The sequence below is a fragment of the Girardinichthys multiradiatus genome, chromosome 4 (genome assembly GCF_021462225.1).
Source record: "Girardinichthys multiradiatus isolate DD_20200921_A chromosome 4, DD_fGirMul_XY1, whole genome shotgun sequence".
NCBI classification, from domain to species: domain Eukaryota; kingdom Metazoa; phylum Chordata; class Actinopteri; order Cyprinodontiformes; family Goodeidae; genus Girardinichthys; species Girardinichthys multiradiatus.
The window spans coordinates 22,723,205-22,795,293 of record NC_061797.1 but is presented as its reverse complement, the minus strand read 5'-3'; the positions used below and the strand labels follow the sequence as shown (position 1 = coordinate 22,795,293).

The 72,089-nt window shown below is 38.4% G+C and overlaps 2 long non-coding RNA genes across 4 annotated transcripts; both read left to right on the top strand.

Annotated features, from left to right (window-relative positions):
• The first annotated feature begins 30,790 nt into the window (after nucleotides 1-30,790).
• LOC124867628 lies at nucleotides 30,791-52,714 on the top strand. Its single transcript, XR_007038113.1, has 4 exons — nucleotides 30,791-30,856; nucleotides 49,432-49,607; nucleotides 50,979-51,104; nucleotides 52,228-52,714. It is a non-coding gene; the product is annotated as an uncharacterized LOC124867628 (long non-coding RNA).
• A 298-nt stretch (nucleotides 52,715-53,012) lies between these two features.
• LOC124867422 lies at nucleotides 53,013-62,933 on the top strand. Of its 3 annotated transcripts, XR_007038050.1 has the most exons (11): nucleotides 53,013-53,130; nucleotides 53,219-53,372; nucleotides 53,525-53,597; nucleotides 55,593-55,707; nucleotides 55,811-55,954; nucleotides 56,147-56,241; nucleotides 56,608-56,921; nucleotides 57,111-57,292; nucleotides 57,872-58,005; nucleotides 59,206-59,420; nucleotides 62,393-62,933. It is a non-coding gene; the product is annotated as an uncharacterized LOC124867422 (long non-coding RNA). The 3 variants fall into 3 exon arrangements; XR_007038049.1 differs by having other exon boundaries at nucleotides 53,030-53,372; XR_007038051.1 differs by lacking the exon at nucleotides 62,393-62,933 and adding an exon at nucleotides 61,945-61,995 and having other exon boundaries at nucleotides 53,030-53,372.
• The last annotated feature ends 9,156 nt before the right edge of the window (nucleotides 62,934-72,089 follow it).

Sequence of the window (72,089 nt, the reverse complement as noted above, 5' to 3'; positions counted from 1 at the left end):
ATGATGCGTGACAAATTATTTTCTTTATTTTTTTACAAATGTATATTTTATATCCAGTATTGAGTAGCCATCTTGTTATCGGCGTGATATCATCTCTATGTTACGAGCACTTCTTGTTCTTGATAAGTCAGTAAATCTTGATAAGTTCACTGAAAAGGGAAATTGGTCCTATGTGTTTTCTCGTTTCCCCGTGACTGACTGGCGACCTGGCCAGAGTGTACCCCACCCCTCGCTTAATGACTGTCGGAGAGAGGCACCAGCACAAACGCGACCCTAATAGGATAAGCAGGTAAAGAAAATGGATGGATGGATGGATTTTGTAGCTGGAATGTACATGGTCTATACTTTCTGTTGGGATTTGTGATTTCTTTAGAACAAGTTAAATGTTTCTTTTACATATTGTATAAGAATTTAAGTCTGTCCTTCATAATATCCAGTAGTAGTAGTTGTCATGTTGTCACCACATTTCCAATACAGTTAATATTTCTCTTAAAGCTGTGTTTCCATTTACCAATACATAACCAAATATTATCCATTTGACCCATCTTTTGCCTTTGTGTATGTTTTGTGCATATGTGTGTGTGTGTGTGTGTGTGTGTGTGTGGGGGGGGGGGGGGGTTGTTGGATGTGTGTGTGTATGCGTGTGTGTGTGCATTTCAATGCACAATAACAAAGCCAATGCCTGGTTCTTGTATAGTTTTAAAATTTTTGAGTTTATATTGTGGTTGATGTTTGTCCTCATTCAGGAGGAAGGTTTTGTTTTTCCATTTAGTTTGACCAAAGACCACTGCATGGATGGGTATTTCCATGTCATAAAATGTATGTGGAATTTCTACAAATGAAAGCATCATGTAAGCATCATGTTACAAGAAAATAAGCCTGATGATTAAGATGCCTTAATCATCATATTCTAAAAAGCCTATGGACTAAATCATCCCTGGCTGAGATTACATGTTTTACAAAGGGAAGTATTAGAATGCATGTTGTGTACTTTATGGTACACACGCGACCCCAATATGATAAGCAGGTAAAGAAAATGGATGGATGGATGGATGGATGGATCTTGTAGCTGGAATGTACATGGTGTATACTTTCTGTTGGGATTTGTGATTTCTTTAGAACAAGTTAAATGTTTCTTTTACATATTGTATAAGAATTTAAGTATGTCCTTCATAATATCCAGTAGTAGTAATTGTCATGTTGTCACCACATTGCCAATACAGGTAATATTTCTCTTAAAGCTGTGTTTCCATTTACCAATACATAACCAATATATAAACACATTATACATTGTGTTAAGTGTAAAGTTTGGTGCAGAGGGAATTGTTGTGCTAAACTTTTTGAAGGATTTAGTCTTGGCCCATTAGTTCCAGCCAAAGATAATTTTTAAGGCTGCAGCATACAAACACAGTTTGAGCAATTTCGTGCAAATTCATACAGCTTGGGGATGGCCTCCTCAGTACCAACCGGACTGTGCACCAGTGCATGAAGCAAGCTCCATAGCAACATCAGTGACCTAATTTGTTGTTGAAGCAAATAACTGTCTGCAAATATTCAGAGTCCTGACCTCAACCTGATATAGAGTTATATGAGTTAGATTGAAGACAGTGAGCCTGGCTTTCTCATCCAAAACCAGTGTCTAACCTCACAAGGTCTGTGTCTTTTTTTTTTTTTAAACATGTCCGAGTAGCACTCAGAATTGTTGTCTGACGGTCAAGAAGCAGATTTACTTTCACAAGTGGAACATTCCGTCTTTTACTATAATATTCCCAGATAAGATACTGAACAAAAAAGTGTGAAACAACTGAAAATATGTCTTATATTGTAGGTCGTTCAAAGTAGCCACCTTTAGCTTTGATTACTGCTCCGCACACTCTTGGCATTCTGTTGATGAGCTTCAAGAGGTCGTCACCTGAAATGGTTTTCCAACAGTCTTGAAGGAGTTCCTAGAGATGCTTAGCACTTGTTGGCCCTTTTGCCTTCACTCTGTGGTCCAGCTCACCCCAAACCATCTCGATTGGGTTCAGGTCCGGTGACTGTGAAGGCCAGGTCATCTGGCGCAGCACCCCATCACTCTCCTTCTTGGTCAAATAGCCCTTACACAGCCTGGAGGTGTGTTTGGGGTCATTGACCTGTTGAAAAATAAATGATGGTCCAACTAATTGCAAACTGGATGGAATAGCATGCCGCTGCAAGATGCTGTGGTAGCCATGCTGGTTCAGTATGCCTTCAATTTTGAATAAATCCCCAACATTGTCACCAGCAAAGCACCCCCACTCCATCGCACCTCCTCCTCCATGCTTCACAGTGGGAACCAGGCACGTAGAGTCCATCCGTTCACCTCTTCTGCGCCGCACAAAGACACGGTGGTTGGAACCAAAGATCTCAAACTTGGACTCATCAGACCAAAGCACAGATTTCCACTGGTCTAATGTCCATTCCTTGTGTTCTTTAGCCCAAACAAGTCTCTTCTGCTTGTTGCCTGTCCTCAGCAGTGGTTTCCTAGCAGCTATTTTACCATGAAGGCCTGATTCACACAGTCTCCTCTTAACAGTTGTTCTAGAGATGTGTCTGCTGCTAGAACTCTGTGTGATATTGACCTGTTCTCTAATCTGAGCTGCTGTTAACCTGCGATTTCTGAGGCTGGTGAGTCGGATGAACTTATCGTCCGCAGCAGAGGTGACTCTTGGTCTTCCTTTCCTGGGGCGGTCCTCATGTGAGCCAGTTTCTTTGTAGCGCTTGATGGTTTTTGCAACTGCACTTGGGGACACTTTCAAAGTTTTCCCAATTGTTCGGACTGACTGACCTTCATTTCTTAAAGTAATGATGGCCACTCGTTTTTCTTTACTTAGCTGCTTTTTTCTTGCCCTAATACAAATTCTAACAGTCTATTCAGTAGGACTATCAGCTTGGTATAGTATCCACCTCCTGCACAACACAACTGATGGTCCCAACCCCATTTATAAGGCTTGAAATCCCACTTATTAAACTTGACAGGGTGTACCTGTGAAGTGAAAATCATTTCAGATGACTACCTCTTGAAGCTCATCAACGGAATGCCAAGAGTGTGCGTAGCAGTAATCAAAGAAAAAGGTGGCTACTTTGAAGAACCTAGAATATAAGACATATTTTCAGTTGTTTCACACTTTTTTGTTCAGTATATAATTCTACATGTGTTAATTCATAGTTTTGATGCCTTCAGTGTGAAGCTACAATATCCATAGTCATGAAAATAAGGAAAATGAGAAGGTGTGTCCAGAATTTTGGTCTGTACCGTATATATAAATATATATATATATATATATATATATGGAAATAGACTCCACATTTGATAGGGGGTCTAAGATGAACAAGATGTGTGTACATGTCACTGACTAAATTTGCGCTACAACGCGTTCAATTTTTGTTCAGAATCAGGTTCTTATCACTGGTAACAACGCGACTTTCCTCTCACTCATTCTCGCAGCTTCACAGTGCTTTAAACAGTGAGTTCAATAGCGAAGCAAAAATCATGGGCTTTGTCCCGCCCATCGGACGCTCAGCGTCTCTGGGAGTCTATGGGGCAGCCTCGACTGCAGCGAAACGAGACGAGTCATTGGATAAATGTTGGGCTTTGTCCTGCCCATCGGACACTCAGCGTCTCTGGGGGTCTAAGGGGCAGTGGGCTGGCCTCGGCTGGCCCGTACGCTCAGCTTCTGCATGATGATTAGATGATCTGTCTGAGGCTGAATCCCTTTTTGATTGACTGTAAAATGATCGAATCAGCGATCTTGAAATTGAGCTTTCCCTCCTTGAAAGACCAGCATCCGCCACTGATATACATACATAAATATACACTACTGGTTCAAGGTGCCTTCATGAGGACCACAAAATCAAGGCACGTGACGCCGCCCGACACGTCACAGACGGGGTCCCATCCTTGTTGGAGAGTGCCTGGTGGTGCCTGGTGGTCGAGTTGCTCCTCGCGGGACCCTGCCAGGCCAAGACCAAACAGGAGACATGAGGCCATCCCCCAGTGGGCCCACCACCTGCAGGGGGAACCATGAGGGACCGGTGCAAAGAGGATTGGGCAGTGGACAAAGGTGGAGACCTCGACAACCCAATCTCCCGATGTTTTGGCTGGCTCTTGGGATGTGGAATGTCACCTTGCTGCAAGGGAAGGAGCCTGAGCGTGTGAGGGAGGTTGAGAGATATCAACTAGAAATAGTTGGGCTCACCTCCATGCACAGCATAGACTCTTGAACCCAACTCTTTGAGAGAGGTTGGACTCTCTTCTACTTTGGAGTGGCCCTCAGGGAGAGATGGCAGGCTGGAGTGGGTTTGCTTGTTGCCCCCCAGCTCAGCTGTCTCATGTTGGGGTTTAGCCCAGTGGATGAGAGGGTCGCATTCCTGCGCCTTCGGGTCGGGGACAGGTCTCTGACTGTTGTTTTGGCCTACGGGCCTACACGCCTCACCACACCTGAAGAGGCGTGATTGGGAGGAATGGTCTCCCCGATCTGAATCCGAGTGGTTTTTCATTATTGGACTTCTGTGCTAGTCATGGATTCACCATAATGAACACCATGTTCAAGTATAAGGGTGTTCATCAGTGCACTTGGCACTAGGACACCCTAGGCAGGAGGTTGATGATCGACTTTGTTGTTGTGTCTTCAGACCTTCGGCCGCATGTTTTGGTCACTTGGGTGAAGAGAGGGGCTGAGCTGTCCACTGATCACCACCTGGTGGTGAGTTGGATCCGCTGGAAGAGGAGAAAGCCGGACAGACTTGGCAGGTCCAAGCATATAGTAAGGGTCTGCTGGGAATGTCTGGCAGTGCCCTTGGCCAGGAATGTATTCAACTCCCACCTCTGACATAAAGTCTGACTGGACTCTTCTCAGCGTCTATTGTTAATGCTGCTGCCCGGACCTGTGGCCATAAGGTCTGTGGTGCCTGTCGTGTCGGCAATCCCAAACCCGGTGGTGAACACTAGCAGTAAGGGATGCTGTCAAGTTGAAGAAGGAGTCCTTTTTTCAGTGGTTGGCTTGTGGGACTCCTGAGGTGGCTGATGGGTACCGTGAGACCAAGAGTGCTGCGGCCCGGGCTGTGGCAGTGGCAAAAACCCGGGCGTGGGAGAAGTTCGGTGAGGCCAAGGAGAAGGACTACCGGTCGGCAATTTTGACAAACTGTCCGGCGCCTCAGGAGGGGGAACCAGTGCTTTGCCAACATTGTTTACAGTGGGGGTGGGAAGCTGCTGACCTCAACTGGGGACCGGAGTACTACGAGAATCTCCTCAATCCTGCAGTCACGCATTCCCTGATGGAAGCAGAGGCTGGGCACTCGGGGTTGGACTCTTTCATCACCCAGGCAAAAGTCACAGAGGTGGTTAAAAAGCTCCACGGTGGCAGGGCTTCGAACCTGGGCTTCAGGAGGGACAGTGTGGTTTTCATTCCAGCCATGGAACACTAGACCAGCTCTACACCCTCTGCAGGGTACTCGAGGGTTCATGAAAATTTGCCCCACCAGTCCATATGTGGACCTGGAGAAGGCTGTGTCCCTCGTGGTGCCCTGTGAGGGATTTTCTAGCAGTACGGAGGTGGGGGCACTTTATTAGGGGCCATCTGGTCTCTGTACAAGCGGAGCAGGAGTTTGGTCCTCATTGCCAGCAATAAGTCGGACCTGTTCCAGGTGCTTGTTGGACTCCGGCAGGGCTGCACTTTGTCACCGGTCCTGTTCATAACTTTTATGGACAGTATTTCTTGGCGCAGCCAAGGGCCGGAGGGGTCTGGGGACCAGAGGACTTTATCTCTTTTTTTTTGCAGAACATGGTCCTGCTGGCCCCCTCTAGCCAGGACCTACAGCATGCACTGGTTCGCAGCTGAGTGTGAAGCAGCTCCTCTAAGTCTGAGGCCATGGTTCTCAACTGGAAAAGGGTGGCTTGCCCTCTTCAGGTTGGAGGAGAGTTCCTGACTCAAGTGGAGGAGTTCAAGTATCTTGACGTCTCGTTCATCAGTGAGGGGAGAATAGAGCGGGAGATTGACAGACGAATCCGTGCGGTAACGGGAATGCTGTGCTGGTCCGTCGTGGTTGATGGTTGAGAGAGAGCTGAGCCAAAAAGCCAAACTCTCGATTTACCGGTCGGTAAATATATATATGGGAGCTGGGAGCATTAACCCAAACCCCCGGAATTGCCCAATTCCTACCCCTAACACCCAGGCCTTTGACCCAAGAAGCCGCCAAGCCCAGACAACCAGCCAGAAGCAACCAGTGCGGTCCAAGAGCGTGGCCCTATTCCAACTAAAAGAGCAAACCAGCTGTCCCAGCACAACACTTGCAACAAGATTTCACTACACAAAAGACGCAGCACAACCAACATGCCCAAACACTCCTGGATCCACAGTGCAGAACCAACTGAGCACCATGTCCCTAAAGTCCCCCAATGGACCTGCCCCACAGCCCGGCAGTGGACCGCAGCCATAATCAAGTCAGCAGAACATCAAAACACACCCCACACCAACAGCGATGCTGCTAATAAGCCAGCTCTCAGATGTGGAACCACCAATAGGCAATAGAGCCAAGCCAAGCAACAGTTCTCCCTGAACCAATGCCACAGCAACAGAGACACCACGTTTAGGGACAAAACCGCAAGCACACACCACCCAACAGGAACTACTCAGAAGACAAGCCAACTCCACCACGGTACAAGTTCTGGGAAGCCTGATGCAACCACAGAGCCAAGTGACCCCCACCCCCCCGCCGCAGCCACACGCTATGGCCACACCAGAACCACATAGGACCAGCACTCTGTAACCACAGCACGGGCAGAGGAAAGAATGCAGCTAAAATCCCCTAAAGCAAAAGCTGTGCAGATGGCCCACACTGTGCAAATGCACCCCCACCGGCCTCCCGAAAATAAAGCAGAGAAATGCAGCCCTGCAAATAGAAGACCAACAAACCATGCAGACCCCACTGACCCCTCCTCCAAACCGAACTGGAACCTCCGTGACTGAAGTTGTGTATTAAGGGAATTTTAGAATGAACAATTAATTGGAAGAATTGTACATTTTAACCAATTTATAGAACAATCTAAAAGTGTTGAGAAAGAATTTATCAATTCAATTACCTGAGAAAGAGAAAAAGTAATACATTATTCGCATGAAGAGTGATTTTATGTTCTGCATTCAAGCATTTTATGCCCTTAATATCTTTCATTTGCCTGATTGCTGCTACTTGTAATTTAATAAAAACTGCAAACAATGAGGGGGAATGTGGGCATGCCTTCCTGGTACCCCTCTGAAGACAGAAGCTGGAAGATGTTTGGTTATTTGTTGTAATACATAATATTGGGAAACTGTACTATATTTTAACCTGTTTATGAAAGAGTTTTCAAAACCGAATTTACGCAAGGTTGCAAATAAGAATTTGCAGTTAACTCTATCAAATGCTTTTCCTGCACCTAGAGACAATAGATTATTCTCAATGTTTTTACTGTAGGAATAGTCTATTAAATTAAGTGATCTGCGTGAATTTGTGGATTAATGCTTCTCTTTTATAAAACCATTTTGGTCAGGATGTGTTATGAGAGGAGTAACCTTCTCTAGTCTTTTTGCGAAGGCTTTAAAGATTATTTTAAGGTGAACATTAATAAGGGATATGGGACGATAGCTGGTAGAAAATACAAGGTCTTTTGCCTAGTTCTAACAGGAGATCAATGTTGGCAGAAGTTATACTTGGACGTTTGCTATTTTACTTGGTTTTCCTGCAACATTCTGTGGTATGTAGGTTCCAGAAAATTGCAAACATTCTTTGTAGAACTTTGCTGAAAATCCATCTGGGCCTACAGCCTTTTTATTGGGCATGTTTTTGAGGGCTTCCTGAAGTTCAGCTGATGTCAGTGGTGCATTCAGGGCCATAACCTGGCTATCTGATAATTTAGGAAATGTTACTTTATCCAGGAATTGATCAGTTTCATTATCTAATCTGTGGTAAGTATAAAGCATTGTAAAATATCTGAAAGTGCTGTTCATTCTTTCTTTTAAAGACTTTATATTAAAAATCAGATGTCATCAATGTTTGTGTGTGTGTGTGTGTGTGTGTGTGTGTGTGTGTGTGTGTATAAAGGTAAGGAACCCAATATATAAAATAGTGCATGTCTCATTTATTTCTCACTTTTCGTTTTGCAACAAAACAAGTTGAAAATCAACCTTAGATATTCAGAATTTAAATCAAAGAAATCAACCAGCATTTAAGGGCTAGTTTGTGCTTTCTTGCATGATTTTCATAATTTACTGCTTGGGGTAAATGTGTCAGAACCTGGACAGAAATATTTAGGATAGATTTTAATGTTGAGCCACATCTAAAAAAAGTAGCCTCAACACTGAAATCACATCACTTACTCAGTCGGTAGCAAACATTTCAGCTTTCAAGTTTTAGAGCTTGTTGGATCAAAAATAATAACCTACATTTGTCTTGACAATAGTGTCCTCTGGCAAGATTCTTATAGCTTTCCATTGCTGCTGACATGCTTATTGTTTCTGCAGTAAATTGTTTCTTGTAAGCAAATCTGTATAAATGTTTGTATTTAATAAAATGTAAATGCCTTCACTTGACAAATTAACTGTAACCGATATAATAACATTTTAAATTATTATTAAAGTTATTTATCCCAGTTATTGAGATATTTTGACATGACCTGTTTGTCACAGAAATGTTACGTGTTATGCTTTATAAGTTGCGTACTATGAAGGGTATAACTTTCTTCATATATTCAGATGTCTGTTACTATGACTTTTAATTATCCCATGGAAATTAATTGTATTTATGTATCATTTAAAAACACAAAAACAAGCTATAAATTATTTTTGCTTAAATGGCACATTAACACAAGGAAACATCCTCTGGTAGAAAAACAGTGATTGACGTAATGCTATTTTTTCTTTTTTAAATTGAAGAGAAATAACATTGCCATGAAATGGTAATGACCCATCCTCTTCTACAAAGAGAGACAACAGACCAAGACGGGCCATTAATGGGAGAGAGAAGGAAAAGGCTGATGTGTATGAGACTACAATGCCATATTTAGTCATTGCTCATGGACATTTCTGAATGTGTGGTCATAATGGTGACATAAACGGCAATGAAGCATTCCTGTGGGGAGGAGCAGGAAACCACTTTATGTGGACATTCAGGGAGCCTTACTCTAACTTCTACAGGACAATTATTATCACATCTTTTAATTTCATTCAGGCCCTTTTATTTATCTGTTTTGAATCAGAATTTTTTTTTAGATCAGAACATCATTTTAAAATGTATTGCTTTTCCTGTTATGATTAATTTTCACAATATTTTTTCTATTGCATTACTTGTTTTTAATGAACTTTTCCCCTCTATGCCTTTATTTTTCTGTAGTAGTTTCAATTATTTTGTGAATGAATGTTGTTATATAAATAAATATGTCTTCTCTTCCCTTGTGATTAAAATATTACAATAACTAGGTTATTACAACACATTAGAGAAAAACCTGTTGTGTGGTTACTGGTGTTACGGGTTGCCTTTTTCTCCACACTGGCCATTCCTAGAAGAGCTTGAAAGCTGGAAATCTGTCTGATACAAGAAGGTGATACAATGGGTGAAAACCCACAGTTGACTCCAACGGTTCCTCGTTTTTTTTCTTTCCCTTGTTTGGATGGAGGAGAAGTTGACCGTTTTGAATTGATCACGGATGTGTGACAACTGTCTCCCCCTGTTTATCTTCAGATCCAGAACCCATCCTCAAGCAAGTGAAGAGAAAAAATCGAAGTCAAATTAATTTCGTTCTTTTCATATTAAATCAGATAACTATATTTAGAGGTCTGGGCAGGGTGAGGCATAGTTAAGGTAAATTAGTATCACCATTAGTTAATCCATGGTATTAACTTGTTTCATGCAATATTGATTGAAGTGCTTTATGCTGAACTGTGTGATATGCTGTCCAAATATTGTTGAACTGTGAAGCGTGGTTGTGCTCAACAAGTTTGGGTGTTTTTTCATTCTGCCGATTGCAGATAAGCTCTGCATCTGGGGCGTGGCCCTACCGTTCTACCAGCTGACAGCCACTGTTGAGAAGCACCAACGGAGAAAAGCTTCACCATGTAGTGGTTCTGTTCCACTTTCCAAATTAATCCAAATTGTTGTGTAATTCTCATTTGTCCATAAACTGCTGGTTTGATCTTCATATACACTCAATGCGCATATATTTTCCTTTTTAAATTATTTTTAATTAGTAATGTATCCCTTTTTTAGAATAGTTTTCATTGTCGTCTTCCGCTTTATCTGGAACCGGGTCGCAGGTGCAGCAGACTCAGTAGAGACACCCAGACTTCCCTCTCCACAGACACTTCCTCCAGCTCCTCCGGGGGGAGCCCAAGGCATTCCCAGGCCAGCCAAGAGACATAGTCCCTCCAGTGTGTCCTGGTCCGTCCCCTGAGCCTGGAACACCTCCTGAAGGAGGCGTCCAGCAGGCATCTGATACAGATGCCTGAGCCACCTCAACTGGCTCCTTTCGATGTGAAGGAGCAGCGGCTCTACTCCGAGCCCCTCCCAGATGGCCGACCTCCTCACTCTATATCTAAGGGAGTGCACTGTTATACAAAAGGGCACTCCCTTTTGTATAACAGTGCAAGCTTAATTAGGTGGAAGTTGTTGACCAGAATAGTTGGTTGTAAGAGGGACAACTGGTATAATAAATGTTCACATTAGTATTTATTTTGTGTATAAGTGATTATCTGTCAAGATACCACCACTCCACCATTCGGTAAAACGGTTGATAACACAGTGACATTTGGCATGGTTTTGGTTAATAATTATCAATAATTAATGATAATTAACTAATTGTAATTATTAGGTGCTGTGAGCCCAATAATCACACCACCAGTGTATATCTGAACTTTATTTGTAACAAATTATTTTTTGGTAAGAATTTATTTCCTCTGAATTTCTATTTTTTATTATAATTTTTTATAAATATTAATAATCAATAATCATAATTCCTTACATCGTCTCTGAGGTACATTAGCAGAAGATCAACTTCCTTCCCCTGTTCCACATGTGTCATTTTACATAAACCTAACAGAGTTGAAGGTTTTTATGAGGACTCAAGTTTCCAAACAACAATTCACCAGAAACTAAACAAAACGTTATGTCACAAAACAGAAATATTAATTGTTATGGGGCACTTCTTCCTGATAGTCATATTTAAACTTTTAATTCTAATTGCAATAAGGTAAAAGTCAAAGTAATTGATAATGCCCATATTCGACAACTTATGCTGCACAAAGTGTTTAACAAGCTACAATCAGCCAAGAAAGATGGAAGGCACAACAGTGGCACAATTAAGGATAAAGACAATTAGAACAAACCAAAAGACAATAAAAACAGTTAAAACAGCTGGTATACAAAATACCCTTGGTTCAACTTGTGCTGTTCAAGCCTGTTCAAAGCAATTAGTCTTCAAAAGTGCTTCAGAGTTTGTGCAAACTTAATATTTAGAAACAGACTATTCCAGAGTTTGGAAAGCCTCTGTCCACTCAAGAGTTAAGTTTATACCAAGGAATGGATAGTATTCGTTTTGTGCTTGACCTGAAGGTTATTGTTGGTGCATAGGTAAAAAGTAGCTCGGACTGGTAGGAGGGGGTATGACCATGTAATGACTTAAAAATGAAAAGTAAAACTTTAATTGGGTCCTGCATATGAAAGGAAGCCAGTGTAGGGAAGCCAACAGATGAGCAGCAGCATTTTGGACTAATTGAAGACAATGAATACAGGACTGGTCCAAGCCAAAGTACAGAGAGTTGCAGTATGTCCAATCTGCAGGTAACAAACAGGTGAATGATATGCTCAAACACATAATCTGAAAGATATGGCTTTACCTTGACTAGCTGTTTCAGATTAAATAAGTTGGATTGGACCACTGCACTCACCTACCTACACATTTTAAGGAAAGCATCAACATAGACACTAAACTGTGAACACATGTCTTCAGCAAGATGATTTAAGTGCTATTTTCAACATGGTGGTAAGCAGCTTACTTATGAAGGTATTGTGAGGTTGCTCTAACAACCATTTTTAATGCTATATGTACTTCCTTTGTGGACAATTTTTACAACACATGCAGGAGACAGAGATATGTAAAAATATGAAAATTTTGAGTCATGCAAAATCAATGATAGAATATTGCTTTTCATTAATATTGTGCACATTGTTGGATTCCTGTCTCCTGCTCCACCTGCTAAACAACAATTTGTTTAGCAGTTGTTGCTGTTCAGTTTCTTCTTTGCATTTAACCTCTAGAATGTTGAAACATCTACAGATTAGGAGCAACTGAAATGAAGAGCTGCAGTGCCATTTAGAAATTAGCAACAACTTCCAAAATCACAATGAAACAACATTAAAACATGGGCAAGCATAAAAATGCAAGCTCTAATGGTGTTTAAAAGCCACATTTTATGGTTGAAGTGACAGGCTATCTTCCAACATGTTGCCATGTTGCAGATAAAAGCAAAGCAGCAAGAAATGATTAAGGTCAAAATTAAATGATATTGTGAAAACTGCTAATGTGTTTATAATGTGTGTAGGAGACAAGAAGCCTTTTTGTTTGTGGTTTGTTGCCTCTGTGCTGCTGTCAATATGAAATGTGATATTCTCTTATTCTGGCAACCTTCTTTAGTCTTTATCTATTTTCTACACCAGCTTAATCTGTGTAGTGTTCCATTTGGCTTGTGCCCATCTCTAACAGTCAATGGGCAGCAAGCAGGGTAGACCTTAACCAGGTTGCCTATCTATCACAACACAGATACACCGAACCATTCACATTCCATTTAAACAGCAATTTATACTGGTAGATGAATCTGACATATATTATATATATATATATATATATATATATATATACTGTTGTGTGTACATATCATTGACTAAATATGCGCTACAACGCGCTCAACTTTTGTTCAGAATCAGCTTCTTATCACTGGTAACGACGCAGCTTTCCTCTCACTCATTCCCGCAGCTTCACAGTGTTTTAAACAGTGAGTTCAATAGTGAAGCAAAAATGCTGGCCTTTGTCCTGCCCACCGGAAGCTCAGTGTCTCTGGGGGTCTATGGGGAAGTGGGCTGGCCTCGGCTGGCCCGGACGCTCAGCTTTGCATGATGATTGGATGATCTGTCTGAGGCTGAATCCCTTTTTGATTGACAGCTAAATGAGCGAATCAGCGATCTTGAAATTGAGCTTCCCCTCCTTGAAAGACCATCATCCACCACTGATATATATACATATATATATATATATATATATATATATATATATATACATACATATATCTTATCTGGGCAGACTGTAATTCCACATTCCATAGTTTATTTTTTTAGGATTAACGGTAATAAAATATGACTGTCACCTAATCCCAACTAACAAGTTGATGTGACAATGGATGATGCTAGAATACAGTAAGACAGAGGCAAATAATCCATTCTGATGACCCTAAAATAGGCAGGCAAATCAAGAGGAAAAAATAACTTGTAAAAGCAATTGGGAAAATACTAAGAAAAGCTTATTTTTTGACAAAGAGGTGCCCTCATTGTCGTTACCTTATATTTGTCTATGTGATAAAACAATCCACAGTTGTAAAAAAAAATCTCATACACTGGGGGCCTTTAGTGTTGTTATTTTTCCAAAGTAGGCAGAAAGGAAGTATGGTGGAGAGAGGGGGAAGACATGCAGCATAGGTCTCTGGAGTCAGGACTTGAACCTTGGACAGCTGCATTGAGGACTGAGGCCTCCATATATGGGTCTTGCACTGTACCACTATGCCTCAAGCTGCACCCTATTTTATTTATTTTTATTTATTTATTATGCATTTGCTATGTGTAGTTAAAAAAAAAAAAACTGAGTAACCTTTGTTTTTTGTTTGTTATTATTGTTATTATACAACAATTATCCAATATATTTATTTGTTTTGTGGTGATTTTTGTTTTTTTTATTTTTACTTTATTTGAGTTCTTTGAAGAGGTTTTGTTTATTTTCTCTGTCAACCCCATTCTCTCACCCCTAGTTTACACAGACTGTCATCCGTGCGTTTTTCAGTCTCACTTCTAAGTGTTTGTGCTTTTCTTTTTCTCATAGATCTTTGTCAGAGACTTCACTTACAAGTGTTGCTGACATTCTTACTGCTTATCCCTTTAAAGGTTTCAGTTCTTTTTTTCTTTTATCCAGGTGTTTATTTTTTATTGCAGATTTTTGGAATTTTATTTTTGGCTATTAAATTTTACAAAACTTACATTGAGATGCCATTAAATCATTAAAAAGCTGCTCCTTGCAGTGCAAAAATGTCTGAGTATAAAGTAAAAGAAAACGGTAAATATACCAATGAATTGGACATATTGTTTATAGTTATTGTATAGTGAATGTATTGCACAAATGAATATGAAAAGATTGTGCTGTCGCAGACCTAGCTGGTCATCCAGTGTTCCTGGTTTAGGAAAACCTGGAAGTTTTTGTCTACAGTCACATTTCTGATACAAAACTTGATGTAGTCCAGTATCGTCCCTGTGAATGTTTCCAGGTTCTGATGCTCAAAAAGGTCCAAATCAGTGTACTTGAAGCAATCCTGGAATTTGGAGAATGCTCGTTCAGGCAATGTAGTAACAGTCTTTATGATGGGCCTGGTTCTCTGTCTGACATTTGGACACCATAGCTCCAAAACCTAATAAAAACAACTTCTCATATCCATCTGTTGGCCTTTTGACCGCTATTAACCAAAGGTTTAGCCTTGATAGATCGAAACAAGTCACAACCTCACCCCTGCATGAAGCTGTAATGAGTGAGTATCCCTCCATGTGCTCAACTTCTCCCTCATCATTCGCACAGACAAACACACACACACCAATATAGATGCACAATTAAACGAGGCTTTGCTTAATGTGGCTCTTCATCACATCTGCCAGCCGGCAGGTCCCAGGTTTCTGCGCCTGGCACTGATCCACCTAGAGAGTCCACCAAGGAGCCCAAGAACAATCATTGAAGTCAACAAAATGTTACAATGAGCTGGCACACGTTCAGGACATTTAACATTGCATGGTGTTTGGTGAAAAGGTTTTGTACAGTATATGACCACACAGCTTTTCAGTGCAATTCCAGGTATCTAGTCAGGTTAGCTTGGTAATGTTTAAAACTACTGATTTTGGTTGTTGATGTTTTCTATTTGTTGAATCCTGAACAATATATATTAACCAAAAATACCTTTAAATAGTGGGCCAGTTGCCTTGCAGCAAGAAGGTCCTGGGTTCGACTCCCGGCCGGAGGTGTTTGCGAGTTCTCCCCGTGCATGCGTGGGTTCTCTCCGGCTTCCTCCCGCAGTCCAAAGACATGCCTGTTAGGTTAATTGGTTCTTCTCTCTTACTCTCGGTGGAACTAAGACGGCTCTCTCCCTCCCTCCCTGCTGATCCCTGCTTCTGCTTCTGTCTGTATTTTTCTCAGTGACTTGCTTTGCATATCTTCCAAACTTGTAAATTATGGATTTGGTCAGCTGGTCTCTCAACGTAATTGATAAAATGTTTTTGATGGGAAGACAGGGTAAAGGAGACCCTCTGGTCCAGACGGGAGGTTCTTCTCTGGAAACACAATGGATTCTTGGCAGCAGTGGAAGATTGTGTGCCTGACTACGATGTCGGTCGAGGACGTAGAAGATGTGTACATATTTGGACTTTTGATAATAGGATTTCTGCTTTTTGGATTTGGTGGTTACCTGGCTTATCGAGTGATTCACAAAACGTGGGCGGCTGTTCAAAGCATCCCAAAGCTGCCTGTGATGTTGGATGGAGTCTGTAGAGCGATCAACACTCAGACTGAAATGTTAAGAGAGCAGAATCGCAAGCTAGACACGATTCTTGAACAGAATCGCAGCCTGGCAGCAGTTGGACTCAGAGGTTAAAGGATATAATCTTGGAGAAGTTGTACGCTTCAGATCTGCGGAAAGTACCAGAAATTTGGCTATTTGGATTCGCAATTGAGACATACCAGTAAAACTCTTAAATTAGTTGGAAATTCACAACTGCCTGAACCACAACATTTATTGTTTTTCTAAATCCGTCGCCCAATGTGGCCTTGGCAACTTCTGCTAACTAGCTATTGACAAAATATCTCCTGGATGTTATATAAACACGACCGTCTTCCCCAGCACTCCCATACCAGCTGTGTGCTGATAGGACTATGCGGCCGATTGATAAAACTTCCACCTCTCTTCTCAAGGACAATGGCGCTTCTATCAGTGTTGACAGTTTAATTCTTGCAAACACACTCAGACTTATATATATTCACACCCTCAAAATTCCACCATACCCTTGCTAAATCTTTACTTATGTGTGTGTTGCTTACCACTGCTGAGGTTTTTTGTACTGCTTCAGACTATTCTGCTCAGAATAGAGTCTGAAATATGATTTTTTTTCCCCCTCCTATCTTAATTTACCTAAATGTGTGATTTCATTACTTTTCATAGATATTCAGATTTCTCAGAAGGATTACCAGCAAAAGCCAAATATTGTTAGTATATGAAAATTTGACTAAAGCTGTTTTTACACCAATGACCAGAGATTTTTAGATTTCTTAGAAGGATTGTATTACAACAATTTCATACCAGTGAAAGCCAAACATTATTAGTATTTAAAAAGTCTGGACTAAAAATGTTTTATACCAGTGACCCAGCTTATTTGAATGATGGGACCACAACTGCCTCATACCAGCGACTTCAAGGATTAATATTATAATTTTTCTTCTAGCACCAGATGAATTCCTTACCACAGAGGACTTAATGAGCTAATTACTTCTATTAGAAAGATTGGATTAGAACCAGCTCTTACCAGCAAACTCCCAAGAATTATCAATGTCATTTAATTTGTTTTTCTGTTTGTTTGATTTTCAGTATCATTGTAATGTTTTTCCTCATGTACAGCGCTTTGAGTGCCTTGTTGCTGAATAGCACTATATAAATAAACTTGACTTGACTCTAAATTGGCCTTAGGTGTGTGGATGATTGTGTGCATGGCTGTTTGTGTGTTGCCCTGTGGTGGACTGGCGACCTGTCCAGGGTGTTCCCCACCTCCTGCCCATAGACTGCTGGAGATGGGCACCAGCTTCCCAGCGACCCATGGAAGAAGCGGTGTAGAAAATGACTGACTGACCTTTAACTGGTTTACTTTTTTATAATTCAGGCTAACAACATTTATTTCTTGTCCTCCTGTAGATAATAAAAAAGTAGGTAAATGTTTGAAATGACTGAATGATCAAAAGTAATTTCTGTCCAACTGTGTATACGTTTTGTGACAAGCTGATGGCAAATGAACTTGAATGGTTGGACCTAAGTGAATAGGAGAAGCAAAATCTGCAATGCAGAAGCTATGTAATTTATTTTTAATTTTAATGAATAAGACATTTGTTTAGTAACCAGATAGATCATAAGAAAAAAAGCATAAGAACTACAGTAAGTTCTGTGGTTGAGGGTTACCAATTACATCAATCAAAACTGTGTCAGCATTTGTTGTTTTTTTTAACACTAGTCATATGTGGGCAAAATGTATGGTCCAATTTATTTGTAAATTAAAATCTGCATTAGATGTCAGTCATAATTAACGTTTATGAGACAGACAATACATTTAAAAACCAAAGAGTTGGTCAAATGCACATTTTAGATAAAAATATAGATCATAGTTAAAGTCAAACAAGCAGCTTTTCAAGTCCTCTGCACACTGAACCAGATAGAAAGGTCAGTGACCTCGGCTACCAATATTGCTTTCCTCTGGTGTGCTATTTATATTCTATCCAAACTTTCAGTTAGTTTATATTAAACTTTTTTATTGCAGTTTTGCAGTGTGAAGGGTGTATGCCTTGCCATTTTAACGTTTCCAGCTCATAAAGTTTCAAATTGCACTATATGAAAAAATCAGTGGTCATGATGTTATTGTATACATATGGATCAGGTTCATTATGAGGAGCACTGTTTTAAAACCTCAGCATATATATAGATGTATGTTTGTCAATCAGAAATATTTTTATTTGTTGAATTTAAACACTGAAGTGAATGTGTGGAGCTTAATATTCGGGAAGCAGACTATAATGATCAGTTACATAACATTCCGTCTGCCTTTTTATTCGCAACATTTTGAATCATTGGTATAAAACATGCCCTCTTCAGGTTGGAGGGGAGTTCCTGCCTCAAGTGGGGGAGTTCAAGTATCTCGGGGTCTTGTTCACGAGTGAGGGAAGAATGAAGCGGGAGATTGACAGACGGATCGGTGCAGCTGCCGCAGTGATGGGGATGCTGTGCCAGTCTGTAGTGGTGAAGAGATTTACCGACCGGTCCCTCACCTATGGGCATGAACTTTGGGTCATGACTGAAAGAACGAGATCACGGATACAAGCGGCTGTATTGAGCTTCCTCTGCTGGGTGGCTGGGCACTCCCTTAGAGATAGGGTGAGGAGCTCGGTCATCCGGGAGGAGCTTGAAGTAGAGCCGCTGCTCCTCCACATCGAGAGGAACCAGTTGGGGTGGCTCGGGCATCTGTATTGGATGCCTCCAGGACACTTTCCTCGGGGAGTGTTCCAGGCACATACCACCGGAAGGAGGCCCAGGGGATGGCCCAGGACACGCTGGAAGCTACTATGTCTCTTGGATGGCCTAGGAATGCCTTAGGCTCCCCATGGAGGAGCAGAGGAGGTGTCTGGGGAGAGGGACATCTGGGTGTCTCTGCTGAGTCTGCTGAGTCTGCTGCCCCCACAACCTGGTCCAGGATGAAGTGGAAGTCGACAAAAACGGGTATACAATAAAAAATTTTAAGTGAATTAATGCAGAGCTTCTAAATCATTTTTCTATTCGTTCCAATCTGTTCCAATTGCCATTTAAAATGGGGTTACATCATGTCATTAATAAGAGCTAATCACACTTTTAACCAGCACACTCCATTGCCTCTATATACTTCTACAATTTGAACAAAATTTAACAGTAGTGCCTTGGCTCACTGTGACCCTTATCTGTGGAATAATTGTCCTTTATATGTTAATGCTTTTTCACTTAGTAAAATTCCAAAAGAAACAGAACCATTCCTTCATTACAACATTTCTTAAACTAAGGACTTAGTCCATTATCCCTTGAAACCTCACATTAAACTTTTTTTTTTCATGTTTTCGCATTTTTTTACTGTGACATAACTTAAAGTTGATATGTGGGAAGTTTAAAAGCCAGTCCATAACACATGGTAACAGTGTCTGAGATATTGCTTGACAGTTTTGCAGAGCTCACCTAATGGCATGTAGAGCGGTGGGCAGCTGAGGCTTTGAGACTGTGTTGTATCTAAGCAGGGGGTGTAATTGGTTCAGCAATGTTTAGGTGGGTGACAACTTTTAAAGTAACATGCTTGTGGATGCTAGAATGCAAATTTTTCCAGTTAGTACTGTGTAGCACAAAGATTTGCAGTCAGAGATGTCATGGAGTGACATTTTGGACTTGTTGGTTTTTTTGTAATTTTGATTCTCCTTATGGCTCTTTGTTTATTTCTTAAGTTATTGTGTCTATGTTCCCCTCTAGTTTCTCTGTTTACTTTAGTTCATAGTTATTCTAGTTCTTTATTTCCTCCTCTGATTTATTCTCTTGTTTAGTTTGTGTTTTCTGTTTCAGTCCTTTCACCCATCCTCAGCCTTTGTATTTGTTTCACCTGTTCCTTGTCACACCTGTTCCCTGTTTCTTTGATTACCTGCCTTTTGTTCCCCTCTCTGTGCTCTTGTGTGTATTAGTTGTTCTGTTTGTTTAGTTCCTCACTGGTTTCTTGTTTCTATGTCGGTGATGTCTATGCTTCGTTTATGCTACGCTACGTTTCTATGTCTATGCTTTGTCTATGCTTCGTTTATGCTACATGTACCATGACTATGTTTTGTTCATGCTTCTTTTTGCCATACTACCTGGAGTGTGGAATAAATTATGATGCGGCTACCGAGCTCTGTTCTGCGTTTTGGTCCGACCCACAGTCCTCCCCCGACAAGAGACCCCTTTATTAGAACTGATGAGTGTGCATTAGCAATATTTCTGACCAATCTGAACCATGTTCAGTTAAAAAGAATTGATTAAATACAGTTTTTTAGCAAATTACACTTTCTTGGTTTTGAAAATAGGCTGCATGTTGGCGCAGTTGGTGGCACTGTTGCCTTGCAACAAGAATGTCCTGGGTTCGACTCCCAACCTGGAGTCTTTCTGCATTGAGTCTGCATGCTCTCCAGGTGCATATGTGGGTTCTCTCCGGGTACTCCGGCTTCCTCCCACAGTCCAAAAACATGACTGTTAGGTTAATTGGTCTCTCTTAATTGCCCTTAGGTGTGAATGGGAGTGTGCATGGTTGTTTGTCCTGGGTGTCTCTGTGTTGCCCTGGGATGGACTGGCGACCTGTAGGTGTACCCCTATGACCCTGTACAGAAGAAGTGGGTTTAGAAAATGAATGGTTTTGAAAGTTTTATTTCAACCTAGGACATTTTTGTTTCAATGCATCTACTTTTTATGGTAATAGCAGTGCTTTAAATCTTTTTGAAAAAGTTACCACAAAATTACAAGGACAGAATGAAGATGAGATAACTTGTTGATTTATTTTTATTTTTATAGAAAGCAAAAATTAAACATCCAGATTAAAACGTGTAAATACATTTTGTTTTGTTTTGCTTGAATCAGCCAAATGAAGCTTAAAAGTTTCCCATTTACATAAAGCGTCGTATAAAACTCATCAGTCTGTATTGCTAAGAGTGGTTTTGCAATGTGGAAGCCATTTAAAATCCATTATTCTGTTAACATTCTCTTATACATTTAAACAGTTTCATGAATAAATCTCTGAAAAACTAATTGGAAGTCACACTCCATGTCCCTTGGAGAGACCCGTTTGGTTAAAGCACAAGAAAAAGTGTCACTGGTTTAGTGTTTTTAACTGGCAAGCAGGTTTGTTGTGGCGCTCATGCTTTAAACTAAAAACAGTATGTTGATATAGAGTAGATTAAATGCAAGTTATACTTGGCAATCTTTGACAAAGACCTGCACATAAATCCAGCTAAACATGAACAATTCTGTCCCGTCTTTATGAAGGGACAAATTTGTATCCCTCTTATTACTATCTGTTATTTTTGAGGTAGGATGAGAAATGAGAAGAATAAGTATTTCATGAAGGCAATCATTCAGTTGATAATCAGCTGATGGTGTTTAAACTTTACCATCTTGGTCCTGGCTGCAAGACTTCTAATGTAATTAATGTTTGTTCATCCATGTATGTGATTTAGCATTTAGTAGAGTAGAGAACCTGCTTTCAATTTTCTGCAGTGTAAGATTATTTTCTGCTTCAATAGGGTCAATCAGCAAAGTCATTATTTCCTATTAGCATCACAAGTTTGACTGATTTCTAGGGTTAATGTTAAAACAAAGCTTTGTTACATCATTTTGTGCAATTTAGATTGTCTTTTTAAAAATTTCAATGAACAGTTTTAATATAGTTCCTTAAAACTTTATAGAGATCTTTCATTGACGTGCCTATTTTTCTGTGTTATATGTTAAGTTTTCAGTTAGGTGAATGTGCAGGATAATTTTATTTCTGATTAAATAAATACGTTTTAACAGAAAAGGTGAGAGTGTTTGTGAAATTAAAACTAATTCCTATGTATATTAAGGCATGTGTTGGGTATGCTGTACCTTTACAATAAATACCTCAATACAGTTGCTGTAATGGGCGAAATTCATAGCCATAGCAAAAGTTATTTATACCCCTGGCTGATTTAGATTTAAAATTTTTAACCATCTAATAAGAAGTTAGTTCAATGACCAATGTAAAAGTTTTTATTAACATTTTCTTTTTAATATTACATCAAAATTAATTTATACCCTTCTCAATAATCACTGGAAATATCTTTGTTGGTATTACAGCAGTAAAACATTTCCTATATTTGCCGAGCATTCATTTTGCATATTCCCACTGGTATTTTGAAGATTTATCTTTGGTCATTTTCTGCTTAACTGTACTTTCCATTTTTATACAAATCATTTCATCTTCCAAAATTGGTACATGACATCTTGTGTTAAGCAGCATACTAATTGTGTAATTCCACAATAATTGCAACATGCTTTCTACCATCATATTTGCATATCTCTGATTCTATCATTTTTCTATAGTCCCAGAGTCTGTTGCATAATATTGCCAAATTCCAAAGTAAAGGAGTTATGATTTTTCTGGTTTATTTTTAGCCAGAAACCAGAAATGAAGTCAGAAATTGGGACTGAAAGGCAGCTCTTTCAGGACTGATTGTATGTATTTGTGTATCAAAATTAGATTGCTAAAACTAAATATCATATTAATGAGAATGGCATTCTTATAATTAAATATTCATATTGTATCAATAATATTTCTAGCAATATCTAATATTGTATTATCAATTGATGAGTGTATTCACACCAGGAAAGTCATTTGGTCCGCTTGTTTGGTCCGGACCAAAAGCTAACTTTATTTTTTTTCATTTGGTACGGTTTGTTTTCACATTGTACTTTTTGCAATCGAACTATTACTTGTAAACAAGGGCACACGGGTGACGATCATGGCTCCCATTGGACAGAAATGACGGGGCGGGACAGAGCACAGACCCGGAAATTGAGGACAACAGCTGTAGACGTGCTGCGTGCTGCACGCAGCACGTCTACAGCTGTTCTGCATAATTGTGCCGTTATTACAGCTGCAATATTATTGTGAGGGTGAAGAGCAGCTCATTCAACACAGACTTTGAGATGTTCCATTTATAATGTTGGAACCCCGTCGGAGAATGCGTGCTGAACGCTGACGTTCTCTACGTGCAACAAGCCAGTAGCGTTGCTAAGCAACACACAGCTTATCAGGTGTAATTACCTTACAACACACACCTTTGCTACCGGCTACGGTGGCTTTTTATGTCCAAAGAGACGTACGCTTTTTGTAGTTGGTTCAAATCGGGGCTGATTTCTATTCAGACCATAAGCGAAACGCACCAGAGTCCGTTTGGAAGCCGACCGAGACCACTTCAAAAAGTGGGTCTCGGTCCGGTTGTTTGATCCGGACCAGGGTTCGCTTGAGTGTATTCACACCTGCACAAAAAGTCCGGACCAAGGAGGGAAATGAACTCTGGTCCGTTTAAAGCGGACCAAAGACCAGCTCATAACTCTTAATGATCGAATTAGCAGGCATAATATATCTTATCAAACTTTTATTTAAAACATGTTGTTTAAATAAAATGAATGATCAGGATTTGTTATTTTGCAGGAACAAATACATGCATACACTACCGGTCAGACGTTTTAGAACCTCTTTTTCATTTAATTGTTTTCTTTATGTCTAAGACTGATTACATTGCGATTAGATTCTCACTGAAGGCATCAAAACTGTGAATGAACACACTTGGAATTATGCAGCAAACGAAAAATTGTAAGAGAACTTTAAATAAGTTTTATATTTTAGAATTCCTAAAGTAGCCTCCCATTGGTGTAACGACTGAAATTTTAACCTTTGGCCATCTGTTAATGAACCTCCGGAAAGTTCTTTCAGGACAATTCATTCACAGTTTTTTTTGCCTTTGGTGAGAATCTATAATGTAAATAGTCATGAAGAAAGACCCAGTAAGTGCATCTTGTTGGGACCCAGCCATGGATTTCAACATTAAACTCTGGTACGGACTTTTCTGGAACTTTCAAAATAAATTGCATTTAACTGACTTCCAGCAACTGAGGAAAGTGGGGTAGCAGCAGACTTCCCATGATGCCTCTGTCTGAATAAGAGCACCCCCTCTCCAACAAGCCGACCTCTTCCACGCTGGTGTTCATCGGGATAGGAGGGGGACAAAGTACGCTAATGTCTTTTGCTGGCAAAAAGACATAAACTCTTCAAACTGGATCCAAGAGTGTCATAAGATCACGCGATCATATTCACAAGTTAAGTATGAGTGAAGCACTGTTTGTGTACCCGATGATTTCATTCATAAAAAGGGGTAATTAAGGTACAAGCATTGCTGACTTTCTCTCCGAGCCCTGCAGAAGCAAACGGTGTTCGAGAGAAGCCCCCTGCAAAGACGTGGTCTCCCAGTCTGGAAGGAAGACAGCAGAGACCGCATCATCGTGTTAACCCGTGTGGTCAGCGGACAGCCCAGCTACAGCTCCGGAGCTAACCCTTTTGTTCACAGAGTGAATGCACCTTCAACCCCCCGCGAAGCAACCGAGCTAACCGCTTGTTGACTGTGGACGTTTCTTCAAACTTCGCCCCTTGGACAACATTTCCTCACCATGGTCAGAGGTTAGGTTTGGGCAGATTAACAGTTAGGATGAAATGATCTGAATGTTTTCATTCTATGAAGTTTGGTTTTGTTTGTGTGAAATTTGGCTACCTTAGTGCTAGCAGGCTATCTGCAGCAGACGTGCCCTGTTTGTGTGTTTTTAAGTTAAGTCAAACTTTACTTGAAGGGTGATTTTAAACACAGAAGATTGCTCATAACATGCCGTCCGCACTTATGCATTTTAACCCTTTTATTAACGGTATTTTTTAAAGGTGTGTGTTTGATTACCCAGAAAGGTTTAGTCTTCAATCCAGTAAATAATTGTCCCTAAAGATTTGATAACTAAGTAAACACCATTAAGCCCCATTTCTCCAGAAAGATTTGGTTCATTTCCAAAATACTCCCTTAATAATATTTCTTCAAATATTATTTCAATAAATAAAGGCAGCTAATTAGACACCATTGAGAATTAGTCATCCAGAAGATTGGTTTTATTCAGCAGATCATTATTTAAAACATGATTTTATTAAAATAATATTTTATCTGATCTTGCATTGTGAATGGTTGTCTAAAGGTTTGCTGATTATTGCCTAAGTTAGTTCCAAGACTAACTTAACTTAATTTCCAGATTCTTCAAGATAATTCTTGGTTCTCAAACATAAATAACATTGCATGGTAATGTTGCATCACTCTTTTGGTCATAATTTCCAATCATCTTTAATCAACTTGTTTATATTGTACATAGCCCATTAGTCTTCGTTGTTCTGTAATTCTGCTTGGTAGTTAGTTGGATTGTTTTAGCATAGTAAAGAGTTTGTTGATTGGAATATGTTTGACTTTGAGTTGACTTATTTTTGTTAATAAATTCTTGTATTTTAAGAAATTGTGTGAATTCATTCCATGTGTGTGCAGTTTATGCTGTTCAATAATGCCAGAGCTCATCTCACACCTTTCTATTTTGTCCTAATACCATCACCTTACTGGGCTGGTATTCACAGGACAATCCTTAACAGACCGAAATATTATTTGATAAAATATTAAAATATTAATATTAAATATTATATAATATTTTCAGAATAATAATCACAACAATCTAAAGCTTTTGACCGGTAGTGTACATACATTCAAAACAAATACATACATAGAAAATTTACTTAAATTCTCAAAAAAAAAAAAAAAAAACTTTTATTGGTTGATCTTTTTCATTGTCTTAATAAATGTGGTATGCACACAGCAGAAATATGCTTATTTTTTCCTCATCTGTGGCAGGACAATAATTCAGATCTTTCCAAGTAGAGTTTGCCCATTAGAAGATAGACCACCAGATAAAAGGATTTCATTTAAATGTAAATCAGAGGAGCAACAAATCTATTATTGCTATTTGGAGAGTGGCTGCACTCTGACTTTCATTGGGATGTTTTCTCTACTTCTTTTTCTGACCAAGGATCTGGCAGTGCTTAAAAGCATCAGTGAAAACAAATTATCATTGAAAGATGTTGAAAAATGTTTGGAGGACTGAATAACTTAAAACTGATATTTTCAACAAGCATATTTCTGGATGAAGAAAAATGTCTTATTAATGAGCTTTGGCCCATCTGCTTTTGTGCCTTTAAAATGTCACAGAATGGGAAATCCATTAGTGTGACCCTCTGCACATCTCAATATATTTAATTTGTGTCTGGTTCTGGAAGCTACTTGTTTGTCAGGGTCTGTATGGCATCCTCTTAAACTTATGACCTGTGCAGCCTAATGATAGCCTCATACATATTATGTTTTTCAAAACAAATGTTCAGTCTCTAAAAGTATTAGAAGTCTTTGGTACCCTATATCTATATCTTTACATGTTACCTATTTAGTATTTTTTGACGGAGTGAATAAAAGGTTAACCAAATATGCTGGGTAAATATATGCCTTTACAAAACCACCTTGAAAACCCTTCATTCACTTCATTTCACAGCCACATAAAGTCCATAGGCGGAAGTCAGTGCTGGGAATGCATTAAAACCGCTTACCAAATAGTCTCCAGGCATTTTAAAACCATTTTAACATAGTCTAAATTTCTAATACTGATTAATTACATAAATGTGAATAAGGCTGCTGTTAATATTATTTGTTTATCTGGCTGTGCAGTCCTGATCACAAGATGGTTGCTGGTTTTAATCTAGCGCCTTTCTACTGGGAAACTGCCTGTTCTCTGTCTACATGTTAAGGTTTTCTAGCTTCCTCACACTGTAAAAACATTCATGTTAGGTTAACTGCCATCTTTTAAGTGCCTTTACATTCACGTTTGTCAATGTGGACAGCCATCCTCAATCTCTAACAGGATCCAATGAGTACAGAAAGCAGAAGGATGTATATTTGACTTTTTTTTATTGTTTTATTTAATAGCTGAGACAAAAGTATCAAAAAGTCATTTTATAGAGCTTCTTTAGATTTAAATAATGTTTCAGTGTTTCAAAAAGAACCTAAAGTCCAAATGTTGGATTGGTCCAAAAGCTACCCCCTGTAATTGTTGAAACATAATTAGTATTCTGTGTTAATAATTAAAAGCATCACTGCCTCCCTAATTATATGCTAATGTCTTTGAAGTGTGCATTTAGGAACTGTTCTCTAAGCCATCCCAAAGAAAGAAATGGTGAATGTGCACCATTGTGTTAACTTAATTATTCTCAATATTGCTATTGTGAAAAGTAACAGAGTTTTCTGTCAGCCTTGCAGGGCAAGAAATGACGGCTGAGTCTTCAAAATCACTTACAGGTTAGTCGAAGTCAATTTAATCTATTTAAAAAGGGGTGACATACAGAGAGCACATTGATCGACATCTCTGCAGGGTGCGCTCTTTGTGGTCAGAACAAAGCCAAGACATTTAACCAAATGCACAAGAGTGATAGTAAAATTATCATGTTATTTTTATTTTTTATCCTGGTTTACAAATTTCAAATTTTTCTGAAATGCTTGACGTTAAGTTAGAGATTCAATGATTTATACATTGCGTTAGTGATTTATTTATTAATAGACCAGCTAACTGTTCATAGATTCTGCTGAATAATAGGAGAGTTAGAAAATAATAAAATTATGTCAACATCCTCTTTTGACTGAACATATTTTAGCTTTGCTCTTAATAAGAAATGTCTCATGAAACAGCCAGGTGGTCATAGTAGTGTTAAAGTCCTTCCAAACTGTCATACTGACAAGCTCCTTAAACCAAACAGGAGAACACACAGTTGAATTGCCTTTGTGACATAATATACCTAAACCCTTGTGATGTCAAACTTGTGACTTGTATCATGCTGTGCAAGTCCAACAGGAAGCACAGGCCATTGATGAAATGTGATCCCTAGATCTGAAGGTGTCATCTGGGTCTGCACGCTTCAACAGCAGACATGTAGACGGCTCATGGCGTGAGGGTCGTACTGTAAAAGATGTCCGCCAGACACATTGGCAGCAAGAGAGACACAAATCGATTCCCAGCGAGATAGCATGAGTGCCTTAGTGGAGGATGGCCTCTTTAGCAAAGCTCTTATTAATTAATAGTGTCTCAGGGGAGGATCACATGATCTTAATCCTGCTTCTTCATCACAACAGAGCAGCTAATGATATCTGAGGGAGCTCTCTAGTGCAACACACTTCCAGCCTGCCTTGCATGTGATCATTGCAGTGGCGTTTGCAACATTAGCACAGCATCCTCCTCGTCCTGTCATAAGTGTCATATGATGAGGCCGGTTTTATACATTTATGTTCATGCTGAGAGACAAGAGACTGAATACTTCAGTCTGTCCATGTATCACAGACTTCAAGAACTAATTACCTTAACCATTACATAGAATGGATAAAACCTGTTGTCACCTGCATACAGTCTCAGTAACTGTACATAATTTCAGTCACGTATGTGTGCATTAGCTTGGTACAAGAGTATTTATCAGCAGCAGAATATTTTTTTTCATATAAAATAAACATCCAGAGCTACAATTTAATAATAAAAGCCTGCATACAACTTCTCAACATGATGTTCTTTAGAATCAAAATGATTAAACCCTTTAATTCATAGTCTCAGAGTTTCTGCCTTGTAGCATCTCAGAGATTTTGATGCTTTTAGATTATTACTGCCACTGTTTATAGTTTCAAAATATAAATTGGAGTAATGGTTTATTTAATTGAACAGGTATTTCCTTTTAGGACATTATCATCTATCCAGGGTGGTGAGACCCATTATTGCCCATTATTGGCAAACACAGAAACACACAGGAAGAAAAACTATGCACATTCTTAGATGCCAGTGTCTGTGAGATAAGGCCGGAGTCCCCACACATACACGAGGAGAACATGCCACCATGGAAAGCCTTGGCTGGGATTCCAACCCTTTGGACCTTCCTGCCACAAGGCAACAGTGCTAATAACTCATCCACTATGCAGCCTACAATATTATGCATGTCCATTTGTTAAGTGAAAGTTTCCAGAATTCATACAGTTCAACTCTCAAAATGTCCAAACATTGGGGAGCGGCGTGCAACATAGTGGTAGAGCACTCGACCAATATACGAAGGGCTTAGTCCTGGATGCAGCCGTCCCACGTTCAAGTTCCGACCCTGAAGACCTTTGCAGCATATCTTCGTCCTCTCACCACAACACCTCCTGTCTGCCAACTTTGAAAAAAATAACAAAACTTAAGGCCACTAGTGCTGCAACCAAAAAAAAAAGAAATTCCAAACATATTTCAGTTAAAAATAAATAAATAAATACTACTAAATTAATTTAACTATTACCTATTGTCTTACTAATAAAATACTGCATATTATTATTAAGACTCTTCAGACTGTTTGAAACAAGAATAAAAGAGATGGCAGTCGCATGTACATAACCAGTCCTTGTTGGAAATTCCTGTAGCTCCTTCGTTTTGCTTCAGGGCTCTTGCAAACCTCTCTGAACTGTTTTTATCTCCAATCACTTCGCAGAAAACACAATATTTGTGATCTCATTGTTGCCATTTTTTCTTCAATGACTGTCTTCATTGTGTCATGGCATGCAAATAATGCTGTGAAGCCTTTTGTCCTCTTTTCCTGACTGATACTTTTGCACAGAAAAAATGTCGGATTATATTTGGAGTAATACTGGAAATTGTTTATAATAGTCTTTTTTTACAACACAAAAAACAGGAATTTTAACATGGGTGTATAGAGTTTTGAGAGTCATTCTACCTCACACTGACTAGCACAGGATGGAGTTGCTCCAGCATTACCATAATAAAGAGTTGAATCAAGCAGGTACATACAATGGATGGATGATTGCATGGTCATTATTTTGACGTATAGCTTTAAATCTGATTACAAGCTTTAGATAAAGAGTCACATCCTGTAAAATCTGGCAAATAAAAGGGGAATCCAAATGTTTTTCATCTTACAATGTATATTTTTTGTCTCTAGCTTGTTGAAAATTATTAGAAAGGTTTGGTCCCCATTTGTTTTGTCTATTCTTTCAACAGTCGGACAAAGAAAGATTTTTATCTAGTAGTTTAACTGGAGAGGAAATAAACATTTTGTAGCTTTGTCTTTGATTGATGTGGTCACACTGGGTACTATAAGTGTCCAATAAAGTCTGTGTGGCGGTGGTGATGACCCTGCTTTTTCATATTTTATTGTAGTGAAAAAGATGGTGTCAGACATAGAATAACACAAGAAACGATGGACATCCTGTAGCTACATTTTCACTAAATAAAGCTACACATCAAAAAACGTTTATTGTCATCATGGATATCACAGTTTTGTCACTTCAACTGCCTTTCTGTCTACATTTATGGGGAGACTAAAAGAAAAAAAGGTTCTGCACAGCCGAACACTTTAACATTAGAACACTATGAAAAGGTCAATTGCACGCCAAATATATTAACTGTTGTGGCCATTTATATCAAGCATGTGCCAGATACACTTAAATATACCTTTAAAAAGAATTGTTGTATCATCTTCAGATGATAGAACGTATTTCGTGGTTTTCGTTTTTATCATTTTTAGATCCACTCTTTAACCATAGTCCCACCACCAGATTTTCTTCTGTATTCTGTCCTCAATTTATTAATACTGAGTCTGGCTTAAACTTTTATTGTCATGATCCTGAGGTGTTTAGGTTTTGATTTTCTTCTGCGTGTTTGTGTTTTTTGACCATTTCCTTGCTGTTTATGTTTTTCAGGTCGTGCCCTATTCAGATTGTTGTTCCCATATTAGTTGGCTTTCTTTTCAGTTCATAGTTTGTTCTTTTGCTATGTTATTTGTATATTTAAAATTATTTCTGTTACATCTGTGTTTATCATTTTGCCTTTGACTGATAACTGTGTCTCTACTCAGTTCTGAGTCTGGTTAATTAGTCTCCCTCTTTCACCTGCGCTCCCTATGTTGGCCTCGGCTGCAACTCATTTCCTGTGATTAGCTCATCTTGCCTCTCATTTCTCCATCCAGCCTCAGTATATAAGATCACTGGTTCTCATTGCTCTCTGCTGGATCCTTCCATTATGATGCACATTTTTCGTCTCTTCACACTCTGATTGCCTTGCGCCTGCTTGTAAGTGTTTGTATTTTATTTTTATTAAACCATTCCTCCTCCCTATTCTGCTTCCACAGTCCTGTCTGCATTTTGATCCAGCACCTACTTCACATATGACATTTATTGCCAGGCAGTCACAGATTGTATCCTTGCTTTGAGCCAAAAAAGACCAGCTGGGTCTGCAGTCTTGGGGAGTGCTAAGAGGACCAACAAGAACTCAAAGTGTACACATGTCTAAAAGCTACATTATGGAAAATAGAGTGGAATCTATTATATCCTATATCTTAAATATTGGATCACACATCAATCAGGAATTTTGCCTTGGTAACCCAAACAAAGGTACAGAAAAGTCTGACAGAAAAGTCTGGCAAAGAAAAATGGAATCCAGATTTAGTTAAAGTCATGAAATACATTTTTACTCTTTTTTTCATGTCAATATGTCTACTATTATGAAGGTTTGTTTACAAAACATGTTTTCTATTTTTGGAACAGTTGCAACATAAAGACAGGGCCTCAATTATGGCAACCTCAATGATGTCTTTGATGTAAAACTGTGTTCTGTTTTAGGTGTTTTTTTGTAAAGTACCTTGAGATGTTGTGAATAGGCGCTGAATTGTATTTAACAGGAAACCAAGATACTTGAAAACCTTTGCTAGTGAGAAAGACTGAAACATTAATCTATGAAATTAAAATATATACATTATTTTTCATGAATTGAGATAGTGAAATAAATTAACTTTTTAATAATATCCTAATAAAAAGACAACAAAGATAAGTCACGAGGATTCCAAAATAGAGACACTCTTCTCTCTGCAACTACACATTGAGATCTGAAAACTGAACAGGTGACTAAGGCAACAAGCTTAACTTTGTGCCCAGAATTCAGACACACCTGTTTCTTTAGCTGAAATGAGCTTCCCTCCAAGATTGGCTGGGATCAGTCTTAGAGTTAAGGTGTGGAGATCCTTCACTTCAAAAGAAGAAAGCAGACATCTGATCAGGAGGTCTCCTGGGCTCCTCTTCTTGAAGGCTTTCCTGACCTGTGCAATTAAAAGGAGACTATTGTGTAGATCAAGAATTTGCTGGCAGGGTTATGTATCTTTTCTCGCCAAGGGATGACTTAAGATCACCCAGAATGAGTTGCGTAGTGTAGATTAGGAAAGTAATTCCTGAGCCTAAACCTCTTCATCCGAGTCTCCGAAAAGGAAGACGGTGGACGCCTCCATACCCTCAAGTTCTTACTTATTCCAAATGATTGCATACCTGAACACTGTTGGATTTCATCCTGTGCCTGCCAATCTAAACCATGTGTCAGTAGAAGGTCTAGACTGTTTTAAGATGCAACCAAATGGTGCACAGTTCTTTTTCTCAAATATTTACTAAGCTTTACTATTCTTTGATGTGTGAAATGATCCAGTGAGTGCAGTGATATATTGATTTTATACTGACAAGAGATGCTCCCTGCTGCAGTCAGCCATGACCACAAACAGGAGCCTTTGCTGGTCAAAATACATCAGCGTTCAGTATCACTAAACTGTTGAAAGAAGTCACTTTTGTCTTGATATGACTTTTTGATGAGTGCAAACAACAAAAGAAACAATGCATACACTAACAGTTCTATTTGAAACATCTCTGATGAACAACACCCATTAATTATGTATTGTTATATGTAATTTGCATAATAAAGAAACATTTTAATTGGCAGTATATGGTCAGAAGTTGATTAAATAGAAAAAATGAAAAGATTGGATTTTTCAAAGTTGTAATTTACCAACCAAACGTTTTGCCCTTGTCAATATTCATGATTAATAGCAGCAGTTAAAAACAGCTCATTGTCCTGTTTGGCTCACCATTAGCACATTTCATTCCAGATCATTCAGGTAACTGATCACCTAATTCATCAAGTGTCAGAATCCCAATCATGTAGAGCTGACGTTTGATTTTATATACTTTTACAAAATATCTCTGGGCTCTCACATTTATACCATCAAGTAGAAGAATTGGCAAAGTCTTTCATTCATCCAATTTTCAAAAATGGAAATAGCTAATTATCAAATATCTCACAATTAGGTGTTTGATTCTGGAAGTGTGAATGTCATGAAGGATTAATCATCATTGATTAGAGGTCTTGTGATTTGAATCTGTCTCTTCTCCATATTAGTAGCCATTGATCTGTGACAGCAATTTCACGCTTGCGGTCTACCAATTTTTCTGGTCAATATGTGTGGCCTCTGCAGGGCTTTTTCATGACCTCCTCGTTCATCAAACTGCCACCTACAGTGACATTTACCCTCTCTTTTGATGTTAAGAATGAGAAAATCAAATGCAAACTTATATATTCAAGAGAAAAGTATTTTTTTTTATCTACATTGATCTAGAATATTGACCAGAAAAATTATTGCAATATTCTTCACAAGATTTGATGCACTACAAGGAAAACAATGAAATATAGCAACTAAAAATACCTGCTAATTTAAAATTGTCTACTGAAAAGTCATTGTTTGATTAAGTGGATTATTTTTTTGCTCTCACAATAATTTATATAATAATAATCTCTCATAATTTGTTCATATCCTAAACATTGTTCCAACCCTTTGACCTTGTGTGTGTGAACTATGTTTTTTTTTTTTTTTAGTAAGTGAATCATTGTTAGACTAAGGTTGCGCTTGTAAAAACAAAACGTATATAAAACAAACCTTTTTTTAGATTTTTGACTAAGAATTACATTTATAATCTGTTCATGATCCACTGCAAAAAAATCTCACTTCAAATTAACAGTAAAATTGTTTTATCATTTTACCAGGTATTTATTCTTTACTCAAAATGCAAAGGCTTAACTCAAAAAAACGATGATTTTTAAGGTGAAAAATAAAACACAAAATAATATACTGCCTGGCCAAAAAAAAAGTCGCCATCAAAAAAAAAAAGGTCACACTAATATTTTGTTGAACTGCCTTTAGCTTTGATTACGGCACGCATTCACTGTGGCATTGTTTCGATAAGCTTCTGCAATGTCAGCAGATTTATTTCCACCCAGTGTTGCATTAATTTTTCACCCAGATCTTGCATTGATGATGGTAGAGTCTGACTGCTGCGCAAAGCCTCCTCCAGCACATCCCAAAGATTCTCAATGAGGTAAAGCCTTTTGGATAAATGGGTCTTAATGGTGTTTAATTAGCAGCCGTTATTTATTAAAATTATATTTAAGGAAATATTTTGAATAAGAACCAAACCTTTTGGATAAATGGGTCTTAATTGTGTTCAATTAGTTATCATGCTTAGTAAAATAATATTTAAGGAAATATTACTTCCTAGATTGGAAACTAACAACCTTTATGGGTAAATGATCTATAGCTGACTCATAAAGTAGGCGTTAGTGGTTGGAGCTAACAAGAGAAGTTGTAACTCATGGCTGGGTATCAAAAACTTGACCTGCCTCTCTTTTTACCCTGATGCACCCATCACTCTGGAACAGGGTAAATCTTGACTCATCAGACCATATGACCTTCTTCCATTGCTCCACAGTCCAATCTTTATGCTCCCTAGCAAAAGGAAGCATTTTATTTCCGATTAACCTCACTGATTAGTGGTTCTCTTAAGGCTACACAGCTGTTCAGTCCCAATCCCTTGAGTTCCCTTCGCATTGTGCGTGTGGAAATGCTCTTACTTTCACTATTAAACATAGCCTGGAGTTCTACTGTTGTTTTTCTTTGATTTCATTTCACCAAACGTTTAATAGATCGCCGATCACGATCATTCAGGGGGTTTTTTTCAGCCACATTTCTTCCTCAAAGACGATGGGTCCCCACTATCCTTCCAGTTTTTATTAATGCGTTGGACAGTTCTTAACCCAATGTTGGTAGTTTCTGCAATCTTCTTAGATGTTTTCTCTGCTTGATGCATGCCAATGATTTGACCCTTCTGAAACAGACTAACATCTATTCCATGACCACGGGATGTGTCTTTTCACATGGTTGTTTAAGAAATGAGAAGCAACTCATTGCACCAGTTGGGGTTAAATAACTTCTTGCCAGCTGAAACATAATCATGCAGTAATTATCCAATGGGAGGCTCCCTGTTTACTTAGTTAAACCGAGGTGGTGACTTTTTTTTTTTTGGCCAGGCAGTGTATGTTTTCATAAGTGGGCACACAATCTAATATGTTGTCGAAACAACCTTTTTGATTTTATTACAACACTCAATGTTTTTGGGTAGGAATCCATCAACATACATGCTTTAATCAGACAATATTTGACAAAGATCTCAGTTCTGGCTGATGAAAAGCAGCACCAAAGTATAATGCTGACCCCACCCTGCTTCTCTGTGGGCATGGAGTTCTTGAGGTGATGTCTTGTTTTTGCTTTAAACATTCATTTGATACTTATGGCTAAAAAGATCAACCTTAGATTCATCAGCTTGATCAGAGGTTTTTCCACATGAGTTTGAGAGATTTAAAATATACCAAATATGTTTATGCAAATTTTAGCCGGGTTTCAGTGTTTTGGTTTGCTAGAGGAAAAAAAAAGACTTCCACCTTGCCACCCTACACCATCTACTTTTTCTTCCGTCATAAAGAAACAAGAGATTGTCGTCATATGTACTACGCCACTAGTGCTTGCGAGAAATCCCTGCAGCTTCTTTAATGTTGGTGTACACCTCTCGGCAGCCACCCGGACCAGTTTTCTTCTCGTCTTTTCACGACTTTTGGAGAGCTGTCCAGTTTTTGGCAACATCATTTTGCATCATGTCTTTTTCACTAGATCACATTCTTCAGTCCCTTGTACATCTAATGCCTTAGAAATTATTGTTTAACCTTTTTAACAGTACCTTTAGATGTCTGATGCATTCGAATCTTCATGCAGACCAAGGCCTCTGCTGTCAGATTCAATTAAATTGAATTCAGTTTAAAGCAACAATTCAAAACAAATATTGTTCAACCCTACAGACAGATTTAAAGTTAATTACACACATTCTACTTTGATCCTAGTTATCAAACACTGCAGTCAATTTCAGTTATTTTTCCAATTGGTACAAAAGAGTTTTCTAAGCAGACCCGGCAGATTGCATCGATTTACTGACTGATGACAGGTGCACAATGACTCCTACTGAGTTATGTTCTTGTTTTGGTGGTATACAGCTGTATCCCTGCATAGATGTACCATTGTATTCATGTTTATAGGTGTTCAAACACTGTGTTCACTGTTGGTCTGTTAGATGTTTGAGTTTGGAAATCGTCACTTGGCAAAAGCAAGTTTTTCTGGATGTGTTAACAGCCTTGTTTTTTTTCTACTCGCTTATTCCAAGTCAACCAGGAAAGCATTGTAGAATATGCCAATGAATTTTTTTTTTTTTTGTTGTTCTTGTAAAAGACTGATGTGTCACACAGATGGGTGCTCTCTGTAATGTTATTGAAGAAAAGGAACACATTAAATTATTCTAGCTCATCACATCTTGACAGTATTTCATGAGTTAAATTGATTGAGTTCAGTCTTGGTTTTCTTTGTGAGATTACACAGAGGATATTGCAGGAAGGCTGTTTTCCATCACAGAGAGGACACAGAGGCTCCTAAGCAGATGGAATTCTTAATTAACACAATACCACAGACTGTGTTAAAACACTTGCAACTCTAATGGGAGCAATCACAAAGCAGAACTGTAATGTGCAGCTGATCAGTCCATTATGCAGAATATATGTTAAATTATCCAGGGGGATGTTTTAGATTTGTTTTGTCAAATGTTTTGAGTTTGACAACCCCGTGGGGTTTTTGATTTCTGCATGCTTGATTGTTAGATTTTGCTGCTAGAATTTTACTAAAAGAGCAATAGAGTTTATCTTCATTCTTATCTTACAGAAGAAAATGGCATAGCTTACCTGGTGAATAAAGCAAAATTACCACTTCCCATTGTTTTGATTGTTATTAATGTTACAAAACTGAGTATTCTTTGTCATTCTGGAATGGTGCAGGTCACTACAATTAGTCGGTTTGGAAAACAGTATGGAGACAGGAAATAAAATCTGTGGGTGTTTACTCCTAATACACAGCATAGGGAGACTGTATGAGCAAATGGAGAATAAAACTGAAACTCTAAAGAAATCATTTTAAATACCATGTTGCAAATAATACTTGCAACACCTAAATAATTTCAGGAAAATCCGGATTCATGACTGATGTAATATCTGCTCATTCCACAGGATGCAAAAGGCAGTTTAATGATTAAGGCTTTATGCCTGTGGGTTTATGAGTATGTTGTTCTATAAGGCCAGGCACTTAACATCTCGCTATACAGGTCCTTCTCAAAATATTAGCATATTGTGATAAAGTTCATTATTTTCCATAATGTCATGATGAAAATTTAACATTCATATATTTTAGATTCATGGCACACTAACTGAAATATTTCAGGTCTTTTATTGTCTTAATACGGATGATTTTGACATACAGCTCATGAAAACCCAAAATTCCTATCTCACAAAATTAGCATATTTCATCCGACCAATAAAAGAAAAGTGTTTTTAATACAAAAAACGTCAACCTTCAAATAATCATGTACAGTTATGCACTCAATACTTGGTTGGGAATCCTTTTGCAGAAATGACTGCTTCAATGCGGCGTGGCATGGAGGCAATCAGCCTGTGGCACTGCTGAGGTCTTATGGAGGCCCAGGATGCTTCGATTGCGGCCTTTAGCTCATCCAGAGTGTTGGGTCTTGAGTCTCTCAACGTTCTCTTCACAATATCCCACAGATTCTCTATGGGGTTCAGGTCAGGAGAGTTGGCAGGCCAATTGAGCACAGTGATACCATGGTCAGTAAACCATTTACCAGTGGTTTTGGCACTGTGAGCAGGTGCCAGGTCGTGCTGAAAAATGAAATCTTCATCTCCATAAAGCTTTTCAGCAGATGGAAGCATGAAGTGCTCCAAAATCTCCTGATAGCTAGCTGCATTGACCCTGCCCTTGATAAAACACAGTGGACCAACACCAGCAGCTGACACGGCACCCCAGACCATCACTGACTGTGGGTACTTGACACTGGACTTCTGGCATTTTGGCATTTCCTTCTCCCCAGTCTTCCTCCAGACTCTGGCACCTTGATTTCTGAATGACATGCAGAATTTGCTTTCATCCGAAAAAGTACTTTGGACCACTGAGCAACAGTCCAGTGCTGCTTCTCTGTAGCCCAGGTCAGGCGCTTCTGCCGCTGTTTCTGGTTCAAAAGTGGCTTGACCTGGGGAATGCGGCACCTGTAGCCCATTTCCTGCACACGCCTGTGCACGGTGGCTCTGGAATCGGCCCTTCTCCACAATCTTCCTCAGGGTCCGGTCACCTCTTCTCGTTGTGCAGCGTTTTCTGCCGCACTTTTTCCTTCCCACAGACTTCCCATTGAGGTGCCTTGATACAGCACTCTGGGAACAGCCTATTCGTTCAGAAATGTCTTTCTGTGTCTTACCCTCTTGCTTGAGGGTGTCAATAGTGGCCTTCTGGACAGCAGTCAGGTCGGCAGTCTTACCCATGATTGGGGTTTTGAGTGATGAACCAGGCTGGGAGTTTTAAAGGCCTCAGGAATCTTTTGCAGGTGTTTAGAGTTAACTCGTTGATTCAGATGATTAGGTTCATAGCTCGTTTAGAGACCCTTTTAATGATATGCTAATTTTGTGAGATAGGAATTTTGGGTTTTCATGAGCTGTATGCCAAAATCATCCGTATTAAGACAATAAACGACCTGAAATATTTCAGTTAGTGTGCAATGAATCTAAAATATATGAATGTTAAATTTTCATCATTACATTATGGAAAATAATGAACTTTATCACAATATGCTAATATTTTGAGAAGGACCTGTATATCAAGACATAAGTATTTAATAACTCTCCATAACGCAATTTGTATCTTCCACACTGTTGATCCAATGGAAAACTCTAGAGAATGTCTGAGTGTATGAGTTACAGAACAAATTTGGGGTTTCCAAATTTAGCATCCTGTCCATACATTTTCCAAAGTCCTTTAATTTATCTACTTTGCACTGCAATGCAAATGGTTTAATTTAGCAGTTCAGAACATGTAGTTTTTCCCCTTAAAAAATAAAAAAACATTACATTTTGGAAATGTATATTTTATTTTTTGCAGTGACATTGGACACAAGAACATTGAAAAACATTGGGTAAAATCATAGTGAGTTTTTTCAGGTTGACAATACATGCATGTGAAACACATATTCATTATTACAAAATTAGAATATGGGTTCTGATGAGGCTCGTTTCTCAGATTACAACTGCGCTTTGAAAGTAGGAACCTTGAAGCAGGTATTAAACATAGTTTCCATTAAGCCCATTAAAGTGTTTTTTTCATCATCTGTAAAGAGAAAATAATCATAAGTAACAGAAATAAAGGCTTGAAAACATCAGTCTTGTATGTAATTAATCGATATAATAACTCACTTAGCTAGTTGTTACTAAAATTTTACACTTTTCAATATTACTCTAACTTACTGAATATAACCATGTATGAGACCGATAAAATATGTGTGAGAAATATAATACATGTATGCGAGAGTGGCAGAATAATCTATCTTTTAGGATGAAGCACCTAAAATCAATGTTCAGTTTGTAAAAACATCAAACTAAATAAAGGGAGAAAAGACAAACCTCCTGCATTTATCTCAGAAATTTTTCTTCATGATGTCATTCAGTCTTCCCAGAATTTTAAAAGTCTGAGTTAAGAAATATTCAAAAAGTAAGGTCTTCTTTTCCATAGAATGCATTGCTTCTGAACTGCCTGCTACACCTCATTTGTAGTCCAGGCTTTCCTTCCATTACTAATTCACATTGCCATGTAACCATTTGCATAATGCTTGCCTACTGGCTAGTTTGACATACCTCAAACAAAAAATGGGCTTATCCTAATCTGCCCCAAGGCCGAATTACTAAACTTTCTGGCTTAATTTACGTCACAACTGTACTACTTGAGCCTGGTAATTTCATGAGGGCTGAAAAACGTTATTAAAAGGGAATGAGAATCAGTCTTGTGATGGCATCTATAGCTCAGAACAACTACATCACCATTAAAACAAAATAAATATCAAGAAAGCAAAAGTTCCAAAGATATTGGTTCTCACTAATTTTCCTTACCTGCTTTGGACAGAAAACCTTTTCAGATATTGTGTTACCTTATGTTGAAAAACACTTATTTTTTCAAGCCAAAACTGTTTCTCTTTGATAGTTTTGAAGAGAAAATTGAGACAGCTCGTTGCAGTTTACCTGTGCACTTGACCACAACAAGGCGGCGCCAAAAAATTGTTTTCAGAGATGGAAAAAACAAAGTAGGCAGGCCAGAACCTTTCCAGATGACCATTATTGAGTGCACTTGCTAAAAAGGCATCTAGACTTTTGCTACCATTTTGGCATCATAGTTTCACCACGCACAACGTTTTGTCGCTACCTTATATTCCTTCCTTTTTAATTTGCATTGTCTTCTCTTTCGCCAGTGTGTTCAAATATTTTGAACTTAATAAATAATGCATTCACCACTTTATTGTGTTGGGCTGCACATTAATATTATAGCTTTATTAAGTGTCTATCATGTAGACTGTCAAAATGGGAGTTTTTGGCTTTGTGGTAATGTCAGCTTGACAGTCAACCAAAAAAGTCAACAAATCTGATGCTATACTTTGAGGAGCACTTTAGAACTAACAAATAAAATAATGTGTGAATGTGAGTTGGGTATTCAGACCAGTAGCTGTGTTCAATAGGTGCTCGCTGGTGCTATTAAGCTAAAAAACCCATAGCCTAGTCATATTTATGGGACATTGTGCATAATCAGATGGTGGGATTTCTTCTCATTTTGCAGCAGAGAGTTTCCTGGAAGTGGGCTGAAGTTCTCATTCACAGATGCTCAGCAAGTGAGAGCTCTCCCAGCACAGAGGTAAACTGAGGGCAATTGCTCAATGTGAAAACTGCAAAGTAACTTATCAGCAAAACAGCAGCCTGCCACCCCAGGACAACCGCCTGGTGTGCTCAGGTCATGCTTTTCAAGAATATTACAATGGAGAGAGTGTAATCTGTGAAGAATCTGTGGAGCATAATTCTGTTCATCAACTTCAGTATCCCTGTGAACAAACTGGGTCTGCCCTGGGGAGAGTGTGTTGTCAGCCGATAGTCAACTCTGAATTATGTTGTGTTACATATTTCCATTGTACTTACCATGTTCACTTAAAGCATACTGTGTAAAATGTCTGTGTGTTTAAAGTCAGTTTGTAGTTCACTGCACAGATTATGGACATTCAAAACATGGCTTGAAAATCATAGCACAACAAACTTGGATCATTATTAACTTTTGCACCATGAAACAGTTGTGCTGGATTAGCAAAATTTATTTAATATTGAATCAAGTCATCCAATCAAGTCATCCATCCATCCATGGTGTTCTGCATTTCAAAAAATTGGTCACCCCAGACATCCCTTTCCACAGTGGCACTGTTCAGCTCACTTAGGGATCCCAAGGCCTTCCTGGTCAAAAAGAATATATAGTTCCTCCAGCAGGTTTTAGGTCTGCCACAGTGTCTCCTCTCAGTGGGAAATGGCCAATAAATATCCAAATTGCAGGATGAGCACAATATCTTAATGGGTTAATTGGCTTTCAGGAGACTCGTTTCTGCAGAAATACACATACATGATTTGAAGCTAGAAAAACATTTTTATATTACCCCTAACTCCACCTTTTTGGAAGAGGATTGTCTTATGGCTCATGAGTCGCTGCATCATTTGCACGACAAGAAACTTTTGAAACTGACTTGACCCAAACTCTTATGATAGCATTATGAGAGGATCAGAGCGCTCACAGGAGCAGTGTTTCTTGCAGAGAGAACACATTTCTCTTACCAGTTTGGCTTAAAATGGTCCACCAGATGGCATCTCTGCATCTCTCCTGACACTTCATTAAGAGTTGATGCCTGTGGTCTATCCTCTCCAGAATCATAGCTCTCATATGAAGAGGAATCAATATTTGATTTCTTCTTTTAAGTTGTTCCCCCTTTTACAATTTTTTTTCCCTACATAAAGATCTCAGTGCCAGATGATGACGAGCACAAGAAATGAGTTATGCAAGTACTAGAGGCTCTGGTGTCATGAAAGAATAGAGGAGATCTGCTTTGACACAGGTGTGAAAAAATACATGATTTACAATTTGACATGAAAGTTAAACAAAAAATCTGACAGGAACTATTTGTAAAATTTTTACCTGTAGAAAGAGCTTATTTTACCTTTCTGGGTCACAGATTTGAACTAACTACTGAAGCAAAATGAAAAATGTTACCTAAATGTTAAATGTTCCTATAAATGGGATGTGATATTTTTTGTATATAATGTTCTTGTTTTAGTTGTTTAAAATTTCCCCATTGCTTGCTGATTTTTTTCAAAATAAAAAGATATAAAATAGTTAAACAGTTGTCCACTTCTAATTTACAGAATAAAATGTAAAATTATTTTATCATGAAGACAGATTCAACTCTGACTCCTGGTTTTTGACATAGGACCCCATACAAATCTACACTGCCACATTAAATTGCTCATAACCCAACATCCTGTTGTTTTTTGAGGGGGTCGATTTTATTACAGTGGCCCATTAATCTTTTGTGTCATTACCTCATTTCTTTTTTTAAGTATCCATTCATATGGTGGTGAAACATATCGCAATTTATTGGGGCCATGAGTAACCTGAGATCCAATAGATTTTAAACTATGAGCTCCCTCTTACCCATATAGAAGACAAGGTCACTTCAGAGGAACATTAGCTTTTCCTACTGTAAGAAAAGTCAAAGATTAAATGTGTTGTGCTCCTATGATACTGTGTTAATAAAATCATGTTTATAACAGCCGATCCGGTTAATTTTGTTCTTGGCTGTCTATTACTAATATGTTTTGAGTGATCCTGCACTTTAGAGCATGTTATTAATTTAAAATCTTAAATGTAATGGTGTAAAAATGTGTTCAAGGAAATTAATGCTTTCTGACTTCATTGCCTGTTTAGTGTTCCCTTTTTCCATGTGTGTTTGATACTCTGTCTTGTATTTCAAACAGAAACTCTTACATGAAAAGGAAATATAGTGCATGCCAAACATTTATGATGTAAATTATGTGTTATTTTGTAATACCCACAAATACTTCCAGATGTGCTCACTTTAAAGGAAAATCAAGTCAACCACAGATTTTTCGCCATGCTTAGTGTGCTCTTTCAGCTCTTTTTTAAAAAAATAAGTATTAAACTTCTTGTAACATTTTTACTTCGGCAACATTTACCATCAGTCTTTAGCCAAATGACTTTCACCTTCTCTCTGCACAACCTGCTAAAAAGGTGGATAGTTTAAGCTTCATATCACCACATGTGATTTTTTTTAATCATCTAAGCTGCCCCGTTTGGCCTTTTGTAATTAACCTGGTTGCTTTAAATACTACACTGGATCAAAGACAAGACTTTTTCTTGCAGAATGAAAGAATTCAATTATGCAATATTCTGCAATTAAATGTGCTGTGTCGGTCTAGCATGGAAATTTACTTCACCCTTTTCTGCCATAATAAGACTGAGAAAGATAAACTATAAATATACCAACAGTACTGCTTTTTTTCTTGTGGACTTTAGATTTTAACTGTTCAAAAAACACCATAAATAAAATTGAAGGCAAGTTCTAAAGCCAAGAGTCCTGATTTTTCCTTTTCATATTTGATTTTGGAATCTTGTTTTTGGCTTGCAGCACACAGCAGTAAAATGTTAGACCAAATCAATGCTGTGGGTAGCAGAGCCCAGTAGGAGACAACAAAGGATGACAACAGTCTATTGACAGTTGCCAAAATAAATGTGTGCATTTTTGGGGTGGAGTCTGTGCATCAGTAAAGCTTCTTTTCAGAGGAAATCCATGTGTTGCATTGTTTTACAGAGCACCTCAAATAAATGTTGCCTTGAGTGTCAAAAATTTTTTTTAATAATCCAACATGGCTTCCACTGCTAGTGAGAGAACTGAGCGTGTAACAATGGACAGTCATCAAGATTTTTTCGGCTGAATTTGTACATAGTGAGGGCTCCACGTTGGTGCAGTTGGTAGCACTGTTGCCTTGCAGCAAGAAGGTCCTGGGTTCAATTCCCAGCCGGGGGTCGTTGTTGTTTGTGTGTTGACCTGCGATGGACTGGTGACCTGTCTAGGGTGTAATCCGCCTCTCGCCCATAGACTGCTGGAGATAGGCACCAGCTCCTCGTGACCCAATTTGTTTGTACATTTAATTGCACTGCTGCTCTTTCACAATTTAAATCCTTGTTCTGTGTTTCCAGTTAGCAATTATGGTCAGTTATTTCCCCCTGTGTTGTGTTGTTGGCTGCATGGTGGACTGTGCAGTGGCACTATTGCCTTGCAGTAAGAAGGTTCTGGGTTTGAATCCCAGTCTGTTATTTTGGTGCATCTCAGGGTCGCCCTGTGATGGACTTGCAATCTGTCCAGGGTGTATCCTCCAGTCCCCCTGCAACCCTCCAAGGTTAAGTGAATATAGACCATGGATAAATGGATGGATGGATCTCAATTAGAATAGCATAATTTGCATACAGTTAAACCAAAATAAATTCATGATCCTGGGAGATCTAGATTTACTCTTTTAATGTTTTTTTGTTTGTTTGTTTTTTAATGGAAGTGATTTAAACATTTTGTAGTGGCCTGGCCGGATGCTGACTTGAATCTGATGGAGAATCTGCAGAGGGAGCTAAGGTTTAGGATGATAGCCTTTCAACAGTAAATACAGGTCCTTCTCAAAATATTAGCATATTGTGATAAAGTTCATTATTTTCCATAATGTCATGATGAAAATTTAACATTCATATATTTTAGATTCATTGCACACTACCTGAAATATTTCAGGTCTTTTATTGTCTTAATACGGATGATTTTGGCATACAGCTCATGAAAACCCAAAATTCCTATCTCACAAAATTAGCATATTTCATCCGACCAATAAAAGAAAAGTGTTTTTAATACAAAAAACGTCAACCTTCAAATAATCATGTACAGTTATGCACTCAATACTTGGTCGGGAATCCTTTGGCAGAAATGACTGCTTCAATGCGGCGTGGCATGGAGGCAATCAGCCTGTGGCACTGCTGAGGTCTTATTGAGGCCCAGGATGCTTCGATAGCGGCCTTTAGCTCATCTAGAGTGTTGGGTCTTGAGTCTCTCAACGTTCTCTTCACAATATCCCACAGATTCTCTATGGGGTTCAGGTCAGGAGAGTTGGCAGGCCAATTGAGCACAATGATACCATGGTCAGTAAACCATTTACCAGTGGTTTTGGCACTGTGAGCAGGTGCCAGGTCGTGCTGAAAAATGAAATCTTCATCTCCATAAAGCTTTTCAGCAGATGGAAGCATGAAGTGCTCCAAAATCTCCTGATAGCTAGCTGCATTGACCCTGCCCTTGATAAAACACAGTGGACCAACACCAGCAGCTGACACGGCACCCCAGACCATCACTGACTGTGGGTACTTGACACTGGACTTCTGGCATTTTGGCATTTCCTTCTCCCCAGTCTTCCTCCAGACTCTGGCACCTTGATTTCCGAATGACATGCAGAATTTGCTTTCATCCGAAAAAAGTACTTTGGACCACTGAGCAACAGTCCAGTGCTGCTTCTCTGTAGCCCAGGTCAGGCGCTTCTGCCGCTGTTTCTGGTTCAAAAGTGGCTTGACCTGGGGAATGCGGCACCTGTAGCCCATTTCCTGCACATGTCTGTGCACAGTGGCTCTGGATGTTTCTACTCCAGACTCAGTCCACTGCTTCCGCAGGTCCCCCAAGGTCTGGAATCGGCTCTTCTCCACAATCTTCCTCAGGGTCCGGTCACCTCTTCTCGTTGTGCAGCATTTTCTGCCACACTTTTTCCTTCCCACAGACTTCCCACTGAGGTGCCTTGATACAGCACTCTGGGAACAGCCTATTCGTTCAGAAATTTCTTTCTGTGTCTTACCCTCTTGCTTGAGGGTGTCAATAGTGGCCTTCTGGACAGCAGTCAGGTCAGCAGTCTTACCCATGATTGGGGTTTTGAGTGATGAACCAGGCTGGGAGTTTTAAAGGCCTCAGGAATCTTTTGCAGGTGTTTAGAGTTAACTCGTTGATTCAGATGATTAGGTTCATAGCTCGTTTAGAGACCCTTTTAATGATATGCTAATTTTGTGAGATAGGAATTTTGGGTTTTCATGAGCTGTATGCCAAAATCATCCGTATTAAAGCAATAAAAGACCTGAAATATTTCAGGTAGTGTGCAATGAATCTAAAACATATGAATGTTAAATTTTCATCATGACATTATGGAAAATAATGAACTTCATCACAATATGCTAATTTTTTGAGAAGGACCTGTACTTGGAGCTCATCCCCTATAGATAAACAGTTGAAATAGCAGTAGAAAACTAAAAAAAGCTGGTCAAACAATTCTAAGAAATTATTGCTTACTGTAATGCAAATAAGGATTTTTCCATTAATTGTTGAGAAGGATCTAAATAATGTGTAACATGCCATTGTTCATTAAAATGCAAAAAAATGCTAGTATTTCTAAATGAACTCTCCTTTTACATTGGTTTACTATCTTTTGAGAAATTCCTATTACTATTACTATTAGAAATTCAATTCTTGATTAAATGAAAACGATTTTCAATGTGAGTCAGCCAGGGACATGAATAATTTTGGGCTCAGCTGAAGCTGTAGTGATTCCTACATTATTTCTGTTACTGGAATCTCATGTCTGGACACAAAGATTTCATTGCTTTCCAATAAATCCCCAGCTTGTCTTTGGAGACTCTTCTAAGTTGAACAATGCAGACTGCGCTAAAAGCATTTTACAAACATCCGCAGGGTTACTTTATCTTATTTATCAGTATGCAGTGGTGATTGTTGAGCTGCGTTTTAAAAGATTAATAAAGAAGGGAATGATTAAGATGAGATGGTTCCCCAAATACATTAGTAAAGGTCTGAGGTTGAGGTTTTTAATTGCTTTCACCCACTATTAGATATTTTCATCTGTGAACACATTTCTCAAAGGTTTTTTTAAAGAACACTATTCATAATATTGAATCAATAAAACATTTTGCTGCAGCAACATTTGTTGAAACAGAAGATTAGCGCTTTTCTGATAATCATTGCAGTTTATGCATATTTTCCATTGCAATGATCTTTCTTTAATTTTCTTTAAGTTGTCCTATAAATGTATTTTTCAATGGGATATTGTCATAATTAAGTCTTGTAAGGACTCAAACACAGAACAAAACCTGTTGTAAAGATGAGTATTTAATTAATGAAAAGCATAAACTTTCAAAGGTTTTGCAATGGGAGAACAGATACGCAGCAGAAGAAAGACTGGACATGGAAACCAGTCAGTTTAAATACAGAGGCAGGGTGGAGAAATGAGCTAATCAAATGAAATGTGGAGCAGCTGTGGAAGGAAGAATGCAGAGCAACTGAAAGAGGGAGGCTAATTTACACATATGAGAAGAAACACAGAGAAATCCAGGGAAGTGACAGAAATCTAGCAGGAAATTAACTCTAGAAAACACTAAAACACAAGAGAACAAACAGAGAAACGGTGAAAATCAAAACTCAAATACCTGCAGATCATGACAGATATTGCCTTCAGGTCATGCCTACTAGCTTTAACTCAATGTAATGTTATAATCGGCACCATTTCCACCTAAAGTATGACATGAATGAATAAAAAAATAAATAAATCAACAAATAATATCAGATACATAAAACCCTGATCAACTGAGCTCTCGTTAAGTCATAACCGGTTAAGCATTTGATCAAATTGAGATAATGTACGCTCCGCAGGGATGAATGAAAACGGTTGAACTTGTTTGACGTCATGCAGTTGGTGTGAGATTGTCTTTGAAGTTGCCCCAGAGTGCTGAACAGAATCCACTGTTTAGTATTTCTCTCTCTAAAAAGCTCGAGGAAAGGCTTATTTAGGCAGCATGACACAGAGAGGAAAGTAGGAGGCTGAGGATAAAGAAGCTAATCTTGTCAGTCTAAAGCCTGCTCCCTTTTCTGAATAACACTGTGATTTGGTATTCTTTGTGCTGCAATTTAAATGGAAATAATATGAGACTTACTTGGGCCTGTTGATGAACATTTCACAGATGTCTGTGCCCTGAGACAATGCAGACAATTTGGCATTAAGCATTCTGCAAATGTGCTGCATGTGTTTATCTGTTCTAATGACCTTAAAAGTATGGGGATTACCAGCATACTAATCACCTTTGTGTGCTGTGGAGCTCTTTTGCATTCAAAGAGATTGTCTGGAAGAACACATGACAAGGCAACACTATTTATTTATTTATTTGTTTATTTATTTATTTGTTTATTGTACATTTTTCCGTAGAATGTAGTACATAATTCAGGAGGAATTTGCAGTGTTGAACAGTGTGGATCACTTTTACAAATTTAAAACTCCTATTATAAAAGGATAAAAAGGCAATTAGCCCTGTTTACAGAGAATATGCAATCATTTGAGTGCTTTCTCTTCAAATGTCATGTCTGAAAAAAATACTTTTACAGAATTAATTGATAGGTATGATCATGAAGACATTTTCACAGTTGGTGAAAGAATTTATCTAATGCATATTTGCATAATTGGAATTGTTTTACAATTTAGGAAAGCATTTTTGAAACTACACAATTGTGGAAGGAAAAAGAAAAAAAACATTATTTTGATTCTTGACATTAGGTTTTTATAGTGAACTGTTACTACATATCTGATGCCACTGATGATCATCTTCACATAAGCCTGTGTCATCCATTTCACAGTTTATGCGTTCATTTGTTACAGATAAGCTGTGAATGTCACTGCAAGCTGATATGCTTTTGGTCGATCCTTTTTAATCGTTTTTGTGTCAATCTCTGCAAGGTCATATGATCTGAACCTACAGAGAACATTACCTGTGCAAGTACTAACACTGATTTTAACATTGAGAACACAACACGAAAAACATATTTTCCAAATTTCCATCGATGAGCTTCTGAGTTATACAGTTGCAGAAACTGTGCTTCTCCTTTGCAATTGCTGTATAGCTGTTTAGTTGTGGAGCAACATTTTTTTTTTTTTACATCTAAATCACCAAGCAGAGGCGCATCCGCATCTATTTATGGCCAAAATTGGAGTGGAAATCTGACTTGTGCGTGTGCAAAATAATTCATGAGAGTTGAACTTTATTAGAGAGTAAATACATGCCTTCAGCTTTGTGGAACTGTAAAAGATGCATTTGTCGATTTTTGCTGTTGCTCTGAGGTTTAGTCAAACTACACAGAGTTTTATGCATTTTGGCCCTGGCCTTGAGTTTTTTTTTTGTTCATTAATATTGCATCATATCTGAAATTCTGTTTACTGAGCAAATTGACCGTTGCACCACCAGTCAGCAAAGTAAAGCACTGTTTGTATCAACAGCAATGGATAATATTCTATATTGCCAAAAATAAATTTCTTTCTTTAATTTTTGCTATTTGATAAAGTCTTCTTCTGGTTATCAAAATGTGAACAAACCCACATTTAGACACATCATTTGTTCTGCAATCTACAGATGTCTTCACGCCTGATCAGCTGAAAGGTCCTGACACAGAACCTTTGACAATGAAAAATTGCTGTGACATAGTGATGTGAAACAAGGCAAAGGCAACAGCTGCAACACCACGGTCTGCAGGTGCAAACAGAACTGAGATAACAGATGCAGATGCATAACATTCATTAAGGCAAAAGGTAATCAAAAGGTATTTCTGGTTCACGTTATATTGTTGGAAGTGCAAGCTCTGGCAGTAGTGCCAATAAACTGAGCAGTATTGTTCTTTGTTTTAGCTAAAATCATTGAAATGTCTAATACATGTCCTGCCTTCCAGCTTCTGTTTTAGAACAATATAGACATAAGCTTTTGTTATGGCTTGGGCTTTAAACTACATGACTTTACAAATATATACTCTTCCGGTGAAACGTTTTAGATACACTTTCTCACTTAATGGGTCTCTTTATTTTTATGTCAGTCAGTCATTTTCTACCGCTTATTCCATAGTGGGTCATGGGGGAGCTGGTGACTATCTCCAGCAGTCTATGGGCGAGAGGCAGGGTACACCCTGGACAGGTCGCCAGTCCATTGCAGGGCAACACACAAACAACCATGCACACACTCATTCATACACCTAAGGGCAATTTAGAGTCACCAATTAACCTAACAGGCATGTCTTTGGACTGTGGGAGGAAGCCGGAGTACCCGGTGAGAACCCACGCATGCACGGGGAGAACATGCAAACTCCATGCAGAAAGACCCCCGGTCGGGAATCGAGCCCAGGACCTTCTTGCTGCAAGGCAACAATGCTACCAACTGCGCCACCGTTCAGTTGGTAGCATTTGCATGACTATTTAAATTGTAGATTGTCACCAAAGGCAACAAAGCTATGAATGAACACACATGGAATTATATTGTAAACAAAAAGTGTGAAATAACTCTAAATATTTTTATCTTTTAGATTTTTCAAAATAGCTGCCCTTTGGTAGGTGGTCACGTGAAAAAGTTTTCCAAAGAGTCTTGAAAGAACTTCCCAGAGGTTAATTGAGAGACAGCCAAAGTTTAATATTTCAGTCATCACAGCAAAGGGCGGCTACTTTAAGGAATCAAAAATATAAAACATATTAAAGTTCTTGTACAATTTTTTGTTTGCTACATAATTTTAAATAAGTAAATGTAAACAGTCATGAACATAAAGAAAACCATTAAATGAGAAAGGCATTCTATCTATCTATATATATATATATATATATATATTATGGCATTCCGTTCAGGAAATTATTTATATTTATATTCAAAAATATGTAAAAAAATGAACCTTGAATATATGGAATGAAACCTAATCTAACATAATAGGCACGCCATCTTGAAATTTACTTGCAGACGGCCTCGTATAACTCGGTAGTAACAGGCATGAGTGAGTCAGCAAGGAATCTGGTTGCTGCGATTCTAAACGATGAACACGCTATAAACACCTTGGCCAGTGCATGTACGAACCAAAGTAGTACCAGTAACAGGATCCAGTACCGCACTACTGATGAAGAAATGTTTTCACTGTTTCAACATGGTAGACAGAGTGCAACGAACGCACCAGGTCCGTTTGCCTCTATGGACAGACTCCCTTCTCAAGAACCACCTTCGACAGCCCCCATCTATAATCTTTGCCCATTCACCCGAAAAGGACCAAGACCTAAAAGGTAGGATTATATTACATAAAATGCGCACTGTCAATTATATTGCCCTATATGCACTGTGGTTATTCATTGTGCAGCAGCATGTGCTTTGTAGATGTTCAATGAGCGTTTAAAGCAACAGGAGGTAGAAAAAATATGGCTTTAAAAAGTTTTGCTTGCGTTGCTGCAAAGAAAATAAATAAACATCATAAAAAATCCCTTTCAAGCTCAGTAGTGCATTTTGCTTAGGCAAAAAAATGCAATGTTTTATGGCTAAGGGCCTGATCTTAAAATATTTCAAATGAGGAGGGATACATTTCTTGCGCTAAATAAATAATTTCAAAAAATAAGCAATTTGTGGGTGTGGGTGCTACTGCCTGTTAGTGAAGGTCAGAGAGCAGGGTGTCCATAAAATAAAGATTAAGTTTAACATAACAGTCAAAACATTTAAAAATCAAACAAACTAGCTCTAGACAGCTGTATTTAAATCCACCAACTTCCCCAAGCCAAGTGGGAATGACCAACAATTCTCTAATTCTCAGTGCCTCTCTCAAAGTTAAGTCTCCTGAAGACAACAGATTACATGTTGGGTTGAAAGAAAGAGACAGAGAGAGAGAGAGAGATGTATATTCATGTTCAAAAAACAAACAAAGCTCTGGCTACGTCAAAACACCATTGTATCCATACCTAATGTTTCTTTTTGTTATGTTTTTAATCTCTATGCTTTATAAATATGATCTGGCATATGTTGTTAATATGTTTTATTATTTTACATTATTATTATTATTATTTCATTTTGTAATAGCTCTGATATACTGTTCAGAAAAGGCCAACCAGGGACAAGTGCTGCAAATTAGCTTACGCTATAAGCACCTTGATACAGGCATGGGACTGCTGTTTTGTCCAGTTTGTCTATGTTATTATGTGTCTGTTCCTATCAAATAAATCTACTAAAAAAAAACTAATTCAGTCAGACTGATTTGTCAAGAATATTCCACACACAAAGCATGTTTTTAATAATCTTTCTGTAAATTACCATCAACCCACAGATAGTACAACTATATTAGGATAACGCTGATAACTAAACATGATAAAAAAAATACATTTGTTTTAAATAAATGATTGTTTTATCATTTATTTTTCTTAGGTTTCAGGCACCTTTAAACTGTGTACGGCCTGTTGCTCAGTCTTTCACCAAAGAGGTCATTCTTCTGCCAGACCACACATCTGCACACGTGCCAAGACGTGCCAAGAAAGTTTGGCTGTTTCAAAATGGACTCGTTAAATCTGCCTTGGAATTTCAGAACGACTGGGACTCAAATAGGGTAATGTAGGAAATAACAGCAGCTTTCCATCCAGTTGTGGCAGGATGCAGGTAAGCTTTTCATATGTTACCTTTATACATAAAAACTTTAATTTATAGTTTGTTTGTTTCTGTAATTTTGTTTTATTTGCTATTGCAGTATTTAATTTCTGACAAGTTGGATAAGACTTGCAAAAAAAAAACAACTGTTTGACTGCTGCTCATAATTTGTCAATATTTCAGCTCCTTTTTTTTAAAGTGATGAAACTTAAACTTAGATTGAATAATAAAAAAAAAAAATTATTTGGCTGGAATAGAGTTATGGCCATGAACTTTGTGTCATGACCACAAGCGGCTGAAATGAGCTTCCTCTGTAGGGTGGCCGGGCACTCCCTTAGAGATAGGGTGAGGAGCTCGGCCATCCGGGAGGGGCTCGGAGTAGAGCCGCTGCTCCTCCACATCGAGAGGAGCCAGTTGAGGTGGCTCGGGCATCTATACCGGATGCCTCCTGAACGCCTTCCTCGGGATGTGTTCCAGGCACGTCCCACTGGGAGGAGGCCCAGGACACGGCCCAGGACACGCTGGAGGGACTATGTCTCTCGGCTGGCCTGGGAACGCCTTGGGCTCCACCCGGAGGAGCTGGAGGAGGTGTCTGGGGAGAGGGACGTCTGGGCGTCTCTGCTGAGTCTGCTGCCCCCGCGGCCCGGTCCCGGATAAGCAGAAGACGATGAGATGAGAGAGACGAGAGTTATTAAAGCATTAACCTTTACATGTAGTGTCATGTAGTCATTTGAAAAATAAAGTTTTATTGACATTATGGTTTTCACTCACCTAGGTTACAAATCTTCATGCCCTGCCACAACAAACTGGTAGAGCCTTCCCTTACAACAAACCAGAGTTTGACAGGAGACATTCTGAAAAAGCTGTTTCATCAAAAGTCCATTTATGTCAGGCCTGACAAAGTAATTGTAGCTGAGGAAAAAGAATCTGTAAGTCATAGTTTTATAAAACAGATGACGGCAACAACAGTTGCTTTCTGCTTCTTGCAGTTTGTTGCCACCTAAAATTAATAAAATTAAAATAATTATGTAAATTTAAAATATAAATCTTGTTCTATTTTTTTATTTTTGTTGTTAACCAGTCAAGTTTAGAGGAAGACACTAGAGACGCAAAGAGCTGTGATCTTGAAGAGGTATTTGACATTGACAAATTAAGTAAGTATTAATACAAATATAAATCAATCTTTTGAAAGTTAACTTTAAAATATGTAATTATTACACTGTGCAGTGAGAAAGTATTGTCCCCCTTGCAAGTTTGTTATTTCTTTTTTATCACACTTACAGCTGCAGTAGGTAGCTTTTAGAAAAATATGTTTTTCTTAAAACTGTTACAATCAGGCAGTTTTAACACATATGTAAAAAGCTAAAGATATTGATGGTTTTCTGCTGCTGTGCTAATGGTGAAGAAACAACCTAACCTTACAAGAAAACTGTTTATCCAGCATCTTTGGTGGCCATGTTTACAATCCTGCTCAGTCATTGAGTCTCCTCTGTGGTGAAGCAGCTGTAGTGTAGCAGAGAATAAGGGGGAGGGTGCGAACAGTGTGTACATGAGCCTGAATAACAGTGCTGAGACATTCCTGGATTTGATTGGTTGTTTTTGACTGAGCGGTGTATTGCTGCAGATGGCTGTAGGACCTCAGGAAGGAGGTAGAGGAGCTAAATGTTTTCACTGATAATGTATCTCATATTATACTGTGAAGATATGACAGTTTTAACACATATATAAATATATTTGTTATAAGTTAACCATGTTGTGGAAAACAATATTGTTAATCACTGTTAGGAGAAAATTACTCAGGTTTATTTAATACCATGCACAAGAGATGAGAGCCACAAAATCAAAACTCCTGAACAGGTCAGATTAAAGCTCCATGTAAACCTCAGAGTGGGTTCTGTATTGGCTCTGTCAGCAGGCAGACAACACAACAGTTTTATACCATGGGTAATGAATCCAAAACAGTGGAGACAGTCTGGTTCCCATGCAGCTGGAGAAAACAACATCTAACCTAGGATGTATAGCCCAGAGTGGTTCATTTGGTGAGAGTTATGGATTTATAATAAAGACATAACATAGCATGACCATCAGATTATCAAACTCATAATGTGTTACCTTACAATAAAAAATTTCCACCAGAAATCTACTGCAGCTTTAACTAAGAAATCAGATCATCAAGAACTTCTATATAGGAAAAATACAAATTTGACATATTGTAATACATTTTTTAGGGTGAAAGCAATAAAAAATATATCCGACCCTTTGGTAAAAAGCAACTACTCCCTTAATCTCAAGCTGGTTGTATCACACTTTGCAGGATTAAATGCAATCACACATTTGCAATAATTGACACTGAGTCATTGTCATTACCTTGGAGGAAGTTTGGCCTACTTTTCTTGGCAGAATTGTCCTAATACACTTAAAACTGCAGGTTAGTAAGTATGATGGCTCTGTTTAGAGTCATGCCACAATCATTATCAGATTGAAGTTTAGAGTGTGACTATGAAACTCAAAACCTTCCTTTTTTACCCATTCATAGAAGGACTTGATGTTTTTTTTTTTTTTTTGTTAATTTTCCTGCTCCATAACTAAACTGTCCTGGAGCTTAAGGTCATGAATTGATTGATGGACAATCTTGTACTGGATTTTCTGGTAAAGATGTGAAATCATGATTGCATCTATTTGCAAAATTTATCCAGATTTTAAATAATCTCAAGACCACTGTCACATGACAATGTTTCCAAAATATTGTTTTTAATTTTACAGCAGATATAATGGGACCTACCAAAAAGTTCCACTTTTATCTTGTCAGTTCAAATAATTTTCTTTCAAAAGCATTGAGTACTATCAAGATTTTGTTTGGCAGATGTGAGGCAGGGCTTTGTGTTCTTTTGGGTAAGCAGTGTATGTGGCCTTGGAACTCTTCCATGGATTCCATTTAAATTGAAAATTATTGAGTGATTTAAAACACTGATTAAAATAGCTGAAAAAATATTTCCTTAAGGAGCAACAGCTTTTTTCACGGGACAGCATTGAACAATAACAAATAGTATTTGAATAATTGTGTTGTTTTAAACTCTGGCTTACATATAAATAAATGGTCACTAAGCAATTAAATACTAAGTAAGTATCTTTGCATGTTTTTTTTTCAGTAATTGGAAGAGTTTGTAACATTCCCAAAGAAGCCACTTCATCCATTCCCACTGTAGAGGGCCAGTCCCTCTCCTGTGATATTCCTTCCATCTCTACTGGTGATGATGTTGTTTGGTGTGTTGCAACCCAAGATATTTGCCCTCTCATCTGACACCCCCACTATGTCTACTAGTGCCACTGTTATCACTATTGATGACAATCTCAACTTGTCTGGTAGAACCTCAGTCACCACCAGTGGTCACTCCCAGGCACCCTCAAGTTGTTGCCTTACCAGTGCTGACAATGATCGCCTTTCTGCTGTGTCCAACGGTTTGCCCCAACACAGCATACCTGAAAATAGCTCATCCATTACACCCTACAGGTATTTTTTAGTTTCTGATCATTTTTATATCATTTATGATATGTGTCTATTGATTCTACAATGTTTATATAACTTTATCACTATGAACCTGTTGTGATTACAGATTTTTATTAGAATAGATTTAGGCTGTATAACTTCCGTATGTTTACCATATGTAAATAAATGTCATATACATTCAATTATATCTTGAAGCACATACCTTGACCTATTTGAGGAAGGCTATCCCTCTGATGACCCAGATCTCCAGGAAGCCATTTCAAGGTCTTTAGACAGCAGTGCCAGTGAAGGTATAGATATTAATAAGATATAAAACATACTTGAAATATTTAAAGGTGTCATTTCAAATAAAAAGAATGATAGAAAATGCTTTTCAATGTATAGAAAATTATTACTTAATGAGAAGGTAGGAAGCATACACACCTGAGGGAAAAATATGACTGCATAAAATGATCATGTTATTTCTGTATGTTCCAAAAATCAACATTACTTCAAATACAATTCAAAGCCAAAGTCAGACCACTTGAATTTTGGAATTTTTTTCCAATTAAAATAAGAATTTGTGCCCAGGTGAATAACATTTGGAAAACTCTAGATAGTTCAGAGGGCAGTGTTATTGCATTTTACTCTAACTGTGTTGTTTATTATGGTTTCAGTGACCGAAAGATACCAGTTGAAAGGATTGTGGAGCAGATGGCTTCTCGTGTAAATGATGAAGGCACTGTACGGTTCAACATCGTAAGAAGAAATGTGTGGGATGGAGCATCCAGAGCCATGGGCAGATCAAATTTTGCGCCTGAGAAGAAAGTTGATGTGAAGTTTGTGGATGATTATGGAATATCGGAAGGTGCTGCAGACAATGGAGGCCCTACGCGGGAGTTTTTCCGACTTTGTTTACATGAAATCAAGGACAGGATTGGCATCTTTGAGGGACCATCTAATTCCAAAATTCTGACATGCAACTCCAAAGGTATTCATAAATGAATGTAGCAGTATTGGTCTAAATGGTTCCTATTTCTTTGTATATTTCTTGTATGCTGTTATACAGTTACTTTTGTGGAAATGCACCAATTGTGAGAGATTTCTATTGATACATTTCAAAGAAAAGTCTTATACAAAAACTGAAATCTGAGTTTTATTTTATTTTATTTTTAAATAGCAATGAAAGACAACGGATACTACTATGCTGGCCAGATTATGGCAATGTCGATTGGCCATGGGGGGTAGAGTCCATGCTTCCTATCTGGACTCTTATATGATTGTCTTCACAAGGGTCCAGATAACATCAAGGTCGCACCAGAAGACATTCCTGATGAAGACATTAAATCAAAGGTTATATCTGTGAGTATAAGTTTTAATTAAGTTGTTTTGAAACATTATTTCTTAAACGTTTAGCACTCATTAACAAACAAATGTATTAATTAAAGTTTACAGCTGAATACATGCATTTTGATAGAAAGGAAAGGCTCTTTAATATCTTGACATCCTTCTTAACAAGCTCAACTAAAGAAAACAAATCAGCTCTCTTAAAAACCAACTTGGGCATCTTGGTTACTTTTAATGACTCAAAGCATAAATACTAGAAATTATGTATGTTTTAATGTTTTGTTAAAAAGCAACTAACTATAAATGAGGGGGTAAGCAAGAGCAACAAATTAGGGCAGAGCCAGTTAATCACAAATGATGGCAAACAGGGCAGTGCGGAAGGGGATCTGAAACAATGGAAGGGAAACAGCCAAAAAACTTGAAGATTTTATGTACAATTTTTGTTATTAAACCCACATTAGAAAAACAATGGCAAATTACAAACAGTGAATAAAAATAAACATAGATGGACTTAAAAAAAAAAAAAGCAAGACTGAACTCAGAGGAGCTGAACTGGGCATCCTATTAATACGGTTTGTTTCATTTGATCTTTAGATCTTGCAGGCGGACACTGAATCACAACTACAGGATGCAGTTATGCAGGCAGCTAGCTTGATCAGTCTTGCTGGTCATAGTGTGCGCATAACTCTAGCAAACAAACAAGAGACGGCTTTCGACTTGGCTCACTGGTATGTGCTTCAACGGACCCGTGCTCCTTTTGAGTGGTATGATGTCTATACAGTTATTGTACCTTGGCAGAGAGTTACAGGCTCTTGATAAAGACAGAAAATAACCAACAGTTAACACTTCTTTGAGTGGCTATCAAGTAATTTGTGGTTTATGAAAATGGTGGATTTAAAGATTATAAGCATAGTGACAGAATATGGATGGTAAGGTCTCTTAACAGAATAATGTTAAAAACAATAAGGATTTCAATAAAACCTGCTGGAAGGTTGTTACAGAAGCTTGCTGAAGACCGATGCAATTGTATAGAGTATTGTAAGTGATAAATTGGTACTCTACAATTTTACAAACAAAAGTGCAGGGAAGATATTTATTCTATCGTCTTTACACTTTTAAAAAAACATCCATTTCAATCTAGAGATGTCCTATCATTAATTAATATAGTCCACCTGTATGTTTTGATGCTCAGTTTAAATTCAGATGGTCTATGAAGGCCTGAGAAGTGTTAGAGAATAAAATTGGACCAAGAACACCATGAAGAGGAACAGAATGAAAATGCTGTTCCAAAGATTTAGCAGGGTTATGTTTGAAAGTATATACCAAGCTTTGAACATTTTGCTAAGCATGTAATCCATCTGATATTCTAAACTGAAAACAGAATGGAACAACTGAAAGTGTCAAGCTTGTCAGCATTTTTGGGAACATAGATGGAGCTAAATAGTGACTATTAGAGGTTGCAAAAGACTTGAAACTGAGCTCAACAGGACTACCGCCTTGAAACATTTGCCAGAGCTACAGTGACGTGTTTAAGATCTAATAATGTTCACATTATCTTAATTGAAAAATTAAGAAAGTAGAAAAAATTGTAGGAGTAGCTATACAGCACCATTATTTCAACTTCGACTTGTATTCACTACTTAGTATTATTAGTATATCATACAAAATCCCTCAAAAACAATGCCTTTGCAATGTCAAATACATTTCCTTAGTTATAAGATCTAATGGTCTATAAGTGATGTTCAGATTTTGTCCATAAATTATGACCCTTTTGAAAAAGTTCACAATTTCTCGGACAGCAGCTATGATTTTATCTGGTATTCATTGTGTGACTGCAGTAAAACTGAACAATAAAAACAATGCTTTCTACAACATGCACCTTATTGTGTAAAGTAGCTATTACAATTTGTTTGTGTTTGTTTTACTAGGTTCAGAGATGGCTTAAAGGCTCTTGGAGTACTGGATGAGCTCCTGAGATATCCTGTACAACTGAAGAGCCTTTTCACAAAGCCAGAAAAGGGCATGATGGCAGCCGAAGTAGAGAACCTCTTTCACATCAAACAGTCTGAAAGAGGGAGCAACACATTCCACAAAGAGAGTCGAACACTGGCTTTCTGGCAAGACTATCTTCAGGATGCTGAATGTAAGTTTGCCATTTGGCAGGAGTTTTCAGCATACCCCATAATTTACAGATTTAAGTTAAAGTAAAAATGCACAGGTTGTCACATCAGTCATAATCATAATTTTATTTATTTAATTTTTAAACAGGAAAAGATTAGAAAAAATCAGACCTGACTCAGCATAATTGCTGTTTTACAGGAGGTTTTATGTTCTGCAGAACATAGAAAAAAACCACAGACATCCAACATCACATCACATTTATAGACACTCAGACATATCAATATACAAAATAGAATAATAGCAGCATTTACACGACATATACCTAACAGTGATTGCAAAAAAAGATGACCAAAAATGACGGGCAGAAGTCTTCTTAAAAAGTGCAGACGTTGACATGGACTTTATATGTTGTGGATTGTCATCCCATGCTTTAGTATAGGGCTGCAACTTATGATTATTTTAGTTATCGATTAATCTATCGATTATTCTGACGATTACTTGATTAATCAGATAAAAAAACTGACAAATTGTGCAGATTTTTCATTGAAGCCTTTTTTATGCAATATTAGAAATACATTCAAACAAATAGAATTCCTTTTAGTGAATGCTTGATCATCTGTAGCAAAGGATGCATCTGCAGCGAAAAAAACAATTCTTCAGCTCAACCCTTTCTGATTGATTAACATCAAAATAGTGTAGGTCTAATCTGGTGATTATTTTTTGGATTAACCGGTTAATAATTGTATTGCAAAAGGTGTCAAATAGGAGATTTCTTTCTTTTTTTTTTTTTTTACAGACTTTGTACCAGATGTAGCTAAAACTATGCCACTTGATGAGTTTTAGGTAGAACATATTTCCCGACAAAGATTTTTTTGTCTTAAATGCAAAATGTATAGATTGAACAGTTTTGGCATAATTACTGCTCTTGGTGTGTTGTTTTTTTCATCTATTGGCCTTTTTTTTTGCCTGTATTCTCCAGTTAACAATTAACCGATTACTAAAGTAGTTGACGATCATTTCAATGATCGGTTTATGGCGATTAATCTGATAAATCATTTCAGCTCTACTTTAGTATAGACAGAGAAAAGTGATCTCTGACTGTAACAGTTTGATGGCAATGGCAAGTGTCCATTGTTAACAGATCTGGTTGAGCGACCATTTCAAAGATTGGGTTTAGGCATCAAAGCTGTATATTTATGGATATGTAGAGTACCAGAGAAAAAAATAGCATCTCATATGACATCTATACATCCATCAACTGTATAATACTGTCATTGGAGGGTTATGGGTGGGACTCGCGCCCACTCAGTAGTCATTTCGAGGGAGGCAGGATACACACTGATCAGGTCACCAGTCCATTATAGGGCAACACAGAGTTGCACAGGTCAAGCAGCTAGGCACTCACATCTAAAGGGTATTTAGATCAACAATCGTGTTTTTAGACTTTGAGAGCAGGCCTATTTGTATATACAAATATGATACTTTTTCCAACAATCATTATTTTCTTTTTTTGCTATTGTTGTTTTTTATGATGTTTATTGTTCTTTTCTATTTACCAGAATGTGTTGTGCATATGAGTTTTTAGAAAACTTTGAAATTTATTTGGACGTCCTGAATAAATAATATACAGGGGTTGGACAATGAAACTGAAACACCTGGTTTTAGACCACAATAATTTATTAGTATGGTGTAGGGCCTCCTTTTGCGGCCAATACAGCATCAATTCATCTTGGGAATGACATATACAAGTCCTGCACAGTGGTCAGAGGGATTTTAAGCCATTCTTCTTGTAGGATAGTGGCCAGGTCACTACGTAATACTGGTGGAGGAAAATGTTTCCTGACCCGCTCCTCCAAAACAACCCAAAGTGGCTAAATAATATTTAGATCTGGTGATTGTGCAGGCCATGGGAGATGTTCAACTTCGCTTTCATGTTCATCAAACCAATCTTTCACCAGTCTTGGTGTGTGTATTGGTGCATTGTCATCCTGATACACGGCACCGCCTTCAGGATACAAAGTTTGAACCATTGGAAGCACATGGTCCTCTAGAATGGTTTGGTAGTCCTTGGCAGTGACGCACCCATCTAGCACAAGTATTGGTCCATGGGAATGCCATGATATGGCAGCCCAAACCATCACTGATCCACCCCCATGCTTCACTCTGGGCATGCAACAGTCTGGGTGGTACGCTTCTTTGGGGCTTCTCCACACCATAACTCTCCCGAATGTGGGGAAAACAGTAAAGGTGGACTCATCAGAGAACAATACATGTTTCATATTGTCCACAACCCAAGATTTGCGCTCCTTGCACCATTAAAACCGATGTTTGGCATTGGCATGAGTGACCAAAGGTTTGGCTATAGCAGCCCGCCGTGTATATTGACCCTGTGGAGCTCCCGACGGACAGTTCTGGTGGAAGCAGGAGAGTTGAGGTGCTCATTTAATTCTGCTGTGATTTGGGCAGCCATGGTTTTATGTTTTTTGGATACAATCCCAGTTAGCACCGGAACATCCCTTTCAGACAGCTTCCTCTTGCATCCACAGTTAATCCTGTTGGATGTGGTTCGTCCTTCTTCGTGGTATGCTGACATTACCCTGGATACCGTGGCTCTTGATACATCACAAAGACTTGCTGTCTTGGTCACAGATGCGCCAGCAAGACGTGCACCAACAATTTGTTCTCTTTGGAACTCTGGTATGTCACTCATAATGTTGTGTGCATTTCAATATTTTGAGCAAAACTGTGCTCTTACCCTGCTAATTGAACCTTCACAATCTGCTCTTACTGGTGCAATGTGCAATCAATGAAGACTGGCTACCAGGCTGGTCCAATTTAGCCATGAAACCTCCCACACTAAAATGACAGGTGTTTCAGTTTCATTGTCCAACCCCTGTAGTTGTTTTAATGGAATTTTTGATATTTAATTGTTCTAAAAATATCAGGAAATTTTATGTGATGAAGCATTGTTCATTCTGTTTCTCTGTTTTGCAGGTGAAGTAAGTGTCTCTCTGGAGGATATTCTGGTTTTCTTCTCTGGATGTGACAGCATTCCAGCACTAGTGTTTTCTCCCAAGCCAAGCCTTGACTTCATCAGTTATTCTCGTTTTCCAGTGGCCAATACTTGTGAAAACATTATTCGATGACCATTACACAATGCATACAGTGATTTTAAAACTGACATGGATTTTGCCATACGTAATTCACCAGGTTTTGGCAGAGCATGAGAGGTCTTATCATATGAAGGTTCAGTTACCTTTAATTTCAGTGTTAGTTTATTTTTTTGTTTGTTGAGGAACTGGTGTTATTGTACACATTGTAATCAATAAAAATAGACAAAAAGTAAGCCTATGCTCCATGAAAGTAAAAGAAGACTAAACCAAATCAAGTTTATGTTTGCATATTAACCTGAAAATCTTCGAAAGTTCTTTTTTTTACACCTATAATGTGCATTGGGTTGAAGTTTTGATGGGCACAGTATTGAGCCCTTCTTTTTGGGTTTCAGTCAAGACTGTTCAAATAAATATCTGCTGAGTTAAAACCTTGTATTTGGTATTTTTGTCTTGTGCTAAAAATCCCTTAGTTCTACAGACTTAGTTTACATTTTTTACATGAGTAACTGATAACAAATTTGTTCATTTAAAAACTAAATATTCAAGTCATAATATACTCAGTATAATGTTTACTGTGGAGAGAAATTATGACAGTGGTTAATCATGCCCATATAGTGACAGTGAAATATGTAATACACTTGTTGAAGTGCTGATGTCAGTTATATCATTTAAAGAGAATTCTGATTATAAGAAAGCAAACTTAGCTGTTATTCATTGTTCATAGTCCTGTAACTCTTTTTCATGCAAGAACTTGAGAACCTTACAAAGTTCAGAAAAACAAAAAAATACACCACTGAAAACATAAATATAACCACTTACCTAACTAAGCATGTTGAAGTAGGATACATGCTGATAAAAAAAAAAAAGTTCTATTCCATGGTTTCCATCATATAAGGGACTAATTTGCTGTAGCTCTGCATCCCATTGGTGAGTGTGGTAACCATGATGTACACGAGCAATAGATTGCCTTTCGTGGACAGGAAGTTGGAGCATCCCAGTAGTCCACAATTGAAATGGAGACCTATTTTCCATTGTCCTTAAGCTGTGGTGGTTCCATTGGCTTTTAAACTCATACACAGATCTGTTTATTCGTGGAAGATAAACATGGTGAAGAGGCCTAATGTGGAGGGGGTTGGTGCTATCTAAAATTCCTGTATTCTCCATGAAGAGGAAAAGGTCTTTGAAATAGAATGACACACCCGATTTGGCTCTCCCCAAAATCTTTCTATCCTTTGACTGTGAACACTACGTCCAACCAAGAAACTTGCCCTGTTTGCTCCTCTGTTTTCAATCATAAACCTTGCAATGTCAATATTCTCACTGCCAGCATCACCCTGGACATGATGTGGCAGTCCATATTGTTCAACAGCACCCTGAAACAGTTGCAAGGAAGTAGATGCTCTGTTGTCTGTGCAACATCTCAGGTAGGTGATGCAGCGGCTGAAGCCATCAACTCCACCATGAAACACAAATCCCCATGGATTTAACTTGTGATTTGTGTCAACATGCCTGGAACAATGAATATGATTAATTCCTTGAGTGGCCAACCAATGACTGCAAAGTTAATAAAATCTACTAATTAATCCTTACCACACTTGATTGGGGACAGAAACATTATAGACTTGGCGTTGAATTGCCCTCCGACCTCTGAAGGCTCTCCCGACTGGATCTATTATTCTTAAACGCTGTCGTACTCGCTGCACTCTGATCCCCCTCCCTCTTAAACTAGCAGTGATGTAGGTCTCTCCTGATCCAGGGGTTTGATTAAGGACCTCAGTAATAACAGAATCAAGAACCTCATTTGAAATATTGATGATAGTCAACTAATCCAAATTGCGTCCTGTGATTGTAGTGTTCAAATGTTGACAGACAGCATTCGGGATATGGCCATCCAACTAAATCCTAAGTCCCGCATGTGGGCCAGTTGAAGAGCTTGAATGTTGTATCTCTAAAGAGAAAAACATACAAATGCATTACTTCATCTATTGTGAATATTAATATCTAATATTTGTAAGGTCAGTATTTGCTTGTTACATCGTGTTAATCTGAATCAATCTCTTCTCTATCCAATACATTCTGTGTCACATGTTTTACCTTGGTCTTCTTCTCTGAGATGAAAGTGCATTAGTTTCCATTCGAACTGTTATTTCAGCCAATATTTCCCTGAGAGACTCACAAAGTTCTTGAAGAATGATGCATATTCTTCTCTGAGCCACGTTTTGGGGGATAAAGTAGCTCATAAGCTCTGCAAATGTGCTAATTATTGATACATGATCTTCAACCTGTCGAGATATGGATTCCAAAGTGTTTGTATCACAAAAAGCATGAATTTTCATTGCCAAAAAGCTTTCCAGTTCAACAAAATTTTGTAAACAAGGAAGTTTAAGAAGCACAAGTTTAGTAATGTTGTAATTATGAATCTGAGAATATTATTTAATATTAATATTTTAATATTTTATCAAATAATATTTCGGTCTGTTAAGGGTTGTGCTGTGAATACCAGCCCAGTAAGGCGATGGTATTAGGACAAAATAGAAAGGTGTGAGACGAGCTCTGACATTATTGAACAGCATAAACTCTGCACATATATGGAATGAATTCACACAATTTCTTAAAATACAAGAATTTATTAACAAAATTAAGTCAACTCAAAGTCAAACATATTTCAATCAACAAACTCTTTACTATGCTAAAACAATCCAACTAAACTACCAAGCAGAATTAAAGAATAACAAAGATTAATGGGCTATGTACACTTTCATTCAATATACAGGTCCTTCTCAAAATATTAGCATATTGTGATAAAGTTCATTATTTTCCATAATGTCATGATGAAAATTTAACATTCATATATTTTAGATTCATTGCACACTAACTGAAACATTTCAGGTCTTTTATTGTCTTAATACGGATGATTTTGGCATACAGCTCATGAAAACCCAAAATTCCTATCTCACAAAATTAGCATATCATTAAAAGGGTCTCTAAACGAGCTATGAACCAAATAATCTGAATCAACGAGTTAACTCTAAACACCTGCAAAAGACTCCTGAGGCCTTTAAAACTCCCAGCCTGGTTCATCACTCAAAACCCCAATCATGGGTAAGACTGCCGACCTGACTGCTGTCCAGAAGGCCACTATTGACACCCTCAAGCAAGAGGGTAAGACACAGAAAGAAATTTCTGAACGAATAGGCTGTTCCCAGAGTGCTGTATCAAGGCACCTCAATGGGAAGTCTGTGGGAAGGAAAAAGTGTGGCAGAAAACGCTGCACAACGAGAAGAGGTGACCGGACCCTGAGGAAGATTGTGGAGAAGGGACGATTCCAGACCCTGGGGGACCTGCGGAAGCAGTGGACTGAGTCTGGAGTAGAAACATCCAGAGCCACCGTGCACAGGCGTGTGCAGGAAATGGGCTACAGGTGCCGCATTCCCCAGGTCAAGCCACTTTTGAACCAGAAACAGCGGCAGAAGCGCCTGACCTGGGCTACAGAGAAGCAGCACTGGACTGTTGCTCAGTGGTCCAAAGTACTTTTTTCGGATGAAAGCAAATTCTGCATGTCATTCGGAAATCAAGGTGCCAGAGTCTGGAGGAAGACAGGGGAGAAGGAAATGCCAAAATGCCAGAAGTCCAGTGTCAAGTACCCACAGTCAGTGATGGTATGGGGTGCCGTGTCAGCTGCTGGTGTTGGTCCACTGTGTTTTATCAAGGGCAGGGTCAATGCAGCTAGCTATCAGGAGATTTTGGAGCACTTCATGCTTCCATCTGCTGAAAAGCTTTATGGAGATGAAGATTTCATTTTTCAGCACGACCTGGCACCTGCTCACAGTGCCAAAACCACTGGTAAATGGTTTACTGACCATGGTATCACTGTGCTCAATTGGCCTGCCAACTCTCCTGACCTGAACCCCATAGAGAATCTGTGGGATATTGTGAAGAGAACGTTGAGAGACTCAAGACCCAACACTCTGGATGAGCTAAAGGCCGCTATCGAAGCATCCTGGGCCTCCATAAGACCTCAGCAGTGCCACAGGCTGATTGCCTCCATGCCACGCCGCATTGAAGCAGTCATTTCTGCAAAAGGATTCCCGACCAAGTATTGAGTGCATAACTGTACATGATTATTTGAAGGTTGACGTTTTTTGTATTAAAAACACTTTTCTTTTATTGGTCGGATGATATATGCTAATTTTGTGAGATAGGAATTTTGGGTTTTCATGAGCTGTATGCCAAAATCATCCGTATTAAGACAATAAAGGACCTGAAATATTTCAGTTAGTGTGCAATGAATCTAAAATATATGAATGTTAAATTTTCATCATGACATTATGGAAAATAATGAACTTTATCACAATATGCTAATATTTTGAGAAGGACCTGTATTCAGACTTTCATTCAATATATTCAGACTTTCATTCAATATATTCAGACTTTCATTCCATATATTCAAGATTCATTCCATATATTCAAGGTTCATTCCATATATTCAGACTTTCATTCCATATATTCAAGATTCATTCAATATATTCAGACTTTCATTCCATATATTCAAGGTTCATTCAATATATTCAGACTTTCATTCCATATATTCAAGGTTCCTTCCATATATTCAGACTTTCATTCCATATATTCAAGGTTCATTCCATATATTCAGACTTTCATTCCATATATTCAAGATTCATTCAATATATTCAGACTTTCATCCATATATTCAAGGTTCCTTCCATATATTCAGACTTTCATTCCATATATTCAAGGTTCATTCCATATATTCAGACTTTCATTCCATATATTCAAGATTCATTCAATATATTCAGACTTTCATTCCATATATTCAATGTTCATTCAATATATTCAGACTTTCATTCCATATATTCAAGATTAATTCAATATATTCAGACTTTCATTCCATATATTCAAGGTTCCTTCCATATATTCAGACTTTCATTCCATATATTCAAGGTTCATTCCATATATTCAGACTTTCATTCCATATATTCAAGATTCATTCAATATATTCAGACTTTCATTCCATATATTCAATGTTCATTCAATATATTCAGACTTTCATTCCATATATTCAAGATTCATTCAATATATTCAGACTTTCATTCCATATATTCAATGTTCATTCAATATATTCAGACTTTCATTCCATATATTCAAGATTCATTCCATATATTCAGACTTTCATTCCATATATTCAAGGTTCATTCAATATATTCAGACTTTCATTCCATATATTCAAGATTCATTCCATATACAGGTCCTTCTCAAAATATTAGCATATTGTGATAAAGTTCATTATTTTCCATAATGTAATGATGAAAATTTAACATTCATATATTTTAGATTCATTGCACACTAACTGAAACATTTCAGGTCTTTTATTGTCTTAATACGGATGATTGTGGCATACAGCTCATGAAAACCCAAAATTCCTATCTCACAAAATTAGCATATCATTAAAAGGGTCTCTAAACGAGCTATGAACCTAATCATCTGAATCAACGAGTTAACTCTAAACACCTGCAAAAGATTCCTGAGGCCTTTAAAACTCCCAGCCTGGCTCATCACTCAAAACCTCAATCATGGGTAAGACTGCCGACCTGACTGCTGTCCAGAAGGCCACTATTGACACCCTCAAGCAAGAGGGTAAGACACAGAAATAAATTTCTGAACGAATAGGCTGTTCCCAGAGTGCTGTATCCAGGCACCTCAGTGGGAAGTCTGTGGGAAGGAAAAAGTGTGGCAGAAAACGCTGCACAACGAGAAGAGATGACCGGACCCTGAGGAAGATTGTGGAGAAGGGCCGATTCCAGACCTTGGGGGACCTGCGGAAGCAGTGGACTGAGTCTGGAGTAGAAACATCCAGAGCCACCGTGCACAGACGTGTGCAGGAAATGGGCTACAGGTGCCGCATTCCCCAGGTCAAGCCACTTTTGAACCAGAAACAGCGGCAGAAGCGCCTGACCTGGGCTATACTTTTTTCGGATGAAAGCAAATTCTGCATGTCATTCGGAAATCAAGGTGCCAGAGTCTGGAGGAAGACTGGGGAGAAGGAAATGCCAAAATGCTAGACGTCCAGTGTCAAGTACCCACAGTCAGTGATGGTCTGGGGTGCCGTGTCAGCTGCTGGTGTTGGTCCACTGTGTTTTATCAAGGGCAGGGTCAATGCAGCTAGCTATCAGGAGATTTTGGAGCACTTCATGCTTCCATCTGCTGGATAGCTTTATGGAGATGAAGATTTCATTTTTCAGCACGACCTGGCACCTGCTCACAGTGCCAAAACCACTGGTAAATGGTTTACTGACCATGGTATCACTGTGCTCAATTGGCCTGCCAACTCTCCTGACCTGAACCCCATAGAGAATCTGTGGGATATTGTGAAGAGAACGTTGAGAGACTCAAGACCCAACACTCTGGATTAGCTAAAGGCCGCTATCGAAGCATCCTGGGCCTCCATAAGACCTCAGCAGTGCCACAGGCTGATTGCCTCCATGCCACGCCGCATTGAAGCAGTCATTTCTGCAAAAGAATTCCCGACCAAGTATTGAGTGCATAACTGTACATGATTATTTGAAGGTTGACGTTTTTTGTATTAAAAACACTTTTCTTTTATTGGTCGGATGAAATATGCTAATTTTGCGAGATAGGAATTTTGGGTTTTCATGAGATGTATGCCAAAATCATCCGTATTAAGACAATAAAGACCTGAAATATTTCAGTTAGTTTGCAATGAATCTAAAATATATGAATGTTAAATTTTCATCATGACAATATGGAAAATAATGAACTTTATCACAATATGCTAATATTTTGAGAAGGACCTGTATGGAATGAAAGTCTGAATATATGGAATGAAAGTCTGAATATATGGAATGAAAGTCTGAATATATGGAATGAAAGTCATCAAGGAATTATGGGTAATGTGGTCTGTGGTCCTAAACAGAGAAGGGAAGGGCAGAAACTTCAGGTTTTTATACTATCATGACGTTGTCGCTAAATTAAATATTTTCCAGTTGTGTTAAACAAGAAAATAGACCTTAATATGTTATCTGACCAGTGTGGAAATATAAATGCCTTATCATTAGTAGCTAAAGCTAAGATATATTTGGGATTTGCTGCTTATAGATTGATTATTATTAGGAGTTTTTAGTTATGCTTTTGAGAGTTAGAAAAATCCTTAAACAGTAGCTTCTAATGTGGTCACACAATGAGTGTTTATTATTCAAGGTTAAAGCTTGCAGGTGTTTTCTGTCTGTATCGTGAGAAGCTGGCAGTGGATTACGGAAGCATGGTACTCCTCTCACTGAAGATTCCTGAAGACGTGTGGGAAACAATTCTTTAATTAAATGATTAAATGTATCTCTGTTTCTTTGATACTGTTGCTGGGGAGACATCCACAGACAGAATGATTGTGTATGTGTACTGCATAGCAGCGTGGGGTATATTATATTATATTGTAGATATGTTTATACTGTTTAATTTGTACTGTATTGCACCAACTATGCCAAAACAAATTCCTTGTATGTCCAAAAACGTACTTGGCAATAAAGCTTTTCTGATTTTGATTCTGATTCTGAAAATGTATTGTGGCGCACCCCCAGTGAGACAGCACACAGACGTTTCCAGGTACCAGTGTAAGTGTGATGTCCCCTCTCTGAATTCAGATTGGTTTTAATAAACTTGTGGAAACGTACAACTGATCTCTGACTGAGGATTGTCCTTTGGGGTGCCAAATAAAAAGAGTCGGGGAGAGGTGAGGAGTAATGTAAGAGTTAACTGACGGCCAGTAAAGTTTTCCTACCTCAACAATTGGTGCCGTGACCCGGATTTGGCACTAACTAAAGGATAATTAATTGACTACGAGGCGGACGTCGTTCTACAACACCACAGGGTCGACCCAAAACAAAAGGTAAAGAGATCTATATTTATTCTCCTTTTGCCTGCTAATAGTGTAGGTGGTGTTGTGGAATAGATATCTGTTTCTCTTAAATTTACAGTCTTGATCAGTTTTGGGTAAAATATTTGTGGGTTGAAATAATGGATTACGGTAAAGAAATGATATATTGCGTAGAAATATTTGTTGATTTAGACAAGATAAATTTTAGCCGAGATACGTGAATGTTGAGGCTGTAACATACTTTTCACTGAAAATACTTAAATGGTAACGGTGTTGAAGTAAATAAGTTCTGGATTTGGCAATCCAAACTCAGTCCTGACGAGGACTGGGGTATTTAGGCTGGGGTTAATAAGAGCCTCCCCGAGGGATTGGGACACCTCAAAGTGGCCAGGGATAGGACCCCGAGACCCTGAACTGGCAGGTGAGGGAAGACAGTTGAGATACTTAAATGGTGAAATTGTAATAATAAGATTAAGTAAAAGGAATTCCAGGGAGTCAACGGAGGGTTGATTCCTAGGTGTCAAACCGGGTTTGGCATTACAGTGGTCGGACAAGGAGAGATTGAAAAAGTCCCGCTGAGTGGAAGGGTTCAAGGCCCTCTGCGTGATTGTGTTAAATATGCTTTAATTTGGGAAGATAAGTTTGGTTTTTCACAGAGTGGAAGTTTGAGTGTAAATAAGTTAAATAGTTTAAATAGTTTCAAGTAAAACAGTTGATGGATGGAGATGAGAAAAATAAAAAACATAAGAAAAAGATTAAAAAGCACAGAGTGCATCGATTAAGGTGTTAAAGAGTTAAAACTTTCCTGCAGGAAGTTTCGTTTGTCTTAAATATTGCGATCAGTCGGAAAAGAAAGTAGTATAGTGCATGTTATGGTGGACAACTGACTGACTGACTGATAATATTTCTGTGTGCAAAATCTGAACCTATATTAAACGTCTCATCTGCCTCTCTCACACACACACATACACACATGTATGGGATTTGAGTGTAACATCTGCGTTTTGGAGTCTGGACTTTAGAAACCTGCCCTTCCCATGGCTACTCGACCAGAGACGCTTCTTCAGCACGGCCTGAAAGAGAGGGAGCCTGCCTGTCTGCCTGCTGCTGTGAATCACAGTGTGAGTTTCCACGAGAACGAAACTCAGAAGTAGTCTGGCCCCAAACCCACTGAGATGGACAACGATCCATGCTGTTTGCAAGAGCCAGAAGAGCAATACACTGGATTTATATTGAAAGCACATCTTATACGGGCAGAAGAGAAACAGGCCGGGGCAAAGTTTCTTCTTTCTCCCTCCTCGAGAAGTTAAAAATGGACAAGAAGGATTGAATGTCTCACCAACAGACCTGAAGGGCCTGGGTTGTTTTTGTTTTGGACTGATAAAGGACTGTGTGCCATGACAGTCTGACTCTGGAGCGATTTAGAAACTGATGGGGGTAACGTACAAACACACACACATTTGCAAAAATCTTTTCCTATTTTCTGCAATGAAGAACGCTTATTAACCGCTGCTAATGTGACACGCTGGCCTGACGTTGACAGATATAGCGGGTTAAAATATTATTTTAGGGTTAGAAAAGTATCTTCAAAAGGGTGATAACTTAACTCATTTGATACTTTCCAGTTAATTCAGTTAGCAAGTGCTAACTGACGCTTATGGAAAGTACAAAT